Here is a 72,089-nt window from a genome sequence, read left to right on the forward strand (position 1 = left end):
AGTAGGAGTGAAACCTGTTAAGAAACATGACTTTTTTCCTCCACAAGTATAGCATGTGACAGGAAGTGTTATCTAATATGTCTCCTAGTGCATCAAACAAGAGGTAGGAAACCTCCTGGGGGCTTCATGCAGTTCTCAGCCTAATTTTGTGTAGCCGTCAGCCTAATTCAGATCTCCTATTTAAGGTCATCACTTCAGTTCTCTGATAAGAATTCTCTATTTCTTCCCAGCTAAGCCGCTGTTTAGGAGGGAAAGAAGTGGGCATCAGAAAAAGAAGCATGTTAGGGAAACCATGCAAGACATGGCTTTTGGAATTCTTTTGAACCGCTTTCTCAACAGTAGCCATGTGAGGTGTCTGTCTGTATTTTCTCCTGTGTAATGCATTTCATCTCTGCCAGTGTTTTTCTGTTGTATCCTTGAGTTGCATTTCTCTGCATTTGTGTAAACATGGGCACTGGCTGCATATACTCCACTCTGGGTCAAGTGACCAGGAGGGAGAAGATAGGAGAGCTCTGAATTGAGGGATGTATTGGGGGCTTTTTTCTCCCTTAATTGTTTTTTCCCTGTAGCCCCAAGCCAGATCAGGCCCATTTTTTAACACAATCTTTCTTTTGCTGACTTCTTCTGCCATAACAAATTTGCTCCTGTTCCATTCTGGTTTGGGTGTGTTATCCTCCTGATAGACAGAGGAAGAGTTCTGAACTCCTTTACGTGATTTCTTTCTAATATTCTGTTGGGTTGGAAAGAATATAAAAAGAATAGTTATCTCTGGTTATGGTAACATCCACTGCTTGCTCTAGCCTTCCCCACCACTTTACCGCATCTGATCCCTGAAATACAAAGCAGACTATACAAGCTTTTCCTGATGTTCACCTACTTGGATGTAAGCCTTAATGGTTGGGTTGGCACAACGCAACACACTAAATTAGGCAAAAAAGAATTTGGGTAGATTGTATTTCAGCATGTTGTAGGGACCCAGCCATTGTCCTGGCATCTGGTGCATATCAGGCCATCATTTTAGGCCATGACTTATTTGTTTGAACATAGCTTGTTGTATGAACACAAGAATTCTTGTTATTAACTTGATTTAGTTTTAAGCATATTTAGTGAATTCAGCCATTGAGCCTAATGAGAGTTGCATCCTGGGAAGTGCACTTGGAAATGTTATATCACAATATTTAGACCAGTAGCTCTTCTAACTCATGAAGCCACATGTTCCCTGATCCAACAATTCTCCTGACAAAAGATTTTTGCTTTTCTCTTGGGATGTAACTTGGGTTATAACAAGGGCACTTAGGTGGGCTGATTCATATCTTTCAGAGGGCTTTGCTGGTAATGATACACCATGTCCATGCTGACCACACTCAGGTTTTGTGATCACTTCAGCAAGAGTTGATTTTCATCACATCCTTATGTCATGTCCCTGTGCCAGTCTAACAAATGGCAGCCTTGGATTTGTAACATTGGCCACTTGCCAATTGAAAAAAAAAATATTTTAGAGTGAAGCCATTGCAAAATAGCTTTACCCTTAATAGAAGTCACAAGAACTGGGTATGTGTTTCCATCATTAAAAACTGTTACTGTGGTTGTTGGCTACTGTTGGTCAAGTAAATTGGCCTAACCAATGGATGATTGTGAGGTTAAAAAAGTAACCAAGCAAACACCTGCAAAATGGAAACCTTTCTAAAATAATTATCCTGGGCTAACACTTAGCTACAAGCTAACACTCATAGAATTTTGGAAGCCCTATTTTCTTTCCAAGAAGTTTAGGCCAGGTACGTGCTTGTTAAAATAATCACTTTATTTCATTTTGTTTAGAATGTTTAGCAATAGCATTTTTAGCACCAGGCCCTGATGGCTTACCTGCACTGTATTATAGATGTTTTGAAGATCAGATTCTTTAACCTTTTAAAAGATTGATGAACTCTATATTGTTGGGCTCTGAAATGCCAGATTCATGGAAAGAAGCTAATATTGCGCTTTTACCAAAGGAAGGACAAGACCCTTCTTCAATTAAGAATTATAGACCAATTTCATTGCTGAACAATGGCTATAAAATGTTTGCCTCAGTAGTGGCTGAAAGAGTGAAGAAAAACTTTACAGGAATTTATTCACCACTATCGGTTGGGTTCTTACCCAAAAGGCAGTTAAAAGATAATGTAAGCATTGTCTTGGACATTATAGAATATTTACAATATCATAATGAGTGTCAAGCAGCTCTTATTTTCCTAGACGCAAAGAAAGCTTTTGATAATTTGAACTGGAGTTTTATGTTTAAAGTCTTGGAAAATATGGATTTTGGAGAGTATTTTATCCAGGGAATTAAGTCAATGTATACACCTCAAAAGGCAAGCATCATTGTGAATGATGAGTTAACTGAACCGTGTTGTATACAAAAAGGAACAAGACAAGGATGCCCTTTGTTGCCTTTGCTCTTTATCTTGGAGTTGGAAGTTTTTAACAGAGATATTAGATGAGACGAACAAATAAAGGGCTTAAAGATCAAAAAAGAGGTCTTTTTACCTGATTTAAAATTGTATTTTGATGCTTGTTGTTTGCTTTGGATGAAGGAATGGAGAACTCTGAAGAACAGGAAGCTATTGCAACTTGAAGGACATGAATTTGGGTGGCACGCCTATTTGTGGTATGACAAAGTTAAAGTTAATAAAGATTTTAAAAGCCATTTGTTAGGAGTGCCATAATGAGGGTTTGGAATAAAAATAAAGCAAGATTGCCTCCAAATGTACCATTGTGGTTGTCACCTCATGAAGCATTTGTTAGAAGGGAAAATGTGGGGGAAACACGTTGGTTAAATTATAAAGATTTGTTAAACTTTAAAGAGGGTGAACTGATGCTTAAAACAAGGGAACTGTCAGAGTTGGAAGGTTTTACACGCCATTGGTTTACATATGTCCAATTGTTAGAACATTTTAAAGTGGATAAAAAGAATTTTAAATTTGTCAATGAAATAACTCAGTTTGAAATCCAACTCTGTATAAATGATGAACATGTTATTACAAAGTTGTATAAAATGTTACAGATGAATTTAGAAGATGAACAAGTTAAAGAATGTATGATTAAATGGGCTAAGAATTTTGGATACAGTATTATGTTGGAGTAATGGGAGAACATGTGGAACAAAGGTTTGAAATTTACTTTGAATTATAACTGAAAAGAGAATTTTTATAAAATGATGTATTGTTGGTATTTAACTCTGGGCAAGTTATCAAAAATGTATACTGGAGTAACGAATGTTTGTTGGAAATGTTCTCTTGGTGAAGGAACTTTTTATCATCTTCGGTGGACTTGTGAAAAGGCCAAAAAATTCTGGGACCAAATATGTGCTAATATTCAAAAGATCCTCAAAGTGGACTTACAGAAAAAACCAGAACTGTTTCTCTTGGGCATGATGGAGAAGCAGCTCGAGAAACAACATGGGACTTCGCTTTTATGTATGATTACAGCAGCAGGACTTCGATATGCACCAAGATGGAAAGATCCACAAATACCTTCAGTGGAGGACTGGATGATTAAACTGATGGAGCTGGCCCAAATGGCCAAGTTAAAGGCACTGATAAGAGAAAATACCATTTCTGGATTTGTTTCTACTTGGCAACCACTTTTAGACTACTTGCTTGTGTCAGAAAAAAATGAAGTTTTGATTTTGGCTTTAATGGTTAAATGGTTTGACTTGATAGAAATAATGTTACTAAGGTTTAAGTAATTGTAAGAGATTGTATTTGCAAATGTATTGGAGAAGGTCGGAAGTCACTTTCTGTTTCTGTTCTCTGTTCTGCACTTTTATCGTTTTTCTTTTTTCTTTAGTTCTGTATGCTATCTTTTCTATATTCTATATTTTGTCTTTTAACTATGTTCTGAAAATTAATAAGGTTCTTTACAAAAAAAAGAATAGCTTTTTTGGCTAACAGCAAATTCCCACAGTATTCCATGATGTGAGGATGACCAATAGAATTGTGTGAAGCCTTGATTCAGATTCAGGTGAAAAGCAATTCAATCAAATCACTCCTTCAAATTAAATCCTCAATCTGCCTAATTGATTCAATGGGATTGAATCAACCTGGGTGCCTTTAAATTAATTCAATGGACTTTTGAGCATGCACATACACAAATTTTATTGAATCAGAACTTTGAACTGACTTAATTCTTTGGATTAATTTGCAAATTAGAAATGAATTGAATTGCATATTCTAATTAAATCCTGGGAAATGTATACACCACTAATGAATGTGTAATCAATCGTAATTCTTTAAAAGGAACAACTGATTCACAAAGGTTCTGGAGAGAGAGGGATGGAAAATATAGACTCTTCAGACTTCAGATCAGCTTTTGCTTACATTTCCCCGAATGACTAGCCAATATATCCATTATTAACAAAAACTACTGCTAAGGAAAGGGTGTGTGGCTGCTAATTGAAAGTTCCATGGGAGAATAATTCCCACCCCTGATGTGTATTAGACATTTTTGTTGCTGGAACAATGGAGTGCCACATGTTTAATTGCTACAAGGATGGATCATCTCCTGTTATGGGCAGTTGGCTCTTACCAATGGCTGGAGGTAGGCTGATGAAAGCTCTGGGATGATGGATAAGTGGCTAGAAATAGTTCTTTAGAGGTGTTCTTGGACTTCCCTGTAGTAATTACTGAGTCTCCATTTAATAAGAAATGTGCCTTGTAGAAGCCTCCCTTCCTGTTTACAATCTTACACCCCTCAGGCATTTTTGGCAATTACTTCCATGGGAGGTTGGAAAATAAAAACAAAGTCTAAGGAAAGAATGCTAATGGGATACATTTCCAGTTGCCTTAATATAATGTAGTGTTTAGAGCGGCCTTTCCCAACCTGATGCTCTTGTGCTGTGATGGATTTTAACTCAAGCAATTACCAGTCAGGTGACTAGAATTCAAAGAGTTGGAAAGCACCAAACTGAGGTATGCTAGTTAGGATAGAAACTGCAGATTAAGGATATCCAGGTTCACATCTCTTTTACATATAAACCATTTTAGATGACCTTGGGCCACTTACAATGTTTCATCCTAATCTAGCCTAATAGGCCTGTTGGGAGAACACTGTAAAACATTGTAAGAGTCTATCCCCTTGAATTCTTTGCAAGAAGAATACAATGAAAATGTAATTTCAAATTGCAGAGTTGTTTTCAAAGCCTAGAACTGGGTCATATGGGAAAGGAGAATATCAAAGCAGATCTATTAACTGAATTCATGTAGATTGTATTTGGGCAGTAAAATAACAGGCTAGACTAGAGAATATTTTCAGAGCTATGTTAATTGCAATTATCACATGATAACCTAGATTCTAGATTCTAATTGCATGAGGGCTTTTTCAGTTATAACTGCTAGTCATTTGGCAAAAATATGCTAATTAACTCTAGCATTTATGACATAGCAACATACAACTATCTAATACCTGTGCAAAGAAATCACAGAATAACATTACTCCTCAAATCTAACTCTTTTTGCCATATAAGAACAAACTCATTTATTTTAATCTATGACACTTTTGAATATATTCATCCAAATTTCAATTTTATTTCTGCTTTGCTTGGCTACCCCTGCCAAATACATGTATATGAGTATTGGTATTTAAATGCAAACTACACACACACACACACACACCCACACACACACACAAAGGTTTGCCAAATAAGTATTTCCAAAGTGGTATCTGACTCAATACATGCATTAAAAAGACATCAGTATGTCTCTGTGTGTGTGTGTGTTTGTATGTGTGTGTATAGATAGAGATAGAGAGATAGAGATAGAGATACATTCAGATAAGAGACTATACTGGAATAGTTAGTAAAGGTAAAGGTTTCCCTTGACATTAAGTCCAGTCGTGTCCGACTCTAGGGGGCGGTGCTCATCTCCGTTTCAAAGCCGAAGAGCCGGCGTTTGTCCGTAGACACTTCCATGGTCACGTGGCTGGCATGACTAAATGAAACGCCATTGCCTGCCTGCCGAAGCAGTACCTATTAATCTACTCACATTTGCATGTTTTCGAACTGCTAGGTTGGCAGGACTGGAATAGTTAGAAAGTGAAAATATTATATATAATCAAGGTTTGATTAGCAAAAGGGAGACGCAAATCAGTTTGTAACCAAATTCAGGAAGTTTGATAATTCAGTGTAAAATATCCCTGTGTAATATATACCTGAACTGCATCCATCAATTTTATATATTTTTTTCACCTTGTTTTTTCACTTTTCTCTAGCCTCTCTCTAATCAGTGCACTTCCTGGATTGCCTGTGGGAGGATATTGCAGTGCAGCATCCCTCTACAGATGCTCTTTAAAGAATGCTGGTGATACAGAGTTGCACAGGTTTTTATTTTTTAAAACTTCAGATGAAGAATGCTGCTTGGTCTGCTCACAGTCTTAATTATTAAGATAGAAATTACCCAATATCTTATCCCTTCAAAATAGTTTGCTACTTCTTCCCAATTTTTCAATCCCCTCTTGCAAATGATCAAAACCAATTCCACTGAAGATATTCAGTGAGCACTCAGGCTAGATTGCAGATGGATCATAAAGGAAATGAGTCCAATGGATAAATCATCCCATCAAAGAAAAAGAGAGAATGGGGAGGAGGAGATGGGGGGGGGATGAGGTTGCCACTGAAACTTGATGAAATCCAACACTTAAAGCAAAAAACTTTTCAAGGCTCAGAACAGTTACTCTATAGAGTAGTTGAGTCCGTAGTGTGCTTTTCAGCTTTTCACTCAGATCTCCTCTGAGAATTTGTTTCAAGGTTTTTACATAACTTGTATAATTAGGATGTGGTTCACGTCTGAGAGAGAGAGAGATTGAGGGAGAGTTTGTGGCAGGCAGGCAGGCAGGCAAAGGGTGCAAATTATTTGAATCTTGCCACCTCTCATGTTAGGGATATTTCCATTATTTTTATTTAATTAATTAAATTAGATATATTTGTAAAATTCTTTCACAAATTCTCTGAGCTTGAAAGCAATTATATCAAAATCTGAAATTCTATGAGCATGATATGTAATGTCTAAAGTTAAAATTGTAGGATTTGTATATATTTACAGTGAATTTTTCTACATCTTTAAAACATGGCTATTTAACAATGCTTTGAGGGGATGTTAGTTTGGGCTTGCCCCCAATAAATGGCACCTTTATTGTAAAATAGTTTTTGTTTTCTGTCTCTGTCTTCTTTTTAATACATTTATTTTCATGTATGCCACTTTGGAATGGAGTGGCATAAAAATCTTAATAAATAATGTAATGTAATGTAAAGCATAAACTTCAGCTTCATAACACTAATATTTCCTAAGAATAAACCCTCCAGTTGCATTTTAATTTAATCCTCTCTTTTCTTGAAATTCTCTATCAACAAATGAAATAGACTCACAAACTACCGGCCACAGACTTCTTTGCAGTGTTGAGATGTATTTATTTTCATTTAAAAATCATAATTATTTCCACATATGCATTCATATTGTATGTCTGTGGGTATCCTCTTTTGTCCACAGTTTTGGTAATTTATTTTCTTTTATTTGATTCTGCATAAATGGCCCCACTAGGGAGCTCACAGTCAATCCCTAAAAGAAGTGAGAAATTTTTGACCTTTCAGATCTTTCAGCTTCCAGCATCCCTCACTTGCTCATGAAAACTGAATTTGCTAGAGCTATGCAGCAACATTTGGTGGACCCACATATTCTAGGGTTTTTAAACCTGGGACCTCTCCTTCTTTGTAGTTATTTCCTGATGACCTGCCCTTCAGAACTATCGTGCAGCAGGAAGACTAAAAAAGAGTAGTCAGCAATTCATTAATATTACATCAGTAATAAAATGCATTCTGGGACAGATAATTTAGTGGAAGGGGGGGAAATGTTACCACATTTGGAACATACTCGAAATGTAATTTTAGCTCCAGTCTGATTGCATTAATTATTGTCTTTGAAACATTACACATTCTTACGAAGTTGTACGTAAGAGGTATGTATAATGTGAGTGGAATGCATTGTTGTAGTTCATAGATAGATGTCACTGCCAAGAAACCTGCCCTGCTCCTAAGTGAATGTTGAATGCTGGTGTGCATGTGCTTATTTAAAAAGCTTTGTTAGCTAGAACTTTCAAGGCTTAATCAAGTTTGAGCAATATCCCTGAAGAGTACAGCTTGATGCCTCTGAAGGAGGGAAGGGCATTTCTGCTTGTGTTCCATCCAAAGGTGTTGTCTCCCTACAAGATAAACACAGATAAACTCAAAGGAGATTTGAAATACTTCCCAGCAAGTCTAAACAACCAACACAGTGTATGATTTGAGATAAGTCAATAATTACCCTAAAATAATAATGATATCATCAGAATTTCTTAACAGGTAAATGAAGCATAAAATCTTAGTGTCAAGGTGAAAAAAATGCTTGCTAATGGCAATAGATATGAAGAAATCTAGGTTTGGTTTGGTTTTTAAATAATTCATGACTGAATACTGAGGATTTGTTTTGCATTAATGCAGACCTATGAGTTAGGGCACTTTTGAGGCCTATATGCAGCAAGCCTCCAGAAGCATCCTTCTATGGTGTTTCTTTCGCAGCATTACTTTCTCCCCCCTCCTCCCCAATCTCCCTTGAGTATGCAGTCTTACTGAATTACATATAATGACCTATTACTATAGATGTGGTGACCACTTGTGTCCTAAGATCAAAGTTCTTCTATCCTGAAAATGTTATTGAAGCTATGAGTGGAAAGCCACTGCCTTTGCTCATAGAGGCAACAGGGAAAAGATTTTGTGAAGTGTATATAAAACGTGGAATGATATGGTAAGGTGGAGGGAGGGAGAATAAGAAAAATGCCAGCATTTTTGACAGAAAAGTGTATTTGGAAAAAAACTGGAGAAACTCTATTTGAATCACTTCATGGTTTGGGAACAGCAAGCCAAAAGACTGTTTGCCTCAACATGCTTGCTGCTTAAAATTTTCAACAGAGGCTGTCTTCAATATCTACTCTTGTGTTATTAATTAATTAATTAATTAATTTATCTATCTATCTATCTATCTATCAATCAAATTTATATGGCCGCCCATCTCACGAGAGTGACTCGTGTTGCCTGGATTCTGGAAGTCTCCTGGGAAGCTCACCTAATTTATAGTTTGCTGTTATTTTGGAGTTGAGGGAGATGATATTATTATTATTATTATTATTATTATTATTATTATTATTATTATTGGTTGCACAGTCTGCCAGATGCTTAGACTGGATTTGGCATTTTTATCCACCTATAGAGTCCTTCCCCAGGACCTAGGATAGGCAGATGTTGTTGTTAAAGGTATTGTTGAAGGATGTAAGCTGTTCCAAATAAAGCTGCCTTTTGCAACTGACTGATAGTGATTTTGTAAATGCCGATCATGTTCAAGTGGTGCTCCAGATGTTTTGGGATTGCACCCAAGGCACCTATTACTATTGGTACTGGGGACTGCTTTAGTGTAATGAATGCTTATCCCATAATGTGGAGGTTCTGCCCATGCCATGGCACCATACTTGACAGAATAGTGTTGTGTAAAGAAGAAGCCTTACCTTGCAATGGCAAGCATTTCCAGCTGTTTTGAATTTCAGATCCGAAATCTCAGATGTGACTGATTCACATTCATCAAACACACACGGTGTTTCAGTGTTTCTCAACCTTGGCGGCTTGAAGATGTGTGGACTTCAACTCCCAGAATTCCCCAGCCAGCAAAGCTGAAGTCCACACATCTTCAAGCTGCCAAGGTTGAGAAACACTGCATCATCATCATCATCATCATCATCATCATCATCATCATCATCATCATCATCATCTAACTAGGTGGTCTACTGCAAGCAGATTGCATCTTCTTCTTGCAGTGGACCACCTAGTTAGCTGCTACAGGAAGACTGCACAGAATGACTACAAACCACAGCATGACAAAGTAGTAACAATGGTGCATTGGCATATCTGCAAGAAAGCTCTTGAGAGAAACAAAACAAAATAAGAGATTTTAAAAGTAGGAAAGGGCAGTACATTTCTTAACTAAACACATACCGTAACATTACTTTTAAAACCATTATAATTATCACTGGCCTCTGGTGTCAAGTGCTCTAACCACACATCAGGCATCAAATGAAAACAAGCATGCTGTAAATGGCTAGAACAGAAAAACAAACAACAACCCAAGCACCAGGCCCGCAAAGGCTACTCGTCCCTGTCTGGTTTTGCTGAGCTATGCTGGTGGAGCAGGCTTGAGCATGTGTGTGTGTGAGGGGGGGGGCAGGTGTCTCCTCCATTGAGCAATCTCTATCCATCTCACCAAAGACTGACTGCCTGACTCCTAACATTTTCAGATCCAGCCCGAATATGTAAAAGGCTAAACGATGTTCTGAGTAATGCAGGAGCATGGCAGAATCTGCAAGTGAGGCCATTGTCCTGGCTTCTCTGCCACTGGCATGAAAACCACACAGCAAACTGTAGAACTGTTGCTTTTTATCTTGAGCAAAAGGCGAAACTAACGAAACCAACCAGCTGGAAAGGTAGCTTCAATATCATTTGTATACTGAAGCTTTGAGGTAGATATCGGCTCCTCCCTGTTGCCTCTGCAAGGCTGTTCTGCTGGGAAAACAAAGATGGTTGCTTTCTGTGACCATGTGGCTGATTTTCGGTCACTGGTGATGGTGGTGGCTCCATCAGGCAGAGCAGTACACTCTTTACTTTTTGAACAGATGTTCAAAAGAATTACTTCACAAATCCTGCTGAGAATAAATTTGGGTATTTCTCTACCAGTGGATCATGGCATGAGATATGTAACTGGCATGAAGTCTGGCTAGTATTTGTCCTTCTCTAATGGCAGGGAACGGCGGGATGGGGGGATGCACTTATTTTCTAAAAATTATGAGTGGGATTCATTTTTCCTTTCTTTAATTTTCTAAAAAGCCTGGCATGCTTTTTGGAACCAAGTAGACCAGGGTTTCTCAACCAGGGTTCCATAGAACTCTAGGGTTCCTCGAAAGGTCACTAGGGGTTCCCTGGGAGATCACAATTTATTTTAAAAATTATTTCAAATTCAGGCAACTACACATTAAAGAGGTAAGTTTCATTCTTGATTTTTAGTTGAAGAACACTGTTAACACATATATACAGGCCTACCCATGAAACGAATATAATCATTTTGTCACTTCTGGCCTATATTTGAGCCTGAATGTGCAGGGGTTCCCAGAGGCCTGAAACATATTTCAGAGATTCCTCCAGGGTCAAAAAGATGAGAAAGGCTGAAGTAGACCTATTAAGGTTGACTAATTTATACTCATCACAAGCATTTTCTGTGGCTCCTTGCAATGCACTCTGGTAAGGGGCAATTTTCTGCCGTGAAACCGCTCAGGGGAAGTTGTTAGCTAGGGTTATCATAACTGAATTTTCTAAAATTTTCTAAAACTCCAGGGGAAGAATGTTTGTTTGTTCCTATCCTCTGAGATAGATTGGGTTGAGAAAAGGATTGGGCTGAAATCACTCAGTTCTTTGGTGAGATAGAAATTTGAACCTGATGTTTCACTGTCCAGCACTTCATACATTCCTATGTAGAGACATATGCACAATCTTCAAATACACCATCATTCACAAACACATATATTTTCTCACTCCATATTATGCTCTTCCTAAACTGCATCCTTTTCATTGTCTATCCCAGTTAAAGAAGTGACAAGAACACTGGAAGCTTGGATCCTGTACTAGGGACAAAGAATCAGGACCAAGGTTTGGATTCTGGATGGTGGAGCATGGAAGAGAGGGAAGCTAGATCCTGGGTTAGAGGGCAAAATTCTTGGGAGGGGTAGAGAAGAGGGGTAAAGGGCTGAATCCTGACAACAGGGAGAGTAGCAGGGATGTGGTAGGTAGACAGCAAAGAGAAGGAGCACAATAGTTTGGCAGAGACAGAGGTGAACTATGGACTGGAGAGGGTGGAAATAAAAAGCAGAGTTGATCAAGGAAGAGTGGGGAGGAACAGAGGAGAGTGGGCACATAAGAGAACGAAGCTGGTAGCGATGAGAACTAAGGAAAGAATGATGGGATAGCACAGACACAGAAAGTGTGTTCCCAGCCTTGGTACTTTGTAACTATATGGACTTCAGTTCCCAGAATTCTCAGCAATATTTATGCTGGCTGGAGAACTCTGGGAGATGAAGTCCACACATTAGAATGGCACCTAGATTGGGAATGGCTGCTTTAAAGTTTAAATCAGATATCTACATATCTTGGTCATCAACACAACCAGGAGTAATTCTCACATCTTGGAGCTATTGATGCAACAAAGCTTTTATTTGCATATACTGTACCTCCCAGGGATATTTCAATTATTTATTAAAGAACTGGATCATGTTCAGCATTACTTCACATCCCCATTAAGATGTTCTGATAGTACATAGTTTCTCCTAGGAGACTTCGGCTCAGAAGAATGCTGTTTTTCTTTCTATCTTAGCTTAGCTACATCACCTCAAAATTTCTTCCAGAGTAGTGGAGAGAAATAACATCAGTTTTTCACTCTTCCAGTGATGAGAAATGTCCAAGAGACATGTTATGTTAAACTGAAACATGATCATGTTCATCTATCACACCTGCAATTGTTGAATAGCCTATGTTGTCTTCTAAGCATGCAGTAATGGGCAGGCCAGTTATGTGAATCCGACAGCACATGAAGAACACTGAGCCAAAATATGGATCTAGATTTACTCAGAGCTATAGACCCCTTTGAATGGAACTAACTAAAATCCCAAGGACACTGAAATGGTATTTTTTAAAACTATGATTACATATGGATCTATATATGGATCTAGCCCAAGGATTGTTATTATTACTGGGTTCACACATAGTACTAACCCATAATTTGTAAACCATGGTTTACAACTTAGCCTATTATATGGGCCCAGACAGTAGTGGTTTATTGATAAATTATAATTAAACAAATAATGGCTTAGTGTAGTGCACACATTCACTCTATGAATGCTTTTCTAGGAAGTCTTCTTGGAAAGATAGAACATTTGAGAATTAATATCTTGTTTAGACTCAAGTATTTGCATTGTGACAGAGACAACTGGAGCGTCATAGCAAAGTGGCCATGCAGAAACAGTGCATGTCTCCAAACCTAAAGGCCGGGTTATTAAGGCATTGCACTAAGAGAGAGTTACCTTTTTCTGTGACTTAATTATTATTAAATATTAAAGGGAAGAAGCTTTTGGTGATAGAGGCAAAGCATCCATGATACATCCATTTTTTAAAACAAAGTTGCTCCAAAAATCTTGACAGCTAAATATTAGGCTTTGATCAGAAATATTTAAAATTAATTTTCCCATTCAGCTATAGCCACTCGGACTTTTTTTTATCCACTGCCAATATATCTATTCTGAGACATGAGTAGCTACAATCTGAAATGCACAAGCTGAACAGTACTTGACCTCCCTCTTGTGGTTATATAGAATTTCTGAACAGTGTTTTTCCAATCATATTTCCTTTAGCCAGCTTCTAATTCCAAAATGCTATACTTTATTTCTCTGAAAGATATTCATTATAATATGGGTTTTAAAAGTTCATGAGGTGTTCTTTTTTTGAGTGGGACATGAAGTGATAGTAGTGGGTGAGAGGGGATCTGGTTATTATCATCTTTTATTATTCCAACTGCAAACCTGTGGTCCTTGGGAGGAGTTGAACATCCCTCTTCACAAGCAAAGAGAGATTTTATTTAGTTTTATGTCAATTTTGCATACTGTCATGATCACATAGGAGACTGTCAGAGATTAATGTCATTAAGACCTAAAATCATGATAAACATAACAAGAAGCATAAAAACTCATAAATAAAAAATTAGTAAAGGTAAAGGTTTCCCTTGACGTAAAGTCCAGTCGTGTCTGACTCTAGGGGGCGGTGCTCATCTCCGTTTCTAAGCCTTAGAGCCGGCATTGTCCGTAGACACTTCCGGGTCATGTGGCCAGCATGACGACACGGAACGCCGTTACCTTCCCGCCGAAGCGGTACCTATTGATCTACTCACATTTGCATGTTTTCGAACTGCTAGGTGAGCAGGAGCTGGGACTAGCAACGGGAGCTCACCCCGCCGCGCGGTTTCGAACCACCGACCTTCCGATCGGCAGCTCAGCGGTTTAACCCGCAGCGCCACCGCGTCCCTAAATAAAAAATTAAGTATCCACAATTAAAAAGTTCCCATTGCTCAACATTTCTCTGAAATGTTGGTTTCAGTCTGGCTTTTGGAGGAACCATGGAACTGGTACCATCACTGTGAAGCAGTGCTCCTGGACTTTGTCCCTCACTTTCCACATATGAGAGACAAATGATAATTTCTTGCATGAGGGTTATATTGGGTGGGTGAAAGGAAGATGAAAATCACCTGGAGAGCTCTTCCCTATGGTGGACTTTTCCACCATAGGTGGCCAGGCACAAAGATCTTCCTTTCAAACATTCCCTGGAAAAGGGAAAAGGTTGGTAGATCTAAAGCATGGACAGACTCAACCATACTTTCAACTGGGAAACTGTGAGCATCCTAAGCCAAGCCAAATCCAAAAACACCAGAGAATTCCTGGAAGTCTGGCACTCAGACAAAGCAGCCATCAACAGACACATAGAGGTAAACAACATTTACATACTATTCAAAAGAGACAATAGAAAAGCCAAAAGACCAGTACACTCCCTTGCCAGCAATCAACACCCAGATATGCAAAGATTAACACCAGATGAACACCAGATGAACAATCAAATAGTACATTATACCTTAATCAAGGAACTATTAGCCCAGTTAATCAACCAAGCAGCAAACAACAGCCCAATCAAGGAACTCCCAAGGAGAGAACAACACCTCCACCAACACAAGCTGGGCAAACTACAGTATATAAACAGGGAGCAAGGCCGACTCCCTCTTTGCACTAAAGATGTTGCCTAGTCTGGCAATGAAATGTTTGCAAGAAAGCAAGGCTCAGGACCAAGGACTCCACAGATCTAAAGCAGGCACAGTGAATATTCCCACCATTGTGGAGGTAATTCATGACAAAGCTGATTCTTTTCCTCTATTGCCCTGGCCCTTTCAAACTATAAAGAGCTTAAGAAGTGATTTTTCTATAACGCATGCTCTTTCTCCCCCTGTCATAGCCATGGGCTGCATATGATATATCTAGGGCTCAGACAACTTTTGGCTGTGATGGAGAAGTATATTCCACTTTTTTCTTGGCTTCTCAGAGTTCTAAAACTGGGAGGAACCTTATAATCACATTGACAAGGTAAATCATCTTTGCTGTTCTACCTTCATGATATTGGCAGATTGGGTGTTTCTCAAAGAGACATATTCTCCTTCGTGCTGTGTAAATTCTGTAGAAATCTTTGAATGAGATGACCAGTGGAACGTAGAAACTTCTCATTATCTTTCCCTCATACCTGTCTTTTCTATAAGGATTTCACTAAGTAAGGAGTCATGATTGTTCTAGCTAATTTTCTTTCACTGGATTCTGTATCTCCCCAACCTGAAGCCATCTAGATATACTGAGACCAACGTTCTCAGAATTCTGAACCAGCAGGTGATGTCTGGGTATTCTAGGAATCCCAACAAATCTAGAGGTCACCAAGCTGGGAAGGCTGTACTGGTTTGTTAATTAAGTCATGTGCCTATTATTTTCAGGGAAAGTATTGTTCCTCCAAAAGCATTTTGTAACAGCAGATGGCACTAACACCTAAGGGGAGACTGCTTCATTGTGAGAGATTTTTAAATGTGTGGATTGGATCCAGATTATTAGTGACTTCCATCAGTGTAGTGTGAAAAGTAAGATCTTCATGTATCTGAGATGGAGCAGCTTGTCCTAACTATCCCTGCTGCAAATTAAGATATCCACAAGTACCATGGAAGCTGATTCGCAAAAAAGAAGAAAAAAATGGTATTTGCATATATGCATGGTGGGGAGGAAGAGGAGGAGGATTTAATTCAACAATTGATCATTAAATCAGAGTATCCCATCAGGCTACCATTGATCACCCCAGCCACAACCTGTTGAACAGATGGCAGGTTTATGGGTACAGAGACTCTAGAGCAGTGTTTTTCAAACCTTACAACTTTAAGATGTGTGGACTTCAACTACAGCCAACTCCTGTTACAGTCTTTCCCATTTTGGTCTCCAGATATTGTTGGACTACAACTTCAGCCACCCATAGTCATCATATCAATGGGCAATCATGACACAGTTGTTATCCAACAACAGTTGGAGCCCAAAATCAGGAATAGCATCAATGGTGTTAGAGCAACCCACTCTTCTAGATTTCTGCTCTCCTTCATTTGTATGCCACCTTTCAAAATAAGGTTTTCCCAGGAAAGCTTACAACATACAAGGGAGCCTTCCTCATGTGAGGATCATGGCCCATATAAATTACATCATGGACTAGATCTGGGCATTTATCTCCTTATTCTTTCAGAGGAACTGTTCAAAAGTAAACCATTAGTGTGAACATCCAAGCACAGCTATTTAACAACTAACAATATGCTGTCAGGCACTCCAAATTAGGGATTTGTAAAATAATGTACTGTACATCCATTCCATGTTATTTCCCATGTAGTAGGACAAATGTATGCTGCAGCAGATTTATATCTGAATTTTTAATGAAATACCTGAACATAAATTCACTGGCATGGTGGCATGTGTACCAAAGGGAAGATTACTTCCTTTTGAAAATGTGCCACATGACCAAAAAACTTGGCTGTTTGTTCCCACAGCAAAAATATTCCTGATGTTACACTAATGCAATGTTCCTCAGAGACAATTTAGCCTTTGCTTGGCTGGGCCTTCATGGATTGATCATGAGTATGTAATGATGCATGCTGTCATGGTCATGGCTACAAAGAAGAATCAGCCTCTGAAGAGACAACCACACTAATGTGAGCATGTGGGACATTTTCTCCTGTGAAAAGAAAGAAAATAGCAAGAGTCTTGGTCATCTTGCACATCTTCAAAAGCATTTCTTTCTAGGAAAAGATGAATGCTAGTCAGATTTCATTCCCACTAATACTCATTCTGCTATGCAGCTGCTGGAACCCAGAACCCAAATCTATTGCCAGTAAGATCCATGGCAAAATTCCTTTATATCTTTATTCCAAATATATACACACCATGCTCTGCTGGGCCTGTAGGTCAGTCTCCAAGGGCCTAGGCACAATGCCTAGTCTCAGTTATTTTGGTTTGATAACACTGAAGCTATTCTCCACTGGAAACCACTTCCCTTTAGTTATTCCATCTGGTGAAATAATTTAAAAATAACGGTAGGCAATTAAAACATTGCACAATTCTGCCATGAAAGACAATTGGACTGAATTAATTCAGGATAAATTTATTTGGCCTTGAAGAAAGGGCCTCACCTGTGTACAGTACCAATCTGCCATTTCCTGATGATTTTTCTCCAGATCAGTTTCATACTGGCATCACATCTCTTCTTGGACCTTGTTGCAGTTGCAAGATGGAGCAGCATCCACTTCTATATTGATGCAGTTTCTGAGCTGGGAGTAAAGGTCACAGGACTCCTGGAGAAGAAGAAAAAAGGAAACAAGGGAATTGTCTATGGGGCAATTGTTTTGGGAGTTTGCTGTGTTTAAAGTTGTGGGTTAAATTAATGGACTTGTTTATGTTTTTCCTTAATGTGGATGCTTTATTATAATTGTTTTATAACTGTGGACATTTCATTTTGTTCAAGTTGCAGTACACCTGCTCTTTCTAGGTGGTGTAGATTCTGGAAGGAATTTTTTGACTAGCTTATGACTCAGCTTTCCACAGGGATTGGATGAGATGATCTCAGTACTTTCATGCTCTACGTTCCTGAGCCATACTCTATTTCCTGCTTTGGCCTGAGTATGAAGAATAAATTGGCCATATCTCGTCATGATTTTTCTTCAAGCACATCATCTCCTCTGTCAACGAATCCAGTTGAGCTTCAAGGTCACCTCTGCATAGGGTGACGTCATCCAGAACTTTGCAAAGACCATTGATGTCAGTTTCATCCTGCTAGTGCAGGTTTAGTTCTTAATCATATCTTCAGAGATGAAAGACAAACCATTATATCATGGCTAAGAGAGCAAGGTGTTAAATCAACTTGAGAGGTCAAAGCACAAGCACCATTTCAGTTGTTGCTGATGTACCATGAACCTAGGCTGTTGCTGACATTCTAACCCCGCTTTCCTCTACTTCGTATCCTTTCATATGTGTTGACTATAAGTAGTAAAAACAGGACTCTGCTTTTATCTACCCATTTGTATACTGTAACTAGTGAGAGGAAAATCTTATGTTTGTCTACTTTTTGTTATGAAGCAAGTATTTATTTATTTATTTATTTATTTATTTATCAATCAATCAAGTTTATCACCGCCCATCTCCCAAAAGAGACTCTGGGCGGTTTACAATAAACCATAAATAAGAAAAATATAAAACTGTAAAATACTATAATACATAATAAAATAAATATAATAAGAACCCGATGGCTAAAAGTTCTCTGTGATTCGCAAGCAGAGCAGTGTCCTTCTACGAGACTAGCCATCCTCAGGAATGACTACTCTCCCTCCCGCCCCAGGCATGATGACAGAACCAGGTCTTTAGTTGTTTCCTAAAGTCCAGGAGGGAGGGAGCCAATCTCACTTCCGGGGGAAGGGTATTCCAAAGGGCGGGGGCTGTTGCCAAGAAGGCCCGCCTCCTGGACCCTGTCAGATGGAGTTCTCTTACAGAGGGGGTCCATAGTGTGTATTATGAAACCAAAGAGGCAATATTTGTACCCACTGGGCTTGTCATGAGTACTGATGGTGAGCAGGAGGGGGCCCCTATCCAGGGGGGAAAACGCATGCGAAGTTTAGAGACTTTGAGCTGTCATTCAAAGAAACCCAGAACAGACCCACCTTGACTTTTGGGGTTTATCTGTCTGGGTTTTCCCACGCTTCTTCAGTTTGGTAGGATTTTCTGTCTACTATAGCAGTAATAAAACACTAGAGACTTCCTCCTCGTCTCGGCGTGGTCTTTGCTTAGTCAGGACAGGGATGGAAGATTGGGGGCTAAGGCAAAAGCCACTGTATAAGTTATCAATTAATACTATATATTATTTCATGTGTTAGGTTCTACACTAATGATGTTTGTGCTAGATAAATGGAATGCAAGACAACCAGTTGTAGAAGGAATTATATTTAGATAAGCGGATCCCCAAATATAATTTCAGTCTGCATTTCAAACATGTATTTTAGAACCATCCATTTTTCCAGAAGCTGATCTTTGTCGTCTTAACAATATTAGATTTTCAAAATTAGTTTCCCTTAATAACAGAACCTTCAGTGCCTTAAAGTGGACATCACCATTTTCCAAGCACAATTTATTGGGAAAATATTGATGTGGCAACCACGAATTGATGCCTGGTTTTCTTACAGAGTTCTTGCCTCTGATTTCCTGTTCCCCCCTGGGAAATACAGGATGAATACTTCACAAAGAATGGCTGAAGAACAAAAATGCATTTCAGTCTACCCCCCAAATAATCTTACTTAGTGCAATAATCACTGGAAGCCATTTTAAGATTGCCAATCTCCAGGCACAGTCTTGCATTGTCAGCTTTAGTATGGCAAACCTGAAAAACAAAACATGGAGATGTTAATTAGGATATATGAAATAGTTAATTAGGATATATGAAATAGAAGCAGACAGAGAGGAGACCAAAGGGCATAAGACTAGCAGTCAATTAGCTACTGAGTGAAGTCCAAGATTTTGCTTCTCGTGTAACTTGGGACAGAAGCCTTGGATTGCCCTTACTGTATTGTTACAGCCTTGATCAATCACTGGTTTTGTGGGCAGTTCTGTTGCATGTACCTTGAACTGCAGTGTCATCTGGCATTCACCCATGGGTTGACTCTAAAACTTTCCCCCTCCTGAAGTTTGAGAAGTGCCTTCTGCTGCACTTTTAAATGTCCGTGGAAATCAAATCTCCTCCCTCAAGAGTTCTTGGTATGAATGGTAGATGAATGACTTTTGTTTCTATCCTTGTTGCCTTCCGACAACCTGCTCCTTTTTACAAGGTTATTATATTATTTTAATTTGTTTTTATTGTTTTTATATGCTTTTAGCTGCTAGGAAGCAATATAAAATATAGTAAATATCATCATTATGAAAATCAAAAACATCTAAGTTTCAGTTGTACAATTGGTAGCCTTTGGATCCTTATGCAGGTCTCTCCTAAAATTGCCCCCAAATCATAATGTGACAGAAGGGATACAAGGAAAAATAAAGAATATGAGCTGCCTTTCATCAGTTTAATTTTCAATAGATATTGTCTTAAATTAAATCCAATTACAATTGAATCAAAATAGCCTCCACCTACTTTTTGATGTGCACACAGGCTTGGTGCACTACTTCGATTTCACTGTCAGCTGATAACATACCTAGCTGTAATCTGAGCAGTGAGCTCACTGAGGAAATATGTTCACACCACTTGGTCAGGAATATCATTTTCTAGGGTGGGTGTGTTTTGTATGACTATCTCAATGAGGCTTTTCATCCTGAAGAGGTATATTGCTCCATCTTAGTGGGTCGAACCACTTCACAGACCTGTGTCAATAAGGCTCATTGGAGAATTAAGATGAACTTTGGCTAATCTATAGGGACGCGGTGGCGCTGCGGGTTAAACCGCTGAGCTGTCGATCAGAAGGTCGGCGGTTCGAAACCACGCGGCGGGGTGAGCTCCCGCTGTTAATCCCAGCTCCTGCTCACCTAGCAGTTCGAAAACATGCAAATGTGAGTAGATCAATAGGTACCGCTTTGGCGGGAAGGTAACGGCGTTCCGTGTTGTCATGCTGGCCACATGACCCGGAAGTGTCCTATGGACAACGCCGGCTCCAAGGCTTAGAAATGGAGATGAGCACCGCCCCCTAAAGTCGGACTTGACTGGACTTTACGTCAAGGGAAACCTTTACCTTTACCCTTGGCTAATCTGCTTTTCTCACAGTGGCTTCTGTCATGTACTTGGGAAGCAGAGCATAAAGCACCTAGAAATACAGTAGAATTAAACTTTGTGGCAGCTCATTTTGTGAGGAAGCCAGTGGTGCCTCCTAGGAAGGACTTTGAAGTAAAAGTCCAGATCCTGCTTAGTAAAATGAGCAAGAGACACCCCAAACTCAGCAGGTCTGGTTGACTGCATATTGAAGCCAATTAAATAATACACAGCAACACATTGTTCCCCAAGGAGGGAGGCTCCTACAAAGCCATATTGTCTAAAAGCTCGAATGACCTGCCTGCATTCCTGAAAGAATACTTGCTATTCAAAGTCTTGAGGGCAGTGCTAAAGTTAGTGAGTTGAGAATGAACTAGAATTTCTGGGTAGCTTTTTACATGTAAAGGTCTAGATATACACACATTTTGTTGTATGAGCTGGAAACCAATCTTAACATCATCTAGTTCCTGGGAATATTCCTGCATCATCTCTCAGATTACAGATAAAGGGATTGGAGATTCATTAGCTTGACCTTACATTGCAATTCCTATATTTGTATGGAATAAGAAATCAGCTTTTTGTAATATGGAGAATGCAGAACTTGAGGCCTTGGCTGTATGGGTCCTCCAAAGCCTTATGTCAAAAGCTGCCCTGTCGTTTTTAATGTGGTAGAGGAGGAAAATTGTGGAGCAATCATATACCTGCATTTAACTAAGTGAATTAAATTTCAATTACCTTTCAAATTAGGGGTGGGGTTGGGGGTTGTCCTGATTTCTTCTTGCCTACTTTTTGGAGTGCAATCCCCAGTACGTCACTTAAAAGTCAAGTCTGGCCCTTGGACTAAACAGAGTTGTACAGCTCTACACAACTCTTAGAAAGTTGTACCAATGGTAAGCTGAAACAACACCAGGGACCCTCACAAATGTCTTTCCAAGTCAAGAAATCAAAATCCTGGGAGTGAGGGAAAAAAAAAGAGAGAGAGACTTTGGACTTCCCCATATCACAAGTGGAACACACCGATTTTGTAAGTCCCCTTTGTTGGATTCATTACCTGCTGCTGGAGCTTATCAATGGTGCAGTAAAAAGCTTTGAAGTCAGTGCACATATATCCATTCTCAGACTCAAACCACTCCTGGATCTTGCATTCCAGATCAGAATTCTCACATTCCAGGTTGTGCACATTTCCAGGTAGATGCTGAAGCAGCTATTCAAGAACTCCATCATTTCTTTTTCACTGCAACTTAGGATCCCTTCCGCATGGCAAGCAAAGTAGCCATTGAGAAGGTGAGCCAGAAGCCAGTTGCAGGGTGATGGGACACAGGGAGTGCCCAGGTATGGGTGGAAGATACAAGTAGACATGTAGCTCCTTGGTGAGTCTGTTTCAAGACTGTTTATGTGCTGCCAGTTGATGGAGGAAGAATTATTTAGGTGGGTGTTGGTTGTGAGTCTGCAAGAACCCCTGAGACAGCCAGTAGTCTTAGTAGAAGAAGTAGCCAGAGTGTGGGAGATGATGATGATGATGATGATGATGATGATGAAAACCTGGCTCTCAGAGTGAGCTAGAAGACTTTGGAAGGCTGTTTTGTTCTAGAACCATTTTTATAGCTGAATCCTTGGGTGTGAACTCCTTTATGAGGCTTTACCCTTGTGGTGTTTGGGCTTCTCATTTGTCTTGTTCCTGATACGCTTTTATAAAGTATTTCTTGCCTTATTAAAAAAAATCTCTGTGCCTCCCACTTTGATTGCAATGTCAGGAGTCCCCTTGGTGTCTGTCCCTGGAATTATTTTTTTATGAGGCATCATCACAGCAACCTGTCATTATCCTATCTCAGCAAACAATGCCTAGGTGTGGGTCATATAAGTAACACTGTGGGCTTGATTTTTCACAGTAGGAATTGTCCCCTCCCTCTTTCTGTCTTCCTTTGACCAGCCCAAATATAGCCAATGCCAAACTATTCCCTTAGATTGCCAAGTGTAGCAAAGGTTTTATATTGGGATATTACCCTACTTGGGAGCTTCAGTATCCAAGTAAATTTGAAAAATATATTTGAAGGTTTCTTGTATTCCAACTTGTGACTCATTGGCATTAGATTCAATTGGGGGATCAGAGATGAATACTAAGCATTCTCACCCACTCAAATATTGACTCACACTTTCAGGGCATCACAACTAATTGCCAGAACTGAAGACAGGAGAAAGAGAAAGAAATTCATTTGGGGATAAATGGCTAAGTGGGTTGGTTTTCTCTTTAATGTCTTGTTCTCTCTGGATTTCCAGTTGCAGGTAGATATGAGGCTGTTGGCAGGGTTATCTCTGTGAAGGATGGTGATGAAGAAGATCAGGATGGCAGCTGTGACCATGAAATTGCAGCCCTTCTTGTGTGATACATGCAAAAAAGGGACAGCATTTCAACAGTGCAGTCACAGCTGCAAGTTCACCTTCTTTAACAGTCCCCCAGTGCCTCTATCAAGAGCCAGTATGGTGTAGTGGTTAAGGCATCAGGCTAGAAACTGGGAGACCCTGAGTTCTAGTCCCGCCTTAGGCACAAAGCCATCTGGGTGATCTTGGGCCGGTCACTTTCTCTCAGCCCTAAGAAGGAGACAATGGCAAACCACTTCCGAAAATCTTGCCAAGAAAACCACAGGAACTTGTCCAGGCAGTCACCAGGAGTCAACACTGACTTGAAGGCCCCCCCACAAAAAAAAAAACACCCACCTCTATCAGTGGGTATACTAGTATGTCTACCTTCTAGGTTCAACTAATGACTTGGATAATGCCCTTCCCTTTCCTTAACTCCTATTGGAGCTAAGTCTTATTAGGCTGTTTTTGGCTTTTCCCACATTCACATTCCTGTTTCCATTTTTGTGGGGTTATCCCCAATCTGTTATATTCCTTGGTGCACCACAATAATAGGCCTGGACACTTGCAGATTTGAACACTGATATTCTGTACACACACACACACACACACACAGAGCCTTTGGCTTTCTATATCATTGACCTGTCCTCAGTAAAGTGCTATTGATTTTTCTCTCTGTATATTTCAAGCAATCATATTGTCCTTACCCGGACAAAAAGTTTTGCTGCAAACTCAGCGAGTTCATAATAAAAAATGCAGCTCACGTCAGCCCTGTCACAGGGTAGAGAGAGAAAGGCATTAAAGTGGAATACAATATAAAGTGCAATACAGCTAAGGAACATTTGATTAAATCACTTTATACATGCTCAAGCTTTAATGGGACAGATACAGAACAAGCCCGAAAAGCATCAGTTGCAGCATTCCAGTCTGCAAGCATATCTAAACCAGTTGGACAATGTAAAATAACTCTCCCCATCCTGATGCTTCCTAGCTTGTGTTGGACTTCAGCTTGAATTATCTATTATCCTCACACTTTGGGAATTTGGGGAGATGGCCCAATATGTCTAAAGGACCCCAAGTTCCAATGGAGAGCTGCACTGGAATTTGTGTAATGAATAAAGCATTGCTTTTTCTCTCCATTTTCCACTGTAAAACAGCCGAAGCATCATTCTGAAGGTCAGACGTTCTCCTAGAGAAGAACTTTGTATTCAAAATATACCAAATGTGATTTGCATCAGAAATGGTGCCAGAAAAGGATTGTGATCAAAAATCTCATGCACTGGACTGGGGAATTCTGGGAGTTGAAGTCCACACATCTGAAAATTGCCAAGGCTGAGAAACATTGAAAGTGCTGTCAAACTGCTCCAGGAAGTGGCTACACTTTCCTGTATAGTATGCTACTTACCTCATCATGGATATTTATTTAGAGCATATAATTATTTAGAGCATTTTCACAGCCCACGAGAGGCAAGGCACTGCCCTTTCTAGCAGTTACAAACAAAGGAGATTACAAAAGAAGCAGAAAGGAAAATGGAGGGTTGGCCTCTTACTTAAACACTTGGTTTCAGTTTTGCAGTGGATCAGTGAAGGATTTGTCTTTCCTGATCCATAATGAAGTGGGATGGAGTAGATCTCTTCTGTCTGAGCCTTGCTTCAACTGTCCTGCACAAAGAGCTCAACTAGGATGCTTTTCCAGATGGAGGTAGGAACAGGAATGAGGAATCTATTAAATTCACTGCTGTTACGGAGGGTCATGCATGAGTTTGCACTCTTCACATGCAGCATATGTGGTTCCAGAGGCATCCACAAGAGGAGGTACCAAAAATGAAACCTACATAATAATATAATCATACAAGTGCTATGACTTATATACTTCCATCAGATGTTTAAAAACTACTTTCAAAACTCCTAGGTCGTGTTATATTGGAATGCAATTGTTGTAAGTAATCCCTGGCTTTTCCTACATCCCTATTCCAAATGCTCTGAATGCAAGTCCGCAAAATCCCCTTTCAGTGTCTTCCAATATGTATTCTTCAAATCTTCTTCCTCCAACAGAGATTGGGATATTGCAGTCACTGATTCTAGTTGACTCTTGACATCCAGAAGAGTCCTGTACATGTGGTGGTGGTGTTCCATTTTGTTTTGCAGGTCAGCTAACTGCACTTCTGCATTACTGATCAGGCATTGGAGCTATGCTAGCTGGGTGCTAAAGTGGGTTTCAGTTTCTGGAACGATAGATTTCAGAGAAGTTTTCTGATAGGGACAGAAGATAATTGGAACTGGGTTAGATTTTTTTTTTTTAAAGTTACAAAATGTGTTGAGATATACAGTAACATACACACTGGTTTATGAAGCTATTTACGTGACTTGGCAACATATAGAACAGTGTTTGTTTTTTTATTTTGACACCTTCTTGATATATTCGACTTCATAATTCTCTGGTTGGGAGAAGCCTGCAATGGAACATCACTGAACAACATAGGACAGGAGTAGACAACTTGCAACCTACAAACTATATTCTTAATGTACCTTCAGACTGCACATATGCTGAAAAGTTGAGGCCCTGCCTATCTGGAAATGTCACTACATACCAGACATGCCTCCTCCCCCCTTGAAAAAAGAGAAGTGTTGCTCCAGCCAAAAAATTTTGCCCACCCCAGTACAGGAAGAGTTCTACCCTCGGTAGGTTATGGTCATTGCAAGACCTGATTGGTAAATTCCTGCTTCTTGACCTTCCCATCTATTTCTAAAAGGCATCAAGTTGAATATTCTAGTGGGGATCATAGAAATTGTAGGTCAAAATATCAGGAGAATGCCAGGCTGGAGAAGAAGTAGCAATGGGTTTGGGTTAGAAATCTTTATAACATGAACTTATTATGCAGCCTAGGAGAAAGGGAGGGAGGGAGGGAGGGAGAGAGAGAGAAAGATGAATATCCATATCAGACTCTTAAGATTCTGAGTCAATATTTTCCAACAGGTGTCAAGAAACTATTAGCCTGGGCAAGTTGGGTATTGCTTTCTGCTGTATCCATCTGTTCAAACAGTCCACTAACCTTAAGCATTTTAACGAGGTATGTTTTCTTTCAATATTTTTAATATGGTATGCTGCTTTCTTTCTATTTTATCCAACAAAACAAATAAAATCATTCACCCACCCATATTTTTACAATGATAGCTGACCTATTCTAGGATCTCTGCAAAGGGCCAAGAAATGTTAAGTTACTTCCCACTTACACCTTTTTAAGGAAGCATGTATCAAAAATATTCCAGCCTTAAGAGGAAAACACAGGGAAAATCAGTTCAACTGTTGGAAATGTTTTAGTCAATTCCATGCAGCTACTGCCCTGTGTTTCTCTGGGTTCAAATTCTGATCCGAAAAGGGGAATAGAATGGAAGTGAGGCGTAGAAAGAGTTTTGCCACAAATTTCTCTTGAAGCAGGTTTCAGAATATTGCCCCCCACACAAAGAACCAATGGTGGGATGCATACTGCTCATTCATCCTTCTATCATTCATCCTTCTGTCAGCAACAACAAAATTACAGAGGGGGGATTACAATTATTTTAAAAAAAACACTTCTAGTGGACTCGATATCTTTTACTGAAATTGTTTAGCCTTTAAAATCCATAGTGCCTCTGAGCAATTCAATAGCTATGTTACTCTTTTTGATATGTAAATAAAGGGTTACTATTTCTGGTAATGGTTGATAGTTTTTAATTTTTTGTAATGTTTAATTGTTAATTGGAATTAGATTTTGATTATTAAAAGAGAGGGATTAGGGGGATTTTGATTAAGCAGAAAGTGGGGCTATATACTTACATTTTTAGGTATTTGTTAGGTATGTTAACTTTTACTGGACCTTTGCTGATTAATGAGAGCTAAAGATTTAGAGATGTGTTTATAGAAGATGGGGTGAGTTGAGATATGGAATAAACATGTATTTGGTTGTATTTTAAGGGACAGTGATAGGTTGTTAATGTTGAATATACTTGCTGGGGATGAAGGGGGAAGTTTCTTATTCTTATTCTTTCCTTTTTGGGGGGGGATTTTTTTCCTGCATTTTTAAAATATTTTTTTCCTTTTCAGTGTATTTCTGTATTAGGATCTTATATTGGTTTTATCTGTTTGATATTGAAAAAAATTAAAAAGCACACTGCCTTTCTAGCAGATTCCTTGCAGAGGCACCTCTTAACTTCTCTGGAGCTTCCTGAATGAGCAGGTGGCTATGTCATGTGGTGTAGTCACATGGTCACTCCAGGAAGCATTAAGGATGGAGGAAGTTAAAGAAGGTGGAATAGCTTTCTTAGCTTGTTGTATGTTGTGTATGCAAGCACAATATTCACCTTCTCCACTGGATCTGGTGAATATGTCTTCAGATTTCTTTTAATCCTTAAAACTAACAATCTTGAATCTGAAAATTGAAGCAATGAAGCCAGTTTTTGAAGATCATAACTTTTTTGGGGGGGGTCTGCTTGCTGCTTTTCCAGACACAGTCTTCTATTCAACAAACATGCCTGTGTCAAACTCCAAAGAGGGCTGAATGCTTGTGGAGCAAGCAAGAAAGAGGCCAAGTCATTTTTATTTGCAAAATCAAGCCCAGAGGATTTTTATTATCTCAAGCAGTACAGAACGAGCATCTGCTGGGATGAGTCAGGCAAAGCTTGAAACGGAACGCGGTGAAGAAGGGAGCCAAGCCGAGGCATACGTGTGCAAAAGGAAGGATTTTGTGGCTGTGCTGGGTCTGCTCCACCTTTCTCTTCAAGGAAGAAAGCCCGTCCGACAGGTGCGTGCGCTTTTCAGGAGATTCAGAAGTTTCCAGAACGCACTTTGCTGGCAGTGATGGTAGTGCCGCCACTGCTGTAGCTGCCGCCGCCCCCCCCACTGCCGCCACTGCTGTAGCTGCCGCCGCCGCCGCCACCACCACTGCCGCCACTAGTGTAGGTGATAGTGGCGCTACCTCCTCCATAGGATACTGTTGCAAAGAGAGGAAGCTGATGTGAAATACAGGTAGTCCTCACTTAACAACCATTTGTTTAGTGACAGTTCGGAGTTATGACAGAGCTGAAAAAACTGACTTACGGCCAATCCTAACACTTAAAACCGTTTCAGCGTCCCTGCAGTCATGTGATCCCGATCTGGGCGCTTGGCAACCAGTTTGCATTTATGACCATCGCAGTGTCCTGTGGTCACATGATCACCATTTTCTACCTTCCCAGACAGCTTCTGGCAAGCAAAATCAATGGGGAACCGTGTGATTTGCTTAACGACCACATGGTTCGCATAAAGGCCACAGTGATTTGCTTAACAACCACTGCAAAAAGGTTGAAAATTGGGTTGGATTCGCTTAATGACCACTTCACTTAGCAAATGAAATTCCGGTCCCAATTGTGGTCGTTAAGCAAGGACTACCTGTAAAGCACATTGGAAGGCCTCTAGATCTCCCACATTGCAAGGAAAGTTGCCCGTAGCAATTCACATTCTTCATTCTTTGATATGTTTCTCATTCTCTAAACAGGCTATCTTAGTTCAGAAGGAACAATCTGCAACTGATAGCTAATAGTCCAATGGTGCAATCCTGTGTTTATGTCTGTGCCCTGAATTGTGCCTATACCTTTAACCAAGCTGAGTACCAACTAAGCACATTGTGCAAAGTCTTTGCCTGATTTGGTTAACAATGGTATATGAATAAAGCCATAGTAATCTATGGGGCTAGATAATTTTTATCATGTTCAGTACTTGTCTGCTAAATATGAAAGAGTTTGTGAGTACATTTCACAATACATCAGCAAGGAGGCTACGCAGTTTTCCTTGACGAGTTTTGCATTGCTCTGAATCCTTCATTTGAGAGCCTTTTAATGGAATTTTCTTGGCAAAATTTTTACAAGGTAGGTTGCCAGGTCTTTCCTTAACCCTCCCCATTTGCCCGGGCTTGGGATGGGCAAGATCAGAAATCATGGAGAGAGCTGGCTTATGGAATCACCAAGGGTCGAATATGACTGAATGGATAATTTGATTCGATTCGAACCCTTCATCCAACTGTTTCAGTAACTGGAAGAGGGTCCTGCACCTTGTGCAGAAACCAGTTTTGCTACTTGTAGTGCAAGTAGGTTCAATGCATCTTCCAAGGAAAGTTTCACCCAGACCATAGTCAGTGTGAAGCACTCCTTTGAACCTTTCCACCACCCTAATATTCATGACTTCAACTAAAGTTTTTCTTACCATCTTTTGGAGACCATCCTGGGAGTCTGTAAAGGGGGAAATAGAAGAAACGGGATGGTTAGTGGTGATGGGATAGAGCAAAGGCAGCCCTGGACTAACCATTAAGCAAAACAAGCATGTGCTTAGGGCACCAAGGGAAGGGGGGCACCACAGCTGTCATGCCATTAACTCTTTCACAGCCACACCTGACTTTAATTTTCAGCACTTTAATTAACACTTAATCAGTCTTGATGTCTTGTCAGTTAAGGAGGAGCACTGTTGTTGGGCTGTGTTTAGGGCATCAGTTGGCCTCAATCCGGCCCCAAGCAAAGGGCTTCTTTGTTCTAGGAACTTCTGACCTTAGGAATAGCTTTGAATTGCTGCTGAGGTTGCTGTCCTTGTAACCCCGCTAATCTTTGAGTTCTGTCACTCTAAGCAACGCAGCAAGAGGAGGGGATGTTTTTAGACTGTCTGTGTGCCTCTGAGTCAGAGCTGACTCCTGGTGACTGTCTGGATAGGTCTGTGTTGTTTTCTTGCTAACATTTTCAGAAGTGGTTTGCCCTTGCCTGCTTCCCAGGGCTGAGAGAGGGGGACTGGCCCAAGGTCACCCAGTCTTGTGCCTAAAGCAAGACTAGAACTCATGCCTCCCTGTTTCTAGCCTGGTGCCTTAAATTACTACACCAAACTGGCTTGTTTTTAGATTAGTATATCTATATTTTCAAAATTATTAACTGAAGCAGGATCTTCATCCTGTAGTCCTCAGCACTATTTGTCATGATTCTCTTGAATTAAATCCCTAATTGAATGAAACTTATTAAAATGCAAGGTCAACTGCATGCAGTCTCAATCAAAGTGAAAATCTGCTCTCAAAAAGTGGCTTTTGCCATATTTGACTGAAACACAGAATTCTACATAACAAAATAGATGGACCAAACCAGGTAGAGATTTTACACGTGGAACATTTTAAATTCCATTTTTACCCGGCTACTTGTATCCAAGGAACATGTGGAGTGAAGTAGCTAAGGGACAGACCATAAAATCTGTGTTCAAAAAGGTATTGGAATTCTCAATGCATATATAAATGACTACTTTTTTATTCTTGCAGAATAAAGATGAAAACTAAATCCTAGAACTTTTAGAGAATAAAGAAGTATATCTAAACTCTGGCACTCTATATTTCAGGAGGGCAGGCTGGCATTCTCTTTCGCTTATGGTCAAGATTTTCTGACTGATTTATATCTTTCATATATGCCAACTACTAAGGTCTTTCAGTTGATTGCAAGGAAAGTCTAAACATCTTTGGAAAGGAATCTATTGCCCAAATGATGTAAATTTTATGTGAATAAGCTATTCTGTAAAAAAAAATGTTTACCTCCCACAATCACTTGATCTTTTATAATTGTATGTATGATTGCATGTTAAATTTTCAATTTTACTTGGATAAATAATTGTCCAGAGTTCACTAACCTAGAAGGGAATTCAAGGAGGCATTTTGCTCAAGTGCATTTTTAGCGGCAGACTAAGACTATTGTTTCCATACTTAACCAAGAAACCCACAAGATGAGCTATTGAAAGCCTAAGAACACTTTTTGCCTTGCTAAGTTATTCTCATTGTGGGCCAGTTACATACTTTGAGTCTTGGCCCTCCAACAGGTTGCGGTAGGTGGCAATCTCCTGTTCCAGCCGTGTTTTGATATCCATGAGCATCTTGTATTCATGATTCTGGCGTTCCATGTCATTCCTCAGCTCAGCCAGCTGTTCTTCCACGCCTGTGATCAGGTTCTGGATTTGCGCTAGCTGAGCACAGTACCGGCCTTCTGTCTCTGCTAAACTGGTTTCCAAGCCAGCTTTCTGGTAAGGGAGAAAAATAAGAGGATCTAGCAACCAACACTGAACTGCAGAATCTAATCTCCATCATAAAGCAGCTTGATTCCAGCTTTAGGAAAGTGAAAAACACTCATCTCTACCAGTAGGGTTGTGAGTTGGGGAGGGATAGTACCATCTTGCCCTGTTGCAAATATTTCCATCTAACCAGTTAGTTAGTTAGTTAGTTAGTTATTTTCTATCCTGCCTTTATTATTTTTATAAACAACTCAAGGCAGCGAACATGCCTAATATTCCTTCCTCCTCCTCTTTTCCCCACAACAACAACCCTGTGAGGTAAGTTGGGCTGAGAGAGGGTGACTGGCCCAAGGTCATCCAGCCGGCTTTCATGCCTAAGGCAGGACTAGAACTCACAGTCTCCTGGTTTCTAGCCCGGTGCCTTAACCACTAGACCAAACTGGCAAGCTAGATGTTTTATTGGGCAAACTCCAGTAGGGCAATTCCTATATCTCTACCTGTTGAAGGAATTGCAATTTCACTGTTCCTCAAATACTCATTTTTCTGAACCTACCAATTTCTGTTTCTTTCAGTTTCCTGTTTTTTTTCTATTAGGATCATCCCATTTCTATGCTAGTTTGAGACTGTTGCTTTTAAAATTCACAGTAAAATTTATATGTGTTTTTTACCATATTTATCCTAACATTATTTGTTACATTATTTTCAGGAATATAAGTATTGTGTGCACATTTTCTTTGATATACACCATTTTAAATTTTGCATTGCAAAATTCAGAAAATTTGAATTTCAATGGATAGCTGAATTTTGATTTACTAAAACTGTTTGGAAATGAAAAATTAGAAAATACAAACTACAAAAAAAAATCCTTCCTAATCTGATGTATTTCCTTTCAAAGATTGGGCAAAGGAACATACCATGCTAAGCTGTGATTGCAACTCTATTTCCAAGCTCTGTATTGTACGTCTTAGTTCTGAAATCTCAGTCTTGCTTGTCTGTAGTTGTTCGGTGTGGGTGGCAACTTCACGATTCAGTTCTTCGGTCTGAGTGCAGGAAGAAGTAAAAACAAAATATGCTAAGTAATTCCTAATGGATCAAATATATGTAATTAGGGACATACGTAGACTTATAGCACAATCTGAACATGTTTGTACGGGGATTTAGAAATAATTTAATCCCTTACATGTGGCCATGGAAGCTGTAACCCAATATGTATTTGGAATAATATATAGAAGAGGATTATCTTGAATTTTCCCACTGCTTTTTTCTTGCAGAAAAAGGGAGAGGGAAGAATGAATTAATGTTTTGTGTTTTTTGATGGGTAGCACAAAGAACCTTCTGGATGGAAGCACCCAGGCTGTCATGAGAAGACAGACAATTTCTGGGAAGGCAGCATACCTTGGTAAAGAACCAGGCCTCAGCATCTCTGCGGTTCTTCTCAGCCAGATGTTCATACTGTTCTCGCATGTCGGCCAAAACTTTGGTGAGGTCAACTCCAGGTGCGGCGTCCATCTCAACGCTGACCTTTCCAGTCAGTTGAGTGCTGTATTCTTTCATTAACTTTGGGGGGGGGAATAGAGACAAACAATTAGTTTTCCCTCCACATAGTACCTCTTTTCAGCAGCAGCTGTGTCCCTGAAGACTTTAATGTTTAGAATAGTCTTCTGATGAGCAATAGTAATCAACATTTCGCAAGGTAAAGGCTGTTCTACACATTTTTGTTAGGCTTAAAGGCCAACTGGCATTTCTAGTAGCCATCAAGAGCTGGCTTTCCTACTTCCAGTTCTACAAAGAGGAAGTATTAATATTCCATTCCCTCTCCACACCTTTCCCAGTGAAGAAAATATCTTCTGAAGAGCAATGTCAGGCAGTCTGTACATTTATGTGGATGTTGGGTTCCCACAGCCCTCCCTGCAATCCACACTGGTGCTATATCTTACCATAAGATGGAGCCTGGTGCCATTTGGAAGAGGCACAACTTCTGTCTTTGTAAAGATGCCCAACCTTTAGCTCACTGCAGTATGTAGCCTCCCCACCTCAAGCTCTCGGTGTGATCCCCAGAATTCCTCCAAAATTGTAACCTTACTGACTGTATTGAATTAATTCAATTATTTTTAAAATATCGGTCAGATATCAGATTCTGGCCTGGGCCCACCCGTATTTTTGTCTTGGCCCCATCCAGTTTCTTCGAATGCAGCCATCAGCAATCTGTTGATCAACCTTTTTTATACAGAACTCATGAAAAGTAAGAGTCTACCTATGGATGTCCCAGTGATGGATAATTTTAAACTGAATTCTCAGTTCCCTGTCTTCCTTTTCCCCCTTACTCACCTCCTCATGATTCTTTTTGAGGTAGGCCAGATCTTCCTTCTTCTCTTCAATCTGCATTTCCATGTCAGATTTAAACAGAGTTAGTTCATCCAAGACTCTGCGCAGACCATTGATGTCACTCTCAACACCCTGGCGGAGATGCAGCTCATTCTCATACCTGCCGGCATTCAAGGAAAAAGTTCAAGAACTCCAAACAGGAAGAAAATACCTTGTAGCTAAGCACTCTTTCAAAAGTTTTTCTACCTATATGCATTGAGACATACAACTTTTCAAGCATTTTTCCTTTTTTCCTCCATTCCTTCACCTAGACTGTTTTTCTTTAGGGAGGCCAGGTATCTACTTTACAAAATACAGTCTTCTGTTTGAAGATCTATCCAGTCTGACTCCAGTTTAAAGATCAAGAAGGCTGTGAAATTGCTGATCAGCAGCTAGAACTTGGATAACATACTTAGCCGACACACAAATCACCCCCATCTGTCCCATTAAGATGAAATAGCTTCACCTACTATTTAAGTTACAATCAGTTTAACTAAATTTGCATCATACATATAACTCAGCATGTGCATGTTTTATGCAGATTACTATTTCTATTCTACTCTTTCCGCCTTATTTTTGATAGTGTATGAGAAGCTATCCTACTTTTATTCAGTTCGTATTTAAGCACAAGCTCAACCAAACTCATCAGCTGTATACTGTGTATCTTAGGTTTGAGGGGCAATGTTCTTTTCAAGGGCCCCAGCATGCTTGACTAGCCTGGACTCACATTCCCACGTTGCCCTCTTGCCTTGCTCCTGTTGCTGTGCTTTTTTCACATAGCTGGCAATGAGCAAGACTTTTCTCTCCTTTTCTTCCTATCCATCGTTGCTTGCTCATGGCCACCAGCCTGCTAGTATCTATTCCAGTCTTGGATAGGACTAAACTATGGGGCCTTAGTTGCATAGACCTGCATATACAGTTTTAGAGGAGCTCCAGTCCCCTCATATCTCAATTTTCCCATTATCCTTTTTCTTCCTTTCTTGACCTCAGAAAGAGTCCTTGGGGAACAGAAAACCAAATAGCAAAGGAACTTACTTCAGTCTGAAGTCATCAGCAGCCAGTCTAGCATTGTCAATCTCCAAAATAGCCCTAGCATTGTCAACTGTAGCATCATGAACCTACCAATGGGAGAGAGAAGACAGGAAAAAAACCATGAGTATAGGCAGGATTTTTAGTCCTTGAAGATGCTTTGGCTTAGTCATTAACACATTTGGAGGGCAATTTGCCTACACTTTCTCCTGTAATTGTCTAGTGTAGAAGGCATTGAGATGATCTCGGAGAAGGCATCCAGAAGCTGTTAGGACAGTAGAAGGTGTTGAAGCATGTGTTCAGCCATGATTCCCTGGGTTGTAAGAGGGAGGGAAGATCAAACACAGGCAGACTTGCAAGGCTGTTACTATTGTCTATCTCAATAAAGTATAGTTCTTGTCTTCCTGAGGAGTCAGTGTCATGATCTGGTCTACCTCATAGAGCTGACATCTAGGGTATTTCTGAGGAATATTAGTCAATCCATTTTTTTTCTTGGATAGTTTTTCTGCAAGTTTTGGGGTAGTATAATCTGCCTTTGCACTGCATTATGGGTTTGCCAAGGAATCACAGTCAGTCAGCCAGTGGAGGCTCTTTTTCCTCTGCCCCATCATCATTCCTATATGAAGTGTTTTGTAGCAACTGTCTGCCAACCTTTTCTTACAGGAGAGTTCTCTATACTATACCAGTATATTTAGGTGAGCAATAAATCAACCATGAATATTAAAATTAAAAAAAAATAGACAAGCATTCCTGGAATAATTTAGGTGGTGCTGGAGAACTGACTGGAATATTCCTTAGCATCACTTCCAGTCATACTGTTATACATATTGGGTAGGATTCTGCTCTTGGTAAGAAGTTAAGCAATCCTCCAAGTAACTGTGACATATATCGTTCTGAGATTACATGGCATTGTGGCTTAATTTAATGTAAATGTATTATCTGAATGTGTCCTTCCTGCCCAATATAGTCATCTCTTATAAACTTTTTAAAATTGATATTTTACATGCAGCATGTTACATACTTATGCTAGACATTAAGTATGGTTTTGGTGCAAGAAGTAGCACCAGTTGTTGACTTTTGGAGAAATGGGATCCAGTTTGGGGCAAATCTGAATTGCTACCAAACAACAAATATTGATGATATTAATACAGTGCTCTAGTTTAATCATTGGTCCTTCTTAACATGTATTATTTTAAAAGCCTAGGGAAATTACAGAAAAGCAATACAAAATGATTAATTTATTACTTAAAAGATGCTTAATGAGGATTAAAGAATACTGTAGTAGGCAATGGCTGTAGTATGCACAAGGTTTCAAGTCTGGTTCTAACATCTCCAAGAATAGTCTTGTCCAAAGCCCTGAAAATCCACTGCCATTTTATCATCTATCTATCTATCTATCTATCTATCTATCTATCTATCTATCTATCTATCTATCTATCATCTATCTATCTATCGACTCAATGAAGCAAAGGTTAGATACATTATAAGGCAGCTTCTCACATAACGTGATTGTGAGAATATACCAAGAGATATGTGGCTTCACCCATTTATGTTAATTAGCCAGTGACTGCAGGTTACCTCCTATGCTGACATGCATGTGTGAATGAGCCACCAAGCCAGCAGAGTTTTCATTCCAACTTGCTTTTTATTCCATTACAGCCTATGTTCACAGACACAGCTGCATTTCATCAAGAACAGTATTTTTGTATTAGCTTGGTTTTAATTTCAGCCACTTTTAAGTTTCTATTGCTAAAACTTTGTTAGATTTAATTCCACTATTTGTTAGATTTAATTCCAACACACACACACACACACACACACACACAAATTCTGATTATATATATTTTGGTCTCTGCTTGATCTAATTTTTAGAAAGTCCACAATTTGAAATTAGACAACATCTGATTATCCATATACCACAGATTAGATAATCTAGTGTCTGATATTTTGGACTCAAGGTTCCATCTTCTCCAGCCATGAGAGTTATAGTCCAGAATATGAGAATAACCATAGTGGCACTTTAGAATAATGGATAGAAGCACCAATGAGGAGGAGGAGGAGGTTGTTGTTGTAATTTCCAAACACTATCTCTCAACATCAATGTAATTCCTTTTTTCAGGATCCTACCTTGTCACAGAGGTCTGCAATTATCTTGTAGTAATGGCTGTAGTCCTTGGCTGAGCTGGTGGGTGCCTGCCTTTGATGCCAGTCTCGGATCTTGATCTCTAACTCGGTATTTGCCTCCTCTAGAGCTCGCACCTTATCCAAGTAATTTGCCAAGCGGTCATTGAGATTTTGCATGGTGATCTTCTCATTTCCAGTAAGAAGGCCTCCGTCACCACCACCACCACCACCACCACCAAGCGCAAAGTCAAAACCACCACCATAGCCCCCACCATAGCCCCCACCATAGCCCCCACCATAGCCCCCACCATAGCCCCCACCAACTCCACCACCAAAGCAGCTTCCATAGCCAGTGCCACCACCAGAAACATATCCAACACCACAGCCACCTCCTAAGCCACTTCCATATCCATAACCGCCTCCATATCCTGACCCAGAAGACACAAACTTAGCTGAAGAGGCGGATATACGGCCTCCAGCTCCCCCATGGACACTGGATGGTCCAAGGCGGACAGAAGCAACACGGCCAGAGCCGCCGCCACCGCCGCCCCCATAAGCAGAAGAGGAACTTTGGTAATAGTATGAAGTCATCGTGAAGGAAAGTTCAGGTGCAAGACTGTTACTCGGCTTGGTTTAGCGTGAAAAAGCTAGCATTTGCAGGGCTGCCTGGTTCCATTTATAGTCCTACAAGGAGTGCTCTGTTCCATTACCCAAAGCATATTCTGCCAAGACACACCCGGATGGGAGAGGCTTAGTGAAATAATCCACTTGCTTTGAAATGTAACGGCTCCAACTCGGGCGGGCTGTATGTTTGTGTACTTCTAAAGCCAGCAAGGTGAAAGTTTTCATCCAGCAGAGCCTGATTATTATTATTTTTTTCTCCCGATGCTGGAGCACTGTTCTGGTGATTACATTCTCCTTTCCTTTAAACATTTGAACAAAGTCAGAGTGGGGGAATGGGCTCCTCAACTCTTTTCTTCATTAGCTAAAAAGCTATAGGCAAATGAGGGGCAGTGCCCTAAACAGAAAAACAAGGGTTTCTTTTCTGTCAAAGGATCTTCTTTCGCTTAATTCTATCTTCTTCCTACCACAATATTAAGGAATTAGTTAATTGAGCAATCACATGTCCATATTGCCATTCCTTCCCCTCAGGATTCACCCATTGCTTTTTTCACCCAGAACTGCCAGGCACAGCCCGCTAGGGGTGTCCTGAGCAAAGAAGCCCCACTGCAAAGATTGAGAACAGGTCAGGCCAGCAATCCATCACTGACCATCCCACCTTCTTGTTCCTTTCATTTCCTCTGTATTTGTCTGTTCTCTCCAGGGTATGTGAAAATGACAAATTGGAGTTGACGTGTTAAAAAAAAAGTGAATATTTGTGTGAAACAGCTACATTTTAAAACCTGAGGGGAGTGGGGGAAGCAAAATATAAGAGTGTGGATCCAGTTAGGGTTCTCACACCTTTTGACTTTCTCTTCTACATTCTCCTTGCTAACAATACATCGGATATTTCTTCTATGGTGAGTGTATGAAGATCCTTGTCCACGTATGGACTGAAATGAAAGGACTCAAGGAACCTAGAAAGAAGCTTTTACCAACATGGGCTATTGATCCAGCTAAACAGTGGCTAACGGCCCCTCTCCACCAGGATCCTCTACACATGCTCTACTGCTGTGTCATGTTCTCCACAAAAATGCTTTAAAGAACTCCCCTTGCTATATCTTTTCCATCTCTGCCCTGTTCTTGTCTGCCTTTCATTTCATTTATAAGTCCTTCAGATGCCATTTAGGAACAAGGTGTCAGGCAGGCTGCCTAGATTTGCTGTCCCACTAAGAGGACCTGTCATTCTTGAACCCTAATCTTAATCTCCCTTATACCCCCACAAACAAGCATTCCTAAACTCTCATACGTACACAAACACACAGAGCAACACACACAGGAAGACTTCAACTCCAATTCTGGGAGTTGAAGTCCACACATCTTCAAGTTGCCATGGTTGAGAAACACTGCTATAGATAAGAACCTAAGATGTATAAAAAATCTAAAATGTGGAGATGCTGTAAAGAGCATTGTACAGTATCTCTATAGATTTTATACCTCTGATGCAAAACACGGAGGGAGATTTGTTATGTATGTAGGCATCCACAGAACATGCACTACACAGTACAGTATATTCTTGGGAATGTTCCTGTTTATATTGTATTTCAAAGTCTGGATTGCCTTTCTCTCAAGCCCTATGCTCTTTGGGGCTTGAATGTTCTTGCATTTTCCCACAAGGATAAACTAACATTACTCCTTAATCCAGGAATCTAGGAAATACAGGAATTCATACCTGTAGTTATTCCCATATCCAAACCAAGAAGTTCATATAGATGGGCCCTGCTGATAGAGGGAATAAAGTGCACATCCAACATTGATGCTGTCCCCCATAAAGGGGTCTGAAATGAGAAAGCTTTTGGAGATCAGCTGTTGCACTGGTTGGAATAAAATGTTCCTTTGGGTGTGTAAAAAAGTAAAAGGCTTCAATCCTAGGCAGACCTACCTAAAAATAATGGTGAATTAAATAAATAAAAATTATTTGGCTGAATGCTAGCCTTTGAGAAATTTCCTTTAAACATGACTTTGGCCACGTGCTGAGTATTTTTCCTTCCTCCCTGAAAGATTGATCAGGAACTTTGCAACTTTCAGATTTTGAGGTATCCAACTGTGCTTTACCCCCCCCCCCGCCCCATTTTAATTATTAGTTATTAATTAAACTTTGAAATTAATGTTAATATTGGACAGGGTTTTTTAAAGTATTTAATTGTTTTCTCTTGTGACAATAAATTATCTTACTTAGGGATGTGTTTTTCAGTGTAGTTTGCATAGAGAGGGTGACAAAACTTAGGGAGTTTTCCTATTAGTCAAGAGCTGTATATGCTGACAGAGCTATGTTTCTTAATAAGAGAAGTGAAGATTGAATTGGACATATGCTGTTCCACTGAGCCAAAGGAAAAGATGGAAGTGCTGGGTCCTGAGACTAGAAACTAAAGCTCAGACTTTCTTTCTTAGGAATTGGTTTAGACTCCAGTAGCCTCTCTGCATGAAGGGAAAAGTAGTCCCTGCAGCCTCAGAAAGAAGTTACTGTATTGTATTGCCAGGTTGGAAAAACATGTCTTGAATGGAGCTTGGCTTTTAGCCATGGAATATCAGCAGACGTGCCAGGAGAATGACTGATATTTGCAAGCATCTTGCCACATCCACATCTATATATCACTAAAATTTGGAACTGGAATAAGCAAGTTTAGACAAGCCCTGGCTAATTAGGAAAAAATTTCCAAGACATTTATTGGATGTGATTAATGGTTGATCCTAAACTCCATCTGATTGCTAGCCAATTCTTCACTAATGATGATTCTGTTGTTTGGCCTATCTTGAAACTAGCTAGGGACATTAAGACTGGATTCACACATGAATAATTTTATTGAAAAAAATACAGTTGGTTGGATTTGTACAACAGACTGAGCCATAAACCATCGCAGACAAATCAGTCTTTGGGTTTTCAAAACACACTAAGCCAAAATCAGCTCATGTTGGGTTTTTTGCCCACCAAACGTTTTTGCCTGCTAGTGAGTTTTGCATACCAATCAATTATGGCCATTTATTTTGGTTGTCTCATGCTTCCCCCCCCACCCACCAAATGGATTAGGTTTATCAATTGATGGTTAAGAGATACCTCTGTAAATGCATGTATCCACGCCATAATCACAACAAGGATACTGCACCAATTGATTACATCTGCAGCAGGCAAAAACTCTTTGGCCATGAGATTTTAACATTAGTGCTGGGCAAAAAATAACAAGAGTCCCAAAATCAAACAAACTGTAAAATAGGATACCTGATAGGTGAACCAGTCTATGTGTTAGCACTTGGTTTGATTACATCTACATTGAGTAAATGTATGGGATAAATAACTGACTACATTGTGGGTCAATGGGTTGGGAAAATTGGGGTTTATGGAAAATGCAAAGACCAGCTGTAGGAGATAAGTGAAGAACCTTGAATCACAACATCAGGAAGCAAACTCTGCCCCTTCCATACTTGTTTATGATGTCACCATGAAATGCATATTTTGAAATCATTATGCTTTAGAACTGAGGCTATGAGTCCTCAATCGGGTGGTCTGCAGATACGTTGGACTACAAGTCAGCATAACCAGCCCAGATGATATTTTGCCCAAGTGATTTTGCACCTATTTCCATTTTAGCGGGCATATCTAAAGCGTTTTATGACACTTCTATCTAACAAAAAGTGAGAAGTGAATTCTACATGACAGCTCTTCCTCCCTTCACAGAAGGAGCATTCCTTGAGGAGACAGAATTTCCTTTGGTGCAATAATTCCAGAAAGTGTGTGTGTGTGTGAGAGAGAGAGATTGAGAAAATGAGAGAGAGAGAGAGAGAGAGAGAGAGAGAGAGAGAGAGAGAGAGAGAGAGAAAAGTTGAACTGGTACACTGGACAATTAACTACTATTTTCTGATTCAATATTTTTTAAATCGTATCAGCAGTTACTTCCTGACAAGTTGATCATTAGTGCTGCATTCAGAAGGCAGTCTTCTATTGAAAGAATAGCCTTCCCTGGTGTAAAGTTCAACTTCCTTTGGAAGGTGGGAGCAACAGAGATACTGCTATCAGATACTACTGATTCTCTTTTGTCTTCTTATTTGATGATGTACTTCTTTTTTTAAAAACAACAGCAGCAGCAATAATGAGTTTTCTTAGCCTTTAAGGAACCAGAAAACACTTTGTTCTTTTTGCTGCAAGAGATAAAATAGGCTACTCCATCATTGCCTTTTTGACATGTACAGTAGCTGTCCACTTTGCATCACATTGATGAAAATCAGATGCAACTTACTTTCATCAAGAGAAGGCCTGTTGTGAATCTCCACTGCTTTATGATCTGCATAGGGCATAAACCTAGCAACAGACTTTCTCAGTGGCAGCCCCTATTCTTTGGAACATTTTTCCCCTGGAGGAACAGGTAGCAAGGCCATGTTGCTCCACAAACAGAAGTTGACTGGACTCCCATTTTAATCTTATTACAGCACTGCATCAAGTAAGGTTGGGGGATTCAAGACAGGAAATAGGACATGGCAGAATCTCTCTTCCAACAGAGGGAATGGTTAAAGGGAACAGATAGGGCTTGAATAGCTTCTGATTTTGCTTAATGGTAGGACTGGTCCTTTAATAAATTTTCAGCCAATGAGTTAAGCTGTGGTTTGTTGAAGAATAATTGGTATTCATTAGAAAATGATGAAAACATTGTTAGTCTAGAATGTAGCATAAATTATGGGTCAGGCAAGAGAGCAGGCTTGAATATCTCTTTGCCTCTTTGTGTATTACAGTATTTCTAGAACGATGGCAAAATCTTTACAGTGCATTTTAAGATTACATGAAGAATTTTAGGGGGCAAATTTAAGGAAGTTGCATATGTAAAATGTCAATGTCCTTGTGGCTCTGGACCAATAGAAACATTATAGAAAGATTTATACAACTTCAAGTTAGCCCCTATACATTGTTTTTAGATTGTACTGATTAATTTTATGTTCAGTCTCTTTCTGTGTGATAGCTAATAGATTGTGACATCAGAGATTTAATCTATACCTAAACTTCATTTGCTCTAATTGATTAGATAGTAGAATTACTCAGTCTCTTAATTAGGACATCAGTGTCTCAGACTCTGTTGTGCTTCTGTTGTGTAACTTTTGCTGGGTGGTGACTATAATAAAATTTAATTTATTGAGTGATTGGCTGGCTTGAAAAATGACTATTGTAAAATAGCCCCCACCTCTATTTGACTGAATATTATTCATATTAAATATAAGAAACCTCTTTCAGCACTGTGACCTTTCCAAAGCCTTGGAGCCTTGGAGCACCTGAATGATTCCATTCCAGCCTCAGATTAAAACTGGAAGCAATTTTTATTGTTCCATTCAAAATATACAGTACATATAGTTCAACCTTCCCAATCTGGGGTCTCAAAATATGTTGAATGACTCATTCTATAATTTCCTGGCATTGTGGCACAGATTTTTCTTAATAAAAGTACTCTGAAAGTGAAAACTAGCCTATAAAGCCATACAGGCTGGAAATGATAAAATTTGTAATCAAACATAACTGGAGATTACCATATCAGAAAAGGCAGATGAATTTTCCACTCAGCCTTGAAAACAATGGCCAGTAAACTTTAACTCATGGATATTCACTCCCAATATCCCTTTATCTATTCTCTGGTTGGGACTGGACTTTCTAAGAATAATTTTGCTTCTAAGATGCTGAATCAGGATAGAATAAGCAGACTTTGGCCTAATAGAGCAAATGGATTCAACTGAGTAGAGAGTTAAGCAAACCACCCGTGTTGGGTCCACGACTATGCCTTGCAGATGAGAGCCACATGAAAGATGGTCACTGATAAGTCTGCGTAAATCATTCTGAATTCAGTCCAGGTCAGCGTGGCAGACCTTCAAGTGCTTGTACTCTGCTGATAAATTGGCTGTGAATTATTTAAAACAAATAAAAAATCCATCATTGTTTGTATATGTCATCTTCCCTCACATGTGCATTTGGGCAGAAAAGATTAAAGCTGAAGTAGTAGTAGTAGTAGAAGAAGAAGAAGGAGAAGAAGAAGGAGAAGAAATAATAATATACTGTACATGTGATCAAATGCAACTTTTATATATAATTATCCCCAACATATACTTCTTAATATGGACATTCCTCAAATATATGTATTTTTGTGAGAGAAAAATCTGGACCTGAGTAGATACCATTAGCATTTCCTCGGTGATAGATTTCATTTTAGGAATACTGTGACAGATTTCTTTTACATTCCTAGGCACTGGAAAAGGAAGGGTGCTAGAGTGAAAGGGACTGGAGACAGGAAAACCTAGAGCTATTTTAATTTCCTTGAATTGTTCTCCCTTTTGAGTGTGCAAGAAGCATTTCCAGTAAGTATCACTGATAAAGTTGCCACACTCTTCTTGACCTCTATACCGGACATTTAGTTTTCTCTCCAGGGTTTCTGCTGTTTGTGTTTTCACTGTCTTGCTACATTGAGATGCAATCTCTGTATCCGTTCTTCACGGATCTTTCGCTAGCACTGGCTAGACGCTATTTCGTGTTGCATTGTATCATACCTCGGGTAAGTGGATGTGCCAGGGCATGATTTCACTGTTGCTAGGTGATTGTCCAGGTTTTGCTAGCATTGTTTTAAAAAAATATTGCACACCTTTCCTAACTTTAATGAGGCCATATAAAGAACACTCATGAATTTACTCAAACCTCTTGGCCTCGATCAACCTTTGATTCTGCCAAATTGTGCCTAAACTGTTCCTTTCACTGATGGAGTTTCACAAAGTTTGGAGAGGAGAAGAAAAGCAGGGTTTGGCTTGCCCTGGCACTCAGCCCTCAAATATTTTCTTAGTGCCAGGGGACAGCCTAGGACATATGAAATGATTAGTCAGGGGAATCTGACTATTGATATCGTGGTAGGGATGGGCAACTCTGTCAATTTTGCCTGATTTCTCACCTATCAGCCACAGCTCTTGTTGGTTATTATGTTTAAGAGTTCAAGGGGACAAACTGTAATATTATTCATGCACACATTCCTGTTCTTTTTTAAAGGTGCATTGAAGAAGAACATGTAAGCTCTTTTCCTAGTATGCACAGTTTTTGAAAGCAATGTTTACATAGGAGAATGCATTTTTATCTATTCTTGGTTCTAATATATGCCTCTCCTTCTTTTGGTATGTTCCCATGTGTATACATTTGCAATATATATCTGACATAGTGTTCTGAAAAGTATGGGTGGAGATGTGCACAGGCATCCAGGGTTCTTCTGGATACATTCAGGAAGTCTGAACTATTATGGTCACATAACAATTCTGACAAACCCAATTTCATATTCATCTCTATTCACAAATTTTCAACTCAGTTTACCTAATATTCAGGTTAAACTTTCAGAGCTTTCTTATAGAGGTTTTAGGGAAAGTCCACAGGGTGAGAATCTACTCTCTCTGAAGGATTTTTTTCCCAGTTTGTAATATTGGTATATGCACAGTAATGATACTTTCTTGAGTATGTACATTATTGTATTGTTCCAAAAAATCCATAGAACAAAAACTGGCCAGTTCTTTAGTGCCATGGCATTAAGGTAAAAGAGGTTTGCCCCTTATTGGGATAGGTGAGGGACCAGGAAAGATCTGGGGGCAATGTTCTGTGTTGCTCTGGCAATTGAATCTAGCTTCAAACCTAGCAGTGAGCAGGCAGTTCTCCCAGCATGTCATCAACAACAAAAGATCATGTGGCTTTGTTTGAGACAATTAAGAGAAGCAGTCCATACTATGCATCTTTCTAGAACAAAATTTAAAGGAAAATATATTTCTGGAAACCCTAAAATAGTCCATTTTGATATACCTGAAAGAAATGTTCCAACAAGCACTTACTGTAGCTTAAGCTCATGCTGGTCCAGAAACCTTGCAAGTTGGTAACTGTTCATTGAGAAGTAAGTCAACCATTTTATATCAGTGAGTCAAAATCCCTTGATGAGTTTGATTTTCTGTCTCTGTTATATGTGCATATAACCCCAATTCCATTGCCAACCCAAAATAAAACAATATTGTTCAAGAGAAAGCCTTATCTCTGTTTTTGCATTCCTTATCTATTACAGTCTCACCGCTCCCAATCCCAAGTACTCCATCAGTCATGTCTGGGCAGTTCATCCAAATATTCCTTCTATTTTTAAAGTACACTCCCCAACTGCTTTCATGTTTTTATCCATCCTTTTGTTTAATCATATTCACTGCATCTTTCGCAGTAATAAATTAAACAATGGGCTAAACCTAATGACCCTTCTTTGGCAAATCATTCTCATTTTCTGCAGTCAGTTTACATCAAAGAAATTGTCCCAAGAATAGCTCAGCTTCTGACTGAATTCACCAGATCTTGAAAAAATATTTAGAAAGTGGCTTGAATTATTCTGTGGTGTGTTGAAATTGGGATAAACACTCAGGATGGAAGTTGCAAGATCATTTCTTGCATGTGGAGCTTAACATATGTTGGTTTTAGAGAGTACATGTAGACATGTTGAACTGGTCTTAAAAATAGTTCAGTGTAAGTCTAAATTAATTTGCCCTGGAAAAATACACACGTCTTCCAAAGAAGTGGTTTCAGCAGAGAACTAAGGATAAGGAATCTGGCCATGTGTTGAATTGTTTTCAATATTGCCCAGATCTCCAGGGTATTGGTATGTCAAAACCAACTTCTCCATTTGCTGAACAAAAGCTCATGTCATGACCCACTTGACTGAAAAACTACAGTACAGGCTGAATCTCTTTAGATTCTCTGACAGATTCTTCAGCAAGTGTAGCAATGTAACTTATAAGGTCCTTTTCAAACATAAGGTTTAGTCTTATCTAGGCTTCCTGCTTTTTTCAAGCTGGCAACTCTCTTCTTGCCTTCATAGCTGGAATGCCAGTTTATATCCCCAACATTAGCACAAACTTCCAGACGCTGTCTTATTTCCATTCTGTTCACTCTCTGGTCAATCTCATTTCATGTAGTTTTAGCTGGACACTTTGAATTTCTCCCGGCCATTTTTGCTAGAACCTCTCTGGCATTTTTCTCTATCAATTTTCCTTAGGTTTGATAGCAGAGAGTTTCCTTTTGAAGTTCTTAATAAAGAAGAATGTTTGAGAGACGTTTTTACAGAGTGGTGTTCTTACTTTCACTTTGTTACTGAGCAGCCAAGAGGTGGTATGGAGGTCTCTGGTTATCCACTTTTCTCTCCAGCGGTTTGCAGTCTCCTGGTTTCAGAGGCTCCCATTGAGTTCCAAAGAAAGGCAGTAAGGGGGAACCCTCTCACTGGGCTTTTTCAGTTCTGTTGCTACGGTCATGACTAAGGAGGAGTCCTGCCTGTGAGAAATTACTGCAGCATTTATCCTTCCCCTGGAAAGATTGGGATTCAGTTTCCCTGCCCACAAATTTGGTGGAGCATTTATGCCCAGCCTCCTGCTTATTCCCCCTTCCCCCTCCACTTCTTACTTTCTTCCCTTTCAGTTCGAGCTACATGCATATTCTTGACACTCTGCCTCACCCAGATAACCTTCTTCCTGTTTCCTCCTTTTTCTCTCCACTAACTTCTACTTTGGAGGGTAAGCAAAATCAAAAAGCAGCAAACAAACCCCACCAGCACCACCACCTTTGCTTATTGCAAAACTGTTCAGAGTAGCACTACTGCTACAAAGCAGGCTACACAGATCAAAGGCTGTTGAACACTGTTGCATCCATGAGCACATGCAGGAGTTGGGCGGTAGGTTGGTGTCAAGTCAACACAGTGTCCTCAACTGTGTGGTTGATGCTGCCATCTTGACTTTTTTGGACCCACCCCGCAGGCACGCCCATTTGGGTGCACGAAGCAGCCATAAGCACTTGGGATTTAACTCTAACACACAGAAAGTGAGGTAGCAATGTTCTGTATCTTCCCATATACCCCAAACTATATAATTAACCTTGAAACTACATTCCTGAACACTCCCTATTCAAAGCATGGAAACAATTTCAAAATTTCCTATTTCCATGACTTATGATGTACCACAACACTCACATGCACTCACTAGAACAGCAAGTAACCTTCCAGCTGACCCACCCAATAGTTATTAACTGTGTGAAAACATTACATATGAGGAAGAAGTACATATACCACAGTCATTTATGTATCCTGCTGTACTCACAGTACTTTCTTGAGGTTAAGATAAACATGACGTTTTATAATTAGGGGGACATTAAATTAAGTTAAAATAGTGCAGTTGCTTAGAAATGCAACAACAAAAATTATATATAGCGGCTTCATCATGTTCCATCATGGAACAGCCTGTTGAGCATTTTAGGATGAGTTTCCCAGTAAGAGATTCAAAAAAGGAAGTTTGGAATAGCATCTGATAGAATTTAGGTAATTTTGCCTAAACTACAAATACCATTACACAGCTACAGATTAGGTGTAGATATATCTTAAATCTTTCACTGATGCTGGTAAATGCATTTTTTTCCTTAAGATAGTTTGCTGGCTGGGACAAAGAACACGTCAGTGCCCACACCACTCCATGCCATGTCCACAAGCTGTCTGGGCTGGTACTTTACTTCTTCATCAATACCAAGAGTAGGACAGTATCTTCCACTGCAGCCAGTGCTTGCAGATTAACATGCAGAGAAAGTCCCACTTTACATAAGAATAATCTCTAGCACTTTACAGTGCAAATGGTGATAATGCTGACAATGCTGTGCCAATTATAGAGATGGATAGCGTCCAGATCGAGCATGATGTAATAATCCCAATCGGTTGCAGAGGCTAATCCAGGCCCTAGTCTGCACCATCATGAATTGAGCCTGCCACCAACTTTCCTTGGGCCTTGCTTGGCAGGTGTGGTGGTGAGGTGTACTATACTCTCCTCTTGAATACTTTGTGTGTTTGCAATGGTATGTGGGAATGGCCTTGGGAGACAGGAGAGAGAGCTGCAGACTGGACAACTGGCATGTAAAAGATGTCTCAGACAACAGAAGGCGGGATGGCATGGGGAACGTTTCAAAAGGGACCCTCCCTAGTTTTCCAGAGAGTGAAAAAGAAAGGAGGGGAGAAATATTTTCAGTCTTGCAAGATTCTGTTAATGTAATCTTACAATAAAGTTAGAGCTAGTATTCCTGGTTGTGCTTCTTATTGGGACTACCTTGCAGGGCTAACAGTGTCTGCCATTGAATTCTCTTTCTAGCTGTGAGCTGGTTCAATAGATGAATACCAAACATTGTTTTTTTTTCCTAGAAATTATTTGCACAGAGGTGAACTATCCAATGTGCATTTGTGTGTATATGTCAGTTATAGGAATATAGACTGTTTTCTGCTCAAAATGCTTGTCTCTAATAACATGGATCATGCTGGCCAGGAATGATGATGGGGATCATAATACAATACCTGGATGAGATTGGGTTGGGAAAGCTGAGGTACTACATGGTGCATGTAAGAACCCATCCAGCTACTCTAGATTATATATATCAATAACACATTAGGATTGTGCAGTGCTTTGGATCCAGTCTGGCTGGAAAATCCCTGGTCATATAGGAGTGTCTTCAGTTCATTGAAACAACTGCATCCCACCCCCTGGACTGTGTACTACTTTAAAAAGTTTTAAACAGGTGCTAAATTTCTGATATACCACATATATTTCTAGTAGTGAAAATTTTATCTGCTTGACAGCTTCTTTAAGTGCCCATCAGTGTTTGCAGTATTTAATAGCCAGGTTAATTGTTAGAAACAAGCCTCCATTTAGAATTTGCAAGACCCAAAAGAAACTTTATTAGACAGCAGAAACCCCACAAAGAAAAGTAAAAGCAAGAACAACTAAGTCAAATTGTTATATGACTTCCAGCCACCCAGTATATGTGCTCAAGGAACTACTGCTGAGTGAAATACTAAATTTCCATCTCTTGGTGATGGCAGCTACCCATCGAAGTCTGGTGATGATTTAATTTGTGTATTGAATGGAGGGTGTTCTTCAGGGCTTCTTACCAGTAACCACTTTGTCTATAACAAAACAAAGAAGAAATGAAGAATTGTTAGGTCCAAATTATATGTTAAGAAAGCAATTGTACTTTAAGGAAAGAAAAAGATGTACTAGGGCATCTCTCAGAAGCTGCTTCTGTTCTGAAGCACTTCCTGGAATGATCAGTGAACATGCAACTTCCTTCTTGTGATACTTCCTGGCTTTTCTGTAAATAGGTCTGCCTCCATGCCACTCTAGCTAGGAGATTGCAAGTTACCTGTCACTCATCTCTGGCTCTGACCAACTGCATGGACTCTTAATGGAACTTGTTCTTTTATTGCATAATCTATGATTGTTGCCATCCAATCCAAAAGAGGGAAATTGCATTGGAACTGGCCCTGTGATCCAATCTATCTGGAAAATGCTGGCTGGGAATTCTGGGAGTTGAAGTCCACAGATCTTGCAAGTTTGAAAAACACTGTTCTAGATAATCTCCTTTTAACTTTGGCTGTCATTCCTTTGAAAGTTGAAATGACAGTAGCAGTATAGGAAATGATAAGTATCTTGGTACCTTCTCAGAGTTGTAGACTACAACTCCCACAGTCCCTTGACATTAACCATCTGGCTTAAATTGATAGTGAAGTCCAAAATACCTAGAGGACCTCAGATTGCTCATTCCTAATGTAAGTGATGCCCTAGCCTCTGTTTGAAGGATGTATATAGTATCTTAGGCATTGTCAACGTATGGGGCAGGGAAAAAGAACTCAGGGGATGGCAAGAAAGGAATGAAGGTGGAGTAGGAGTAAGTCAAGAGCAATGGAGACATTGACAAATAACAACTAGAGTAGTTCAGGAAAGGTCTTCCATAAGACTCTCACATTCCCATGAAAATCCAGACTCAAAATATTTACAGCATCAGGATTTTAGGGAGCAGGAGATGTCAAGTAGTATATTTTGTAATATAATTCATTACTCCTGCTTTTCTTGTATCATGGAACTCAAGGTTGTCTGTAGGCAAATTCACATATTCCACCTTAGCACAGGCCAGATCTGGATTTGATTAGCTTTAGGAAAATGGTTCTCCATCACATACCTTCCAGCCCATATTTGGCAAACTGTATTAAAGATTGCTTTCTATCACTTTCCCTCCCTCTAAATAACAAAACCTTACCATGCATTCCTGAGGCAATACCTGCAAAGCTGTAGGGGGGGAAAAAGAAAGAATACTTACACTCAAAATCACAATGAACAAGTAAACAAACAACAGTAACCCAGCTGACTGGGACTGTTTTTCAAAAGCAAGTTGAAGAGAACATGTCATCATTGTCAGTTTAAGTAGTAAAGTTTAAGAATAGCTTAAAGGGTAAGGATTTTTTTTATTTTTGAAAAACAACCCTGTTCAGAATTAGCCTGGCTGACAGGAAGCAGGCACAAAGAAAAGGTTGTGAGGAGAATCAGGACGTATTCCTCCCGTACAATTAATCCCCCCACCATTGCCTGCAACCTGTAGGTTGAGCAACTTGAATGGTGTTAAACCCAGTATTCCGTGAATCTTTCCAAAGCAGTGTTCCTCAAACTTGGCAACTTGAAGATGTGTGGACCTCAGCTCCCAGAATTCCCCAGCTAGAATGGCTGGCTAGGGAATTCTGGGAGTTGAAGTCCACACATCTTCAAGTTGCCAAGTTTGATAAGCATTGTTCTAAACTGACCCTATCCTGCTCCATCCCATATTAGGGAGAGTGCTTGGTCATTGTTTTCCCATGCTTGCTGATGCTTTGTGGGAAGAAAAACAAAGCCAGAGGAATCTACCAGTCCCTTTCCTTAATTTGGTTTGCAATATATAATAAGGACAGCACCATTTGCCAGCCTCATTATTTTGGAAAAATAGGGATCAGCAATTGGCCAGCACACTTTATGCCAGCATAATTTTTTCCAAACAAAGGACTGGTAGAAGAGGAATCATTCATTTTTTTTTATCCAAGGGAGAAAGATACAGGTATCTGTATCTTTTCCATTTGGAAGGTATTATGAAAAAACATCCAGCAGGGAAAGAGACAAACAATGTCTACATCATCCAACTGCATCAATATTTGGTTCAAAATGCAGTGTTCTGTAGCTGCTTAGATAAAGTAACTATTGCAATATAATTTGGAGAGAAATCTTTGTGCAGTTGGGGGTCCTACACAAAAGGAAAGGTCTGTAATCAATGTTTGAACTATTGGGACAATGTGATGAAATGGATAAAACAGTAGGTTTGGATGAGATATATACCAGATCAATGCCTTGTTTAAGAAACTATGCTAGTTGGCCTGGGACAAACTGCTGTCTCTCTTAACTCTGGGGTAAGCATGATTAAAATATTTGATCACAATAGAAAGCCCAGTGGAAAGAGACGAATATTCTTTAAAATAGCTGCATGTAGGCCTATCAGGTCTGGTTTGCAAAAATCAGAATGACCACTAGATAGCAGCAACTCTAGCTCTTTGCTGCCATCTGCTGGTAGTCTGTATTGTTGCAGTCTACATCTGGTAGCCCTAGCTATATGGGACAACTTCTTGCATTATTTATATTCTGTTTTTGCTTCTCTGAAATAAGAAAGGGTTTTGTAAACTACAGCTAACTCAGCAAGAAAGCCAAAAGAAAAGAAAGAAAGAAAGAAAGAAAGAAAGAAAGAAAGAAAGAAAGAAAGAAAGAAAGAAAGAAAGAAAGAAAGAAAGAAAGGAAGGAAGGAAGGAAGGAAGGAAGGAAGGAAGGAAGGAAGCAAGGAAGGACAGACACTGGGAATTCTGCCATATTCTACTATACACTGGTTTATCTCAAATTTAGAACCTTGTTTTACATTGGATGAAGAATCTGTTGATCTCCAACTGTGACTGAATTATAGCTCCCAGTAGTTCTACCCAGTAAGTGACCTAGTGAGGAAAGCTGAGGGATATAGTTCAGCAACAACTGAACTAGAGCCAGTTCCCCACCCTATTTTACACGAAAACCAGTTTCTCAGATTTACAGCACAAAATATGGCCTTGAGCTTAGTCATATGCAAGAGTCAGTTTATAGTTACTTAACACTAGTATGGTTTCTCCTAGTAAGATCATCCAGATATCACCAGGAAATAGAATTTTTAAAAAAATCCCTGTTGCTTTGGATCTGGCTGTCAGAGATGTTGTCTTTGGACATTAGACCTTCATTTGTTTATTTATTCAATTTATAATCTACCATTCAGCAGCTTGCTCAAGGCAACTAACTACACAGATGCAGAACAACATACAATATGTGATATACAGACAGACAGACATGATAAAACAAGTATAAAATCAAGATGCTTAAAGCCACCAATAGTAAAATCATTTGCATTTAATAGCAACTTACTTGAAGTCCTGGCCGTCCAAGAGCTGGCGATAAGTCTCAATCTCTTGCTCCAGACGGGTCTTGATGCCCATCAACATCTTATAGTCACTGTTCTGCCGTTCCATGTCGGCTCGGACCTCAACCAGCTGGGCTTCTATGTTGCTGATCAGGCCTTGGATCTGGCACAACTGGGTGCCATAGCGAGCTTCTGTGTCTGCCAAGGTGCCTTCCAGGGCAGCTTTCTGAGAAGGAGAAGGCATTGGTGAGAAGGGAAGTTCAACGCTGTCTGAAAAAAATCTGTGGCATCAGTTTGAAAGTAATGTCAAACATAGCTTTGAAAACTGTGGCAAGATAAGCTTAGGGAAGAGAATTTAGGTGTAAAATGGTAATGGTTATATTTGGCTAACTGTACTAAGCAGTAAAAGTCCAATAGAGGAATATTTACCAGCTATTCCATACTCCACAGTTACTAGCTGTTTTTCCACAAGTTTTCTATGTCATTGACAGCCCCAAGCCATAAGTATCATGCAGGCTATAGATACTATCCTCTGGGCTCTGATGTAGGTGGGCTGCCTAGCATTGGTATAGAAACATAGGCAGCTGCTTTATAAAGTACCATTTTTCTTGTCCAATACTGCCAATACTGGCTGGGTTCACACATGCTTTCAGCCTTAATGCAGTTACCTTGTTTATTGTATAGTGTGTTGATTCCAGTTCATGTCATTTGTATACCATATTTACAGTTTAGTGTGTTATGGATCCAACCTATTGTGTTTTATTCAGTAAGCCATGCTTAAACAAATAATGGCTTAACAGAATGATGAATTAAATATTTGACTAGTAATGCCTCTTCAGTTCTATTGGAGATGACAGGAATTGAACCTCAAAGCGTTTGGTTGATATCCATGTGCAGTCCACGCATGCATGCATACGTACACATATACATGCATTGCTCAAGAGATCAAATCAAGTTACTTCTTTCAGGATTCAGACACTGGAATTCATCCACCCCCACTGATCCATGTACCATGCTGAGCTGAGACTGCAGCTCTATCTCCAGGCCCTGGAGAGTCCGTCTCAAGTCTGTAATCTCTGTCTTGCTGGTCTGAAGCTGTTCAGTATTGATGGCGACCTCTTTACTCAGTTCTTCAGTCTGTATATTTTTAAAGGGGAGATGACATTTGTAAGTCAGATCATGATTTGGGGAACCATACCAGCCCAGTTGTCTCTTCCTGAATTGTTTTCTTGAATGCCTCCCCTGTCCCATTTCATTCTCTCCCCACTTTTCCATCTCACCTTGCTTGTAAACCATGCCTCGGCATCCCTCCGGTTCTTGTCAGCCAGCAGTTCATACTGGTCTCTCATGTCTGCCAGGATCTTGGTGAGGTCAATGCCTGGGGCAGAGTCAACTTCAACACTCACTTGGCCACTCAGTTGCCCGGAGAGAGCACCCAGTTCCTTTAAAATGAGAAAAAGTCCAAGCATTAATTGGGGACCTTTTTACATAGCAGCAGTCAACTGCATTTAACTTTCCCCTCATTTGTAGAAATAAGTGAGCTATCCACAGGCCAGCTAGGATTAACTCAGACACGATCTGAGTTTGTTTGTTTGTTTTTAATCAAAAACATCCAAAGAACTCAGGTCAGTTTGAAGGGCCTCTGAAAAATTATTCTTCTTTCTCACTGGACCTTCCCTGTCCTCAAAAGCTGCTTTGCTCTCTCTCCATGCTTTGTGGATAGTGCTGGCACTGTATTTAGTTGACATCCAAGCTTCCTCTAATTATTTCCTCCCTTGTTTGAGAGAGGCTATGAAGTTCTAGCTGACATAGAAGATGGTGACAGAGAGGTATTGACAGAGAAAGCTCCAAATGCACTTTTCATTCTTTTCCTTACCTTTAAGTAGCAGGAATACAGGGACAAAAACACAGCAAAATTAAAGATCATCATGTCTCCTACCAAGTGTATTAATGACCCAAATAAGAGAAAGAGAAGGAAAAGCTTAACACCTCCTCTCACCATTTATATCTCCATAGCCACATATGAGCGGCAACCCTAATAAGACAAATCCAAAAGGCATACTCTGGTCTTGGATTAGAACTCCCATCACCTCTGACTATCAGCTTTGATGGCTGGGCCTGACTGGAACCAGAGTGCAAGAACATCTAGAGGACTGCAGTTTCCTCATGTCACTTTTCAAGGCATTAGAAAGCATGAGTCTGGTTACCCCTTGAGAATGAATTTCTAAGAAATAAATCAACCCCAGTGAATCTACAGCTTAATCACTGAATTGCTTAAATGTAAGTATGGTATAATCAAATTCATCCGGCAGAAGAAGGGATTTCTCCTATCTCTTTAACAGCTAAGAAATTGAAGCCATTATGTTCTGTAAGCCATTTTGTGTACATAAACCTGTAGAATGATTTGATTTTGAACATTTGATTGAATCCTGTAGGGACCACTCTACCATTAGACCAGATGGAAGATGGTGGCAGAGACTTTCTGCTGACTTCAAATTCATGTTGTCTTATTGACAGTACTGTACTGAAGATTCAGCCCTTAGTGCTTTTCCACGCAGAACAGAGACTGCATAATGCTTTTTAGTCATACCTAAAGAAGACCCATTAACATTAATAGAATTTAAGTTAGTAACATCCAAGTTCAATCCCATTGTTTATAAATGGTTGTACTTTGACACGACAAAGTGAGATTCTAGCCCAGTGAATGCTTGGGTCTTTACCTCCTCTTGGTTCTTCTTAAGATAGGCCAGTTCTTCTTTCAGGCTTTCAATCTGAAGCTCCAGATCGGTTCTAGATAAGGTCAGCTCATCTAAGACTCGGCGTAGGCCATTAATATCAGCTTCCACACTCATGCGCAGGGCTTGTTCAGTCTCAAACCTGGTTAAAGAAAGAAATATCCCAATTTTCTTAGGCATTGTTTAAAAAAAGTCACTGATTCTGTTTAATTTTATTGACCCATTTCCTAATGTAAAAATGTTTATAGTGTTAGGCTGGTTGATATGGAGGGAATAAAGATACCTGGATTCAGAAGACTGGCATTATGCTATTTATGTGACCACTTCCTTTTTAACAAGTAACAGTGCTATGCAAGAGATCACCCATGGATAGGTTCCTTTTAGATTCCTACTTCCTTTCATAACTTGCAAATGGTTATATATACATTTTCTGCCCTTTCCCTGCCCATGAAAGATTTACTTACTTGGTTTTAAAGTCATCAGCAGCCAACCTGGCATTGTCAATCTGCAGGATGATTGTGTTATTTTCAACGGTTGCATCCATGATCTGCAAGACAAGAAGTAACACACAGTTGAAGTGAATTGCTTTTGGTCACAGCACATCATTTTTTAAAACTATTTTGAGTTCCATGCACACACAGTCAATAGGGGTGTGTGTGTGGTTTAGCTTAGGCATCATCTTCAGGCTTCTTGGAGTGAACTGATTTCTTTTCTAAATTGACCCACTGGGCATCCTTGTTGTATCTTAGGAAAGGTGATTCAACTGTTCACCTGAAAGAACATTGGCCCATACTAGATTAGATTCAGTACTGAGAGTAGGCCCTTTGGAATCAATGGGACTAAAGTTCATTTAAATCCCATTATTTGTAAGGGTGTATTTTATGACTAAATATGGCTGTTTTTGCCATAATACAATCATGGGACTCATGACTACACTATCCATTAGACTAATATGAGCTCTATCAGTTCTACAGATCAAACAAGTGCTATTTACTGGTTTGACTGGACTATGCAGATAACAAATTGATCACCTGAGAAATTCACTGTAAGCTCTCATCAGAGCCTCACAGGCTGTTTGATGGCATGAAGACATGTTTATCACTTGCTCCTTGCAAAGAGACTTTTTAAAAAGCTACAATGTAAATCCAAGATAACAAAGATCGTAACATTAAAAGAAGAAAGAGTGATAAAAAAGCTGCCACTTTGAAGTTGCTGGCTAGATTTTAAAGAGGCAAACCCATCTCATGTGGTTAATCAAGTAGCAGCAGGTATAGGATTAAGAATATCATCCAGCCATATCATCTGATGAAGCCATAGTGCTCCATCAGATACGCTTTTTTAAAAATATATTTGTTATATTTCTAATCGCACCTTTTTCCCCAGGAGCTCAAGGCAGTTTACATGGGAATCTCCATTTTATTGCCACAAAAACCCTATAAGATAGATTTTGCTGAGAGTGACTGACCCAAGGTCATCTAGGATCTGTATCTCTGGTCCTAGTCCAGCACCTTAACTACTGTATCATAATCAATGTCAGCTTTTGAAAAACATTCACATTTGAGATTCTGCCACCCATGTTGGACCAGATTCTATCCAACCCTACCTGTAACAGGTAAGTTTTGGCCTGGCTCTGCATGTCACATGGTAACTTTTTTTGTGGCTTGGCTTCAACCTGTCAATTTCTTTAAAACAGCCAAGTTGGAAGATGATAGTCATGAACTGCTAGGCTGGTACCAATTTCTTTATAATGACTGTTTGTTTTCTTATACTCTCTGAACTTTTAGGGTGTATATGTGTGTGCGTGTGTTTCCTTTCCAAACTGGTGTTCTAGTGACTCTGCTGTCACAAAATAAACTTTGATTGTATGTACAAAGAAAAAAATAGTTTACTTAATAATTATTGGTTTCTTGTCTTCTTTTTCCTCTTTAACAAATAGAAGTTACCGCAACGAAGATGAAGCTGTGCTTTGGAAATTAAATTGACTGTTGAATGGGAGGCCTGTACTCAGATTCCAGTTAAAGATACATAGGAGGCCTTTGGAAATATTAAGACAACAAGGGAAGGGAGCAGCTTCAGAGATCTTCATCTCAAAGGTTGCAAAGGAGAATGTTTGTACTCTGTCTTCCAGGATGGGGGCTTTATGCATCATTGCAAAATAGAAAAAAAAAGGCAAACGCATTGTACAGGTACAGATACACATTCAGTAATAATTTGCATAACTTAAACAGACATAGGAGATATCTTGCGAAAATGGAGAAGACTGAGACCAGGTGACTTGTGCACTTCCTGCCTAAAGGAAGAGTCAAAAGAAATCAAGAGGTCATCCACAGCCATGCAATTGAAACAATCATCTTGACTTTTTTGACTCTCCCCCTGTGGATGCCCCTGCTTCCTGTTGTCTATATGATCACCATGAGTAGACAGATTCAAGGCCTCTTTTTTCTCTTCATAGACCTTTCTTTTAATGTTCAAAGTGGACTTGTATTAGCAGTACCCTTCAAATAAAGGATTGTCCTTGGACGATCTTTCAAACGGGATACCTTCAAGAAGAGGGTGATCCTGTCATTTCAAATAGGATGCTATCCCCTGTAAAGCAAAATGTATGGCATTCCTATTTCCTGGAGACAGATAAATAACTTTCTAGTACTAGGAACAAGTTAGCACTGTGTGTATGTGTGGGGGAGGGAACTACCTAGGGTGTGGAAAGATGAAAATTTTGGTAATCTATTGGTCAAGTTGTTATTGGGAGATGTCATATCATATGCTTAAAAGTTGGTGTGGCCTTGAGTTGATAAAAGAGCACAATTCTGGTATAAAATGATGCCCAAGGAGCAGAATACGAATTGGTCCATGGCTGGAGACAAATACCAGGAATAGACAAACTAAAATGCATGGGCTCCAAATCTAAACAATCTTAAAATAGACCCAGTGAAATTAATGGGAATGATGTTAATTATGACTAATTTATACCCCATTGATTCAGGGGGACTCTAAGCATGACTTGGATTCGATCCAACCCAATGTATACAAGGTGACATGCAAGCATCAACAGGGTTGTTCAAGAGTACATTTAGGTCCCATCACGTTCTCTGCACACAAACATTACAGTAGTTAAAGAATTCACAATGATTATTTCACCTGCAGCAATAATGAGGAAGGGAAATTAATGTGCTAATATGCAGTGGTAGTTAAGGAACATCTTAAAAAATGTGGCAGTGATTGACACAGGTGCTGGTGAACCACTGTCTGTGCCATAAAAATCTGATTCTGATTCCTGTCTTATATACATAATCACATTACCTTTATACAGTTTCTTTAATATGAACTATACCACAAATATGCTGTGCACATACAGCCATTTTTGTCTACAACCTGGTAAATTAGACAGTTATTAGACCCTTCTTAAATATAATAAAAATGAAGTACAGGAACTTGATTTCTATCCTGGCTGATGTTGATGCTTTCCAGTGAACAGTGAACAGAAAGTTTTTGCCAACAGTGTCTAATGATTCAAGGTAACTTGCTGTTACACCCACTTCACAGATGGGAACAGTAAATGCTAGGGATTTATTAAAACAAGCTGATCAGTTCTAACTGAGAATTACTTGAATCTGAGTTTGTCAGATTACTGCCACTGGGCATATGAGAATTACCTTTTTGTCTGTAATAATACTTCTGTGTTTTTAAACACTTGCAGAGCAGCTGAATGTTCAAAAGATTGCCTATCTCACAGAAAAAGGCTCAGAAGTTGAAGTTAAGGGTTGAACCAATAGGACAGGTATGGGGAATCTGTGGCTGTTAGTTGCTGACTATAACTCTCAGCCAGCATGGCCAGTGGTGGGGTCTGCTGGAAGCTGCAATTTAGTTCTCTCCCAGGGCCACAGCCCCCTGCCCATTTTAGGAGCATCAGAAATGTGAGAAAGTTGTCAAACATAGAAAAGACTAGGTTTACACTTTGTGCTAAGTCATGGTTTCTTTAAACATCATTCTTTGTATCAACTACAACTGGCAGAGTTTGTACAACATATAAAGCCATAATCCATGATGTACAAAGCAAAATTTATCATTAATCCAATGACAAAGAGATCTTTTCATAGCATAGCATAATGTGTGATGACAGCCACTGGCTGTCCAGAAACTGTCATTGCTAGAACCTACATAGTACAATCAAAAGACTTTTCACAAGATGGCGAAACATTAACAGATCCCTCAGGATTCAATTTCCCCAAGTCTGAAGTCCTACCTTGTCTCGGAGGTCTTCAATTGTCTTGTAAAATGTGCTGTAATCACGGGTCGGACACGGTCCCTGCTTCTGGTACCACTCTCGAATTTTAACCTCTAGTTCAGTGTTTGCGTCCTCCAGAGCACGCACCTTGTCCAGGTAGTTTGCCAAGCGGTCATTCAAGTTCTGCATAGTCATCTTTTCATTTCCCGAAAGGAGGCCATCATTGACATTTAGGTTCCCACCAAAGCCACTTCCAGCCCCACTTCCAAAGCCTCCACCATAGGAGCCACTACCATAGTTAAATCCTCCACCACCATAGCCACCACTCATGCCCCCTCCCAACCCAGAAGAGACAAATCTAGCAGAAGAGACAGAGATGCCATGGCCACCAGATCCCCCGTGGATGCTTGGAGCTCTGCAGGACAAAAAACCACCAAAGTTTCCACCACCCATGGTGGAGGAAGATTGCCTATAGCTGTAAGAGGTCATGGTGAAGAGATGTCTCAGACCAGCTCTTGACAACCAAGTGACACACTTTGTGCTCTGGAGACAACAACATGAGCACTTCTCCCCTCTCCCTTTCTCTTTTATTCTGTACTGCTGTGGGAGTTGTCCGTCCAACCTGCTGATATGTGAGCCGTCTGGAACCGACCAGCCCCAAACACTTTGCCAGCACACACATTCTCGTCATTGGTCAGTCAGAAAGAAATGGGCTGTTTCTTTTCCAAATATTTGCTTAGAAATATTTTCCTCCCCTCTCCTTGTCTGATAATGTGTCCCCCCCCCCTTGTTTTAGAACAAAAGTTGTGATTCACAGTAGGTGGCCTTCTGCTCAAAAGCAAGACAATGTAAATGCTAGGTGATCATTTACTTAAGCTGCAGCTAAAACTTTGAGCACACACACCTGTCCTGACACACTGGTTCCTTTGTGAAACGGGGAGGGGAGGAGGGAAACAACATGGAGCAGAAATACAGCAGTTGGAGCAGGTAATACTGCAGTGAAACTGAGACCTGTGTGGTTGCTAAAAGGCTCCCCCCACCCCAGTGATATTCATCTTCTTGCTAAAGGGCTGTGGATATGTTCAGAATATCTCAGTTGCTCCTAACTTCTACAGAAACAGATCCCTTTGAAAAGAAGAAGGTAAAAGGCTGATTCTAGTCATATATATAACTCTCATGTATAATCATGCGGTTCTTAATACCTTAAGAGTGTTTTAACTGGGGAGGGAAACCCTAGCATACGAGAGCTGCTTTTTTGCATAGGAAACAGGAAATTTTTGAGGGTATTTCCTCACATGGATGAGCATTTTTATGCACAGCCAACCCTTATGATTTGTCCAGTATTACACTTTAATAGTGGGATTCAAGCCACAGAATGTGCACCATGGGGTATGTTTGTTCTTACAGTATGTTGGTGTAGAGAGAAAGTGGGAATCTAGGCTGAAGCTGCTCAGTAGCCAACATCCATGTTGGTTTGGCATTTTAAAAATGGGATTTCCCATACACAAAGGCCTCAAGATGGGGAGGCTGCCTTGATCACAGCAAACCTGTTGAAGTCCACACAGCTTAAAGTTGTCAAGGCTGAGAAACACTGATCTAACCTAAGATAGCTCTAGCAGCAGACACTCTGCAGCGTAAAAAGAAAAGTTCCCAAAACTTTCTTGAAGGCCAAGATGTTGGGGGTGTACCTTTTCTCAGGAGGCATGATGTTCCAAAGGGGGTGGGGTGCCACTAAGAAGGTATGTTGTCAAGCCACCCCCACCCTCTTGACTCCCATGGGGTGAGCAGTGCATGTGCAGGGCATTCAAACAGCACAATGTTTTTAGATCAATAGTAATATAACACAGGAAAGAGCTGTTGGTTAAGAAATGCAGAATAAATGGTTTCCCAGGATCACAGCAATGGCAGGGCCAAATGCTTGTCATAATGATTATGGGTTCCTATAACAAGGCCTGTTTCAAGGGCTGTCTCTGCATATAAACTTCGTTTTTACCACTGGTTAGAAACAGAGCTGAAGAAAGCTTCTGCAGAAGCTTTCTTCTTTGGAAGAACTTTGGAGTCATTGCTTGGCATGTTTCTTAAGAAGGCTACTGGAGGCTTATGGCATATTTGCAATTTATGCTTTATTTAAACATGTGCACAGAATACACATAGGTGGATGTTTGCAGTTTTAATTCTTCTAACAAATATGTTTCCCCTTTATTTTCTAACTGGGGTGGGATGGGCTTTTCCTTCCTTCCTTCCTTCCTTCCTTCCTTCCTTCCTTCCTTCCTTCCTTCCTTCCTTCCTTCCTTCTTTCTTTGCTAGTCTATGACTGAATAAAAATTGAATTGAATTCTTTCTTCTCTTTTCTTTTCTTTTCTTTCTTCTTTTTGGTATAATTTTTATCAAAAGATTTTACATTATTAAAATATAAGAAAAATATATTAAAAGAAAGAAGAAAAAGGTAAAAGAAAAAGCACTAGAAACTGTACAGATAAAGAAAGAAAAAGAGAAAAGGAAAAAGAAAGTTGAAGAAGTGGCTTCCAATCTTCTTTACAGCAGTTACAAACTTTTACCACTTCTCCCTCTTTAAAATTACATTATATAGTTCCCTTCTTCCCATATTCAACCCTTTTTAATCAGCAAATCCAGAAATTGCCAGTTCTTGTCCATTTCTGGACAGGGATGGGCTATTCTTGTAGCCCATGAAGGCTTCTAAAGTTCTGCCTGGTTCCCTGATCTTGTTCTCAGTTTGACCTGAACTACATTTCCTCAGCAACCTCTTGCTTTATCGTGGGCTAAATCAACACATACCTTAGGGGAAGGTGGAGCATAGATCCTCATTCAGCTTTTTGCTTAACAATAGATTGACCAGGATAGACCTGTCCAGCAGGTTACACCAGCTTTCTTTTGCTAGTAACATATTCCTTGATCAAAGAACAGAATCATCATGTTGGAAAAGTCTTCCAAAAGATCATCTAGACAAAGCCAATATTTCAATACCCTAAAGTAGGAAGAAGGGACGCGGTGGCGCTGCGGGTTAAACCGCTGAGCTGCCGATCGGAAGGTCGGCGGTTTGAAACCGCGCGGCGGGGTGAGCTCCCGTTGCTCGTCCCAGCTCCTGCTCACCTAGCAGTTCGAAAACATGCAAATGTGAGTAGATCAATAGGTACCGCTTCGGCGGGAAGGTAACGGCGTTCCGAGTCGTCATGCTGGCCACATGACCCGGAAGTGTCTATGACAACGCCGGCTCTAAGGCTTAGAAACGGAGATGAGCACCGCCCCCTAGAGTCGGACACGACTGGACTTTACGTCGAGGGAAACCTTTACCTTTAAAGTAGGAAAGTGACTGGGAATTATATTCCATTAGATTTGAAGAGCACCAGTTTAGGGCTCAGTGGTCCAAGGGAAGGATGGAATACATAGGTGCTGTTCTCATTCCTAAATACTTGCACTTTCTAAGTGAAACTGCTGGATCAAACCTATCCAGCATCCTCTTTCTCACAAGGGTCCACAAGCAAAAAGCTGAAACAGATGTCTCTTCTGGTGTTCCCCATAACTTCAGTTCAGTGGTATTTGCCTCTCTTAGAATTAATATACAATTGTCATGACTACTAGCACCCAGGAACTATCAGCAGTCGTTTACAAATGTTCTTGATAAATCCAGTGGGATAAATGCAATCATCATCACCATCATCATCATCAAACCTTAAGAACAAATGCATATAAAGCCAGAACTGAGAAGACAGCAACAGACAGCAAATGCCACCTCTGCAAAGAAGCTGAAGAAACAGTGGACCACCTAGTTAGCTGCTGCAAGAAGCTCATACAGACTGACTACGAACAACAGCATCACAAAGTAGCAACAATGGTGCATTGGAATATCTGCAAGAAATACCATTTGCCTGCAAGCAAGAACTGGTGGGACCAAAAATAGACAAAATAATAGAAAATGAAGAAGCCAAAGTGCTCTGGGACTTTAGAATCCAACCAGACAAGCACTTGCCACACAGCACCCCAGACTTAACAATTGTTGTTAAGAAAAATAAAAAGTCTGGATAGTGGACATTGCAATACCAGGAGACAGCAAAAGTGAAAAACACTGAAGAAAATCACAAAATATAAAAACCTGCAAATAGAAGTAGAACGACTGTGGCAAAAGAAAGCAAAGATAGTCCCAATAGTAATAGGTATCTTGAGTGCAATCCCAAAACATCTGGAGCACCACTTGAACATCATCAGCATTGACAAAATCACCATCAGTCAATTACAGAAGGCAGCTTTACTGGAACAGCTTACATTCTGCGATGATACTTCTAACATCATCAAACTACATCTGCCTATCCCAGGTTCTTGATAGGTGTATAAAAGTGCCAAATCCAGTCTAAACATCTGGCTGGCTGTGCGACCAACCATAATAATATGATAGAAATCTACAGAGGCTGAACTCTACAGGAACTTCTGCATACTCAGAATTACAAGGCAAATATTCTCCTTTAAAGTGTTACTGATTATCACCTCTTCTTCAGTCCCTTAGTTCACGTTTCAGGGATTTGAACTTTTATGCCAGTGGAGGCACATTGAAAATTGGCCAGGCTATTTGGAGCCAGGCATTTTCATTATGCTTTTCACAGACTGTCTCATGGATCTCAGGATACTGGCATTATCTTAGAGACATGTAAAATGTGATACAGTAACACAACTGTCACTTTGTTCTTCTCATAGGCTGGCTGCAAATATAATAGGCTGAGAATGTAGCAGGTCAGTCTGTAATCTTTTGACTATTTATCAGAGAATGAACTCTCTGACCTAAGAGCTTACTTCTGGGTAGGCAAGCCTGTGACTATATTGAGAGTGATATTGTATCACAGGAATGTGAAGATCTGAGGAAAATACATTCATCTTATCTTTAAAAAATTGTGGGGTGCCTCAGGGCTTGACGCTCTCCTTTCCCCTGCTTAACATCTCCATGAAACTGCTGGGTGAGCTCATCTGTGGTTTGGAGTACACTGGTGATATGCGGCTTTATGTCTCAACCCTGGACTGTGCAGGTAACGCTGTTGATCTACTGACCCAGTGTCTGGAGGCTGTTCAGGTTGGGAAGGGGAAGAACAGACTTCAGTTCAAGACTGAGTGGTGGTGGCTGTTTGGTCTCCCAGGGCCAGGAATATTTCCATCATTGGTTCTGATTGGTATTCCATCATTGGGATGCATTTCCTCATTCAAGACTTGTGCACAACTTGGGGGTCCTTCTGGACTCATAGCTATTACTTGAAGAGCAGGTGGCAGTGTTCCACCTCCTCTTACTCTTCAAGTAAGAGCAGGTGGAACACTGGAGGGCTTTTGCACAGGTTCTTCTTGTGTAACATCTGCACTCCTTCCTGGGTGCCCTTGAAGACCATCCAGAAGACCATCCTTGAAGACCATCCTTGGTCTCAGGCTTGGGGTTAATGTGTTCATGGGGACTCTGGTGTGGTTTATTATTATTAGGATTGTTTTGGACCAGGCTTGTCATGTATCTTATGTTTTTAAGTGTTTTTATTGTTTTTGTATTTTGTAAAATGCCCAGAGTCTACTAGAGTGGGTGGCTATAACAAAAAGAGAGGGGAAGGGGGGGATGGATGGATGGATGGATGGATGGATGATAGGTAGACAGACTTCTGCTGATGGAAACTTTCGTGATTAAGTAGCTCATAAAACTCCCTTTCTGGGAGGCCTGTTGTTTTGTTATTTTTGTCTTAGAGATGATCACTAGAATAAAATTTAAAATGCATACAAATTTCAGACTGTCTTGAACCATCTTGTAAGAACAGTTGTTTAGAAGAGAAGGATTGTGTCAGATTAGACAGTGAAGAAATAATTACAGCATAGCATCTATGATTTCATTTAAAAGATAATGAGTGCACTTTCTTGCCAAAAGTATAAATAACTGACTCAAAAGTACAGCAGTAAATGCTGTAGTTGTGGTATAGTCTGTTCAGGGATGAGCAGACTTCAAGCTTGCAGATTTATTTTGGCACCCACAGACTGACACAAAAGATGTATAGTTAAAATTACACAAAACTGATTCCTGGAATTTGTTTTGTGTGCCAGAATTCAATTTAAAAAGTCACTTTTTCTAACTTAAACCTGCCTTTACTTTAGCAGCATGATTTAGGTTGGAAGGTGGGATTTTCTAATAGTTTTTTAAGATCTGGAAGTCAGAAAACATTGCTGACAATGCAAATCACTGTGAATTAATCAGTAAATCCAGGTCTACTTTCTATTTATCTTCTGTTTTATCAATGACTTTCCTGCTTCCTGGGCTGGTTACCCTTTGTTCTTCTCTCTTCATATCAGGAAAACAACTTTCTGAGTGGAATCTGGGATTGTTCTATTTATTATGTGAACAGTCTAGGACTGTTCTAATTATTATGAAAATGAAAAACTGTGAAAACTAGACCCTTGCAGCCCAGTATTTTTAGTTAGGTCAAGGTACTATCTGTGCTCTTACTTCTTCTATCTATAATGATCATCACTTCTTTTAGCCAACAGTATATAATTCTTCCTTTCCAAAGGCCCCCTGTGACATTTTCTCCTACCACATTTTCTCTCTTTCTCTCTCTCATCCCTTCAAGTCTTTGTCTGCCCTGTTTCCTTCAAATCTCTCTGTAATATTTCTAAACCTGCTCCCATCTGATGATTTATGGCAACTGGGAAGTCTTCTTGAATGCTTTGACAAATAGAAGACTGCTCTGCACCTAGCAGATTATAGTCACTAATATGAATTCTTATGTAATTCTCATGCAAAAAAAAAAAAAGTAAAAATAACTCTGTGGTCCTGTGTGCCGTTCAATAGAAGCACGTTATTCATGCACAGAAGGGACTTCTGGTTACTGGGCTTCCACAGAGACATGAAGGAAAGCAAGACAACAGCTCTGATCCACGCTTTTGAAGTGTAAGACTGCATTGCTTTGCAAGGGGACTTTGGCTGGAGCATTGTTGAAGTGAAGCACCCCCTCCAGGCTTTGCACAGGCCCATGAAATGCCCCATCTGAATGATATACAATGGTGTTCCTTGACAGATAATGACGTTCTTACTTCTACATACTGTCCTTTCCAATGACAAGGAAAACCTGCCTAACAAGTCATTCTTTCAAAGTTTCTCAAGAAGGTGAAAAGTTAAAATGGATCTAAAATGGATTCCATATCATTCTTGTAGCCTGTCATTTTAAAATCCACTTTCAGATCAGCCTCAGTCTTTAGAAAGTGCTGGTAAGGCATTATATGACCAGATGCCTCTGCAGAAACCAGGTGTCCACTCTCTCTTACATCCAGGCCAAAATGACCATGAAGACTGAAGAGTGGGGTTAAGTTAGTGCTGTTATACTGCAGCCTAATGTGGCCAATAGAAGTTGGGCAGATCCTGCCCCAACTGTGTCAGCAACTATAAAGTCAATAAAAGGTACTAAGTTGTATCAACGGTAAAAAAAATGTGTTCAGGAGAAATGGGAAAACACAACATTAAAACTGGGAACAGCTAAAGATAACTTTAAGCTGCCTCAGCTGTGGCCTGGGGATCGGCCAAAAGCAATGTTATGAGGACATGTCATATAAAAGCAATAACTGGGGCATGCTTATACCATGGTTTGAGGGCTATGGGGATGATTCCTTAATCTACAGACTGAGCAGGCATACAGATCAGTTGGTCACAAACTTCCCCCTTATATCAAGGTATATTTTTATTTTAGTTATGACCATTATTTCTAAATATTAATCTTTATATATGTAGAAAGTGGTTCTTTATTTCTCTTTTGCCCTGCATTTTGAAAATGCATTTCCTCTCTTTTTGCCATGAGTATATGGATAATGAATAAGAAGCCACTCTAAAGAAGTAGTGAGTGATGTAGGATTAATTTCTGGAATTCATGTGTACAGTTCAGAGCTCATCTAAGAAGCAACGGAGCATTCTACTTGGTTGAAACTGATACCATGTTGTGTTCAGGTTGAACTGGAAGAACCCCTATGTTGGATTCTACAAATTTTTCTTTCAGGCTGCTGTTTTTGAAGGGGAGAACTGCATTGCTTTGAAGCAAGCTGTAGCAATCAGGGAATCCTGTTCTCATAGGTTTCCTTCCTTCCTTCCTTCCTTCCTTCCTTCCTTCCTTCCTTCCTTCCTTCCTTCCTTTCTTTCTTTCTTTCTTTCTTTCTTTCTTCAGTTTCATGCCCTCCAAAGTAGTGGGACCACAGCTCCCAGAATTTTCAGCCAGCACTTCTCTTCCTGAGAGCCCCAATTGAGTAAGTTTAGCATAACGAGTGTCATTTAATTCTGATCAACTTACTTGCAAGGACTCCACCTCCTTCCTCTCCCACTCTTTCTTCACCACCACCAGTGTTACTGCCTGTGATCTTATCTCTAGAAGAGCAACCTTATTTGGCTTGCTAGGTTATCAAATGGAAAAACTGCTTGTTCTCTGGTGTAGATCATCCCTCACTTCTACTTAACTGGCTAGACTGCACAAGAAAAGAAGCTGCTTCAAGGTGCTTGCCATCCAAATCAAGATTTGGCCAATGTCTCTGCAAGAGAACCACCCTTGGGGTTTCTCGGATGCATATCCTATAATTAATCTGGCACCTGCAAATCCCTGGGGGTTAGCTTGCACCGGATACTCAGTTAGAGGTGCCAACAACAACAATAAAAAAAGGCAAGAATGTAAGGATAGCTCAAGAGACAGGTCCCAACACATAAAGCACACAGCCTGGGAAAAGTGAACCCTTGCCTTGTGCAAAAGTATGAGTAGTACATTGAGCATGTGTGTATGTCTCTCTGTGTAGAGTAATCCTTAATAGGATTAGGTCAGTAATCCTCAATCTTTTCAGACTCTGGACCCACCTTTAACCACATCCTGCAATATGGAACCTGCTTTCGACTTTTTAAATCTCTTTTCCGTAGTGCTCTTTTTAAAATAGAAAATGAAATGGCCACAGAAATGCTGCTGATGCAACAAATTTAGGTCAGAGCATCTTTTGGTTATGATCCATAATGATCCTTTGGCACCACCAATCTCAACCATATGTTTTCTATAGCCAGTACAAACTGTGGGGATCTCATGAAAACATCATGATGTACATGATGTTACTTCCCCTCACCTCCTGCAGACTCTCATATTTTCAAGGGTGTTGGGATGACCCACAGAATGTCATATTAACTGAGGGTCTGGGAAGTTGTAACCTCAACCATTGAGAGAAGACCAGTTTAAAGAAGCCTGCATTAATTGAAAAAGCATAACAATGGTCACCAACCTGTTGCCTTTAAATTCTGTGGATTACTAATCCCATGTTTCTTAGCTTTCAGGAGGACACCAAGTTGGGGGAAGTTGCCATGTTGTTAACGTTATTGTTGCCATTTGGCTACTTGTTGCTTAAATTGTATTACCCAATTTAGGGATTCCTACTAAGGAATTCACTCTGCAATTTCAAATATAGAATGAGCCAATCTCCTCTTTGGGCACCAGTACATAGATCAAACTTTTATTATACAATTATAATATTCTTAGTTCACAGAACAGATTAAAATATCTCTTCAAACTGCATTTTTTTCAAAAGATAAGCAGTTCAGAAATGTATATTTTAAGAAAAAAGTGTTTAGATGTCTGGATAATTTCATTTGATATGTAATTCTTTATTTAAATGAAAATGATATTAAATGCAGAAATGCTACAGAAGAAGTTATGGTTTGAAGACAGAAAACTGACAGAGACCAGACAGACTGGTTTACCCATTTCCAGCTAGGAATGCTACTATAGAAGGCATTGGAACAATGTGAGTGGAGGATATTGACACACAAGTCTAATCTCTCCAGAAACTGTTCTGGATTTATCTTTCTTTCTCTCCAGCATGCAGTATAATATAATGTAACATTTTGAGCTGATACAGATTATTTGCCTAATAGCTAACCTTGTTTTTTATTTGTGCATATTTACCTCTTCATCACCGAACCTTTGACTTAAATATTTATTTATTCAATTAATTAATTTAATTGATTTACATAGATACCTAACTCATGGATAGCCACTTGGGATGGCTTACATGTAGTTAAAAAATAGAGTAAAGGTAAAGGTTCCCATTTAGTCGTGTCTGACACTAGGGGCGGTGCTCATCTCCGTTTCATGGCCAAAGAGCCAGCGTTGTCCAAAGACACTTCTGTGGTCATGTGGCCAGCATGATAGTCACAGAACGCTGTTACCTTCCTGCAGAAGCGGTACCTATTTATCTACTTGGATTTGCATGCTTTCGAATTGCTAGGTTGGCAAGAGCTGGGGCGAGTGCAGTCAACAAGCCTGACATCTTAACCACTGGACCACCATGCCCCTTATAGAGAACCCCCCCAAAAAACCCACACAAAACCCCATAATACAGGATAACCTAGGTCAAACTACAGTATATTCCAATTCAAGTTATTTGAGGATGGGCTTATCCAATGTTCTGGCCCAATGCCCAAGGGGGGTGGGTGGGAAATGTTCTCAAGACCTTACTGAAGGCCAGTGGGATTGGGGTCATCTGAATCTTAAACATAGGATGGATAGGTTTGTGCAGTGATGTACCATGCAGAGGAACACCCAGATATGTTGTCACAATGGAGAGATGCAATCTGCTTTTATCAGTAAAGGAATCAGACATTGCCAAAGGGAAGGGGAGAAGTAATGAAGGTGTGGCGGTAACTACATTGCTTAAAGTAAATAGAGTATTTCCCTTGTAGGCATCAGTGGGAAAATATGGAGTTGGGCTTTGGGGTACAGCAAAGTATGGGGATCCCCATTTGATATCATTGGTTTGATATGGATGGCATGGTCACACACCTTATAATCCAGGGCTGTTTCTAGCACTAGAATGAAGTAGGGGTGGATAGACACCTTGCATGCAAGATCTTATTGTGTGTAAGCCATGGGGCCTTGGTTTGTGCTATAGCATTGATTCATATGCTGAGTGATTTTATCACGCCAGGTAACTACAAATGCTGATGCCATTCCTAGTTTTCATTTTGGCTGTGTCTACATGGAGATCTCTTACTGCTACTAATTAAAAGATACCTTACAACGATGCTGCTTTTTTCCATTGGCAGATTGATACTTCTGGTAAGAAAAAAAGATGGAGGATGTAGCAGAAAAGCATACAAGAGTCAGAAAGAAGACATAATGATTCCTGGGAAATTCCATGGAGGAGGTAGGACAATTACGCAATCAAACCCATGCCTAGAAGCATTCTTGGGGAAACAGTTGTCTCTATCTTGTTATTTATGTCAAGCTAATGAAAGAGCTTTCCTTAGGATATGTTTTCTAAATATAACATTTTTAAAAAGCAATCACTAAATTTGCTTCCTGGTTTTTTTTCCCAACTTTCTATACCTTCAAGGGAGAATTTCTCCTACAACCCACTGTAAAAGAGCTTACAGCCCATAGTGAAGATTCTGGCCCTTCACTATGCCCCCAGCTTATTCTCTCTTCATACCAGATCCTTCTTTCGGGGTGATCCAGTGGTATCCAATATCTGAACAATACCAGATAAAAAATCCCGAAAGGGATATGCCAAGACTAGTGAGTTTATTAGATGCCAAATTGTGAAAGCAAAGGAACTCTTCTGTCCCACATGTCAAGTTCAGACAAGCTTTCTGCAGAGGGGGCCTGCTGCCAGCTAAATGTCAAGCCTGTCTCCTGCTATATGGAATCCCATAATAAGTTTGCATGCTGCTGGTGTCAGATATGGATGAGTTCTGCCACTGCCAAATTTAGGAATCAGACAGTTGGCACATGTGGGAATAGACTATGGGATTCATCATTTCAGGGGCTCCTCTCATCACTCACCTTTCGTTGAGGCATTTTGGCAATTGCAAACTTGCAGAATAAAAGCCTGCCTGCCTGTCTTCTTTCCCTCCTTCCCTCCTTCCCTCCTTCCCACCTGCAATGGCATCAACCTGAGAGCTATGCGACCCAAACCTGCAGGCAGGGCTCCATGGCCCAACCATTTCAGAAATCAGTTTAACCCAGTATGCAACCCCTTGACGAAAGAAGAATATTTTGTCCTAACCAACCAGAACCTGAAAGATGCCTTTTGCTTGACTGTTAGCTGTACACTAGAAGTTTTATGGGAGCATTGGTTTTTATAGATGTTTTCAAATGGAGAAGGTTGTTGAGAGTTGTTGAACAACTCTCCTCTTTCTTTTCATCTAATCTCTTGCAAAGTGAACCATCCATGGGGTAAAGCACTTCTACAATATTGTCAGGTCTACAAGAGCGTGACCTATGAGGGCGAATCTGAAAACTGAGAAGAAAGAAGGAAACTCCCCATGG

General features: G+C 40.0%; 1 protein-coding gene across 1 annotated transcript; it reads right to left on the reverse strand.

The window, feature by feature from the left end:
- Window positions 1-27,908: 27,908 nt before the first annotated feature.
- Window positions 27,909-60,388, reverse strand: LOC134496326 (keratin, type I cytoskeletal 9-like). Its single transcript, XM_063302059.1, has 15 exons — window positions 59,800-60,388; window positions 56,021-56,103; window positions 55,542-55,698; window positions 54,102-54,263; window positions 53,833-53,958; window positions 52,827-53,047; window positions 50,546-50,657; window positions 36,894-37,523; window positions 34,773-34,855; window positions 33,702-33,858; window positions 32,769-32,930; window positions 32,288-32,413; window positions 31,162-31,382; window positions 29,553-29,578; window positions 27,909-28,305 (listed from the first exon to the last, which is right to left on the reverse strand). The coding sequence occupies exons 1-15, from the start codon at window positions 60,268-60,270 to the stop codon at window positions 28,139-28,141; spliced, it is 2,904 nt and encodes a 967-aa protein (XP_063158129.1). The 5' UTR covers window positions 60,271-60,388; the 3' UTR covers window positions 27,909-28,138.
- Between the last annotated feature and the right edge of the window lie 11,701 nt (window positions 60,389-72,089).

The sequence above is a fragment of the Candoia aspera genome, chromosome 4, assembly GCF_035149785.1.
Source record: "Candoia aspera isolate rCanAsp1 chromosome 4, rCanAsp1.hap2, whole genome shotgun sequence".
In the NCBI taxonomy this organism is placed as follows: Eukaryota; Metazoa; Chordata; class Lepidosauria; order Squamata; family Boidae; genus Candoia; species Candoia aspera.

What these genes read in the sequence shown, in the direction of transcription:
- LOC134496326 (XM_063302059.1), bottom strand. Translation starts at nt 60,270, where the DNA reads ATGACCTCTTACAGCTATAGGCAATCTTCCTCCACCATGGGTGGTGGA. An exon ending in AGGCATGGTTTACAAGCAAG is followed by an intron (nt 53,959 to 54,101) that starts GTGAGATGGAAA and finishes AAAAATATACAG; the next exon opens with ACTGAAGAACTGAGTAAAGA. An exon ending in TTGCAGACCTCTGTGACAAG is followed by an intron (nt 34,856 to 36,893) that starts GTAGGATCCTGA and finishes TCCCATTGGTAG; the next exon opens with GTTCATGATGCTACAGTTGA.